Here is a 72,089-nt window from a genome sequence, read left to right as displayed (position 1 = left end):
GAAGCTGAAATGTTAGCCATAAGATCTTAACTCAAAAGATAGTTAATCTTATAATAGAGCTCTTAGCTCTTATACCAATTGTTGCCCAGATGACTAACACAAGAGGGGGGGTGAATTGAGTTGTATTAAAAAAAATAACAATTATAAATCAAATATATAATATAAAATATAAACAAAATATGAAATAACAATAAATATAAAGAGTAAGGGTAAGAGAGAAGCAAACTCAATATGTTAATGAGGTTCGGCCCCACTGCCTACGTCCTCGCCTCAAGCTACCCCTTGAGGATTCCCAAATTCACTATTCAACCTCCTTCAGGTGGAGATAGAAACCTATTACACCTTTGAACAACACCGCTACAAAGGATCCGTGTAGAACACCCTCTACACTTGCAATCACCTTACACGTGGTGATTCAACTATTCCCCGTGTAGAATACTTTCTACACATAGAAGGGTTATACACACCATTTTTCTGATACAAGAGCTGATAGTGGATAGGTTATCAGAAAACACTCCTCAATGAGTGAAATAAGAACAATACAGCGCAAACTATATCTCTCAAAATGAACAAGAATTAAGGCTCAATGCTTAGAGAAGAGAGAATGAAAGCTTTGAATGAATGTTGTATGCTCTTGGTGTTGTAAATGTGAAGCTCTCAAATGATCTATTTATAGGCATATGAGACTTCATATTCAAATTTAAAAAGATTCACATGTCAAAAACAACATCATTCACTTTTTCAAAAAATTCAAATAAAAGGTTCTTCTTTTTCAATTGTCAAAGACAACATCATTCACTTTTTCAAAAAAAAATCAAACCTAATATTTTACTTTTGGCATATGACAAAAGGAGCACACTTTCCTTTTCAAAAAATTCAAACCTAATCTTTTACTTTTTGTATATGACAAAAGGAGCACACTTTACTTTTCAAATTTTTCAAACAAAATCATCTACCTTTTGTATAAGTCTAAAAAAGCATCAATCACTTTTGAAAATATTCAAATAAAACATGCACATGTGAAAGATGACAATCAATCATCTTTAATATTTTCAAAGTTCAACCCTTTAATCAAGGCATGCACATGTAAAAGATGACAATCAATCATCTTTCAAAATTTTCAAATTTAATTTTCAAAAATATTCATGCACATGTGGAAAATGTATTTTAATGCTTTATGATAAAATATTAATTTTGAGCATTAATCCTAATTTTAAATTTTGAAGAGATTTACAACATTACTCTATAACTTTAATGTGAACTTGTTCCCTTCCTGCTCATGCTTGTTTCCTTGATGTGCTTGACTCCATTGTGTAGACAACTTGAGCTTGAGACTTCTTTATTCTTTGAATTCATTTGTTATCATCAAAATTCATGTGTAGATATATAATTACACAAAACTTGAAACCTTGGGTTCAACAAAAATTATCTTAGTTTTGACCTCATTGATATTGGGTTAGGTTATTACATAGTCCATTTTCCCGCCATCCCACATGAGGTTGGGCTGGCAAGCCGATCCCGCATTTAATCTTATATGCGAGGTGGAGTCAAGATGGGTATAGCCATATGTCTGCCCACTATTCTGGAGCCTGTTAAACAAGTTCTAGACTTTTCCCTCAAGCACCTACTGAATCTCGATATCTCTCAACTCTCTCGTCTTTCTCAAGTCTCATCGTTGCCTTTTGTCACCACGACTATCTCTCTCAAGTTCACATTCGTTGTCATAAGCCCTCTCTCTCTCATTGTGATTGAATATATTCTTGAATTATTATGGAGTTGGGATGTGATTGTCTATGGAATGTGGAGGTTGGGACTTGGGATTGTGTTGTGAAGTTGGATCTATTTGATTAAGGACTTGAAATTGATTGTTCAATGTTTTAGAGTTGTGGGTGAGATTTGATATTTTATTTCAATTTTAAGGGGATTCAATCTGAGTTAGGGCTTTAGATTGAATCCCTAATCATTTTTGCATTGAATTCCTATTAATTTGGAGATTCAAAGTTCCCTATAAATTGCTTAGCTTGTGACTCGTGGGATTATCACTTTGTGTTGTTTAGTTTGTGAAATTACGTTGTCTTCAGTGTCTAATGGATAGTGAGTGTGCTTAAGATACATTATAATACATTTCAGGTTGTCCCTCCTTCCATCTATTCATAGTTTAATGAAAAATATTAACATGACACTCATTTGTTACATAAAAAAAATCACGTGAGAATAATATAAAGTACAGAGTCAACAATTTTAGAAAATATCTATTAGATAAACTATAAAAATAAAAATAAACTTTTCAAATTTATAAGACTAAAATTAAATAATTAAACGAGAAATCAATTAATGTTTAAAAATGACTTAAAATGGAAAAAACAGTTATTTAGTTATTTAGGTTATTAAAAATTTAAACTTAAAAGATGAGATAAAAAATCAAAAGACTTAAAAAATTAAACTTAAAAAAATGAAAAGAAACCCATAAAATCATAAGCTTCTTATTATTTAATAGTTTCAGTTTTTTAAGTTTGAAAAGTGATTTTGGTTTAAATTAATTTTCTAACTTATACAATTCCTATGCTTTTTTATTTCTAATTTTAGATGTTTTTAAATTTTAACTTACGAAATTTTCTTGTTTTGATTATAGCTTTTTAAGGTCTGTTTTCTCATTTATTAATTGTTTATTTCCTTTTTCTAATTTTTCTCATGTGACATCCCAATATGGAATTTTTCATTAATTGTTTTTGATAAAAAGATAAATCTTTTATTCATGAACAACCACAATTACATTAATGAATCAGACTAAATAATCTGTGAAATTCATTCAGGAAAAGAATCCCACCAAATGATCAAGTCATTTAGATGCCAAGCATATTTTGCCAATGTGAGCTACTTCATTAGCCATGCCTCCCTCATGTTAAATGGAACATTTCGGGAATAACTTCATCATATTCTTCACTTCATAAACAAGATTGCCCCATAAAAACATGGACTCACTTGTAGCAAGTAATTTATTAACCTTGAGGAGTGAGTCACTTTCACTAATAAGTTCATTTATGCCCATGAGGATGCAGACTTGTAACCCTCTTCCCTATTAGACACCTCTCTCCTTTGCATTGAACTTCTAAAGTCACACCACTCTCCAATACAACTTCAGCATCCTCCTCTTCACTTAGTTTGAAACTCCCCCATAGTTCTTGTAATCTCTCCATTATGTTTCACCAATCCAGCAAATATGCATGGACATCACAACCAACTCTTGCCTCCACCAGAGGATTCTAGTGACTAGAAAAAGAGAAAACTACACTACCTCTATTCTCCCCAGCAAGAAAAGAGAGGAGACTTGTTTAGAATTTATTAGTTGTAATTTCACTAGATACATGGATTTATATTGTCAATGTCTATTAGTTCAGTACAAAAACAAACAACTTGTTGAGCCATTCTGTGTGCCACCTTGTTTGCTCCCCTTTTGACATGTTTACCTTGCCATCTATCAGCAAGGGTAGTGTTAATATCATCCACTAGGCAGCTTATCATCCCATTTTATTGTTTTTGCTGTAACACGGCATTAATGACTTGGATTGAATCTCCTCCAAACAAAACATTTTGCAAACCAATTTGCTTACACAAAAAAGCTGCTAAACCAGTCCTCTAGCTTTTGCAATCAGCGGTTGTGAACAAATAAGCAAAGGCTGCATTAAACTAGCAAGAACTTCCCCGTCATGATCTCTCATCACTACTCTAACTCGTATCTTATTACCTTCCTCTCTAATAGCAACATCCCAGTTTATTTTAAGCCAATTTATTGGTGGAGCTTCCCATTTTATAGTCACCTGTTGGTTTGATGTTGATCTTGGTATGTTATGCTGTTTGTCTGCTTCTTAGAACTCATCATTGTGTAGCTCGACTGAGTAGGATAAAGGGATGCAAGAAACTTCCTTCAAATATTAGTTTATTTCTTCTAACCCACATTAATCTTGCTATCTCTACAAATAGACTCGTATCCTTTTGGCCTATTCTTTGAAGCACTTGCATAATTATACATTAAAAACCCTCATATTTCATAGAAACTTTTTGAATTTTCCTGCTACTTAATAGCCAAACATCTTGTGCAGATGGACATGTCCATAAAAGGTGGCCCAGTGTTTCATTTGATTTCAGACATATTGGACATAAAGGGTTTGTGGTGATTTTCCTCTTGTATAAATTCACTTTGGTAGGTAGAGCATCAATACATGCACGTCATATGAATACTTTGACAACATTTGTGGTATGCATCTTCCATATCTGTTTCCAAGGCTCACTATGAAGGCCCTTTGTTGAAGATTCCCCTTTATTGATTTCTTGTTTTTGTTTATGTAAATGATAGGCACTCTTTACTGAAAAGCAGCCATTAGAAGTATCTTTCCAAAATTTGCTGTCATATTGGAAGGTGATGAAAGAATGATGTTTAGAATGACAATAAGTAGCATTCGATAGCATTTGGAAAAAACACACCAAAATCAAAATAACTTTGTCAAAATATATATTAAAAAAAACACCTCTTATAAAAATCTTATTTAAAGAATTTTTAAATAACTTATGAAAACAAAAATTGTTTGAACATAATGCAATAACTTATGGTAAGGCTACCCACGCCACCTTACCACCACCACCTTGTTCCTCTCACCACCATGACCTTCCCCAATCATTTTCATGTCCAACCGAGCTACACACAGCCTTCACTCTTCCCCACTCTCTCACGACTTATCCTCAACTTCAAGGCCCAATCCGTCATTGTGAACCACTTCCCAGCCACCACCTCGCCACCACAGCTCTACCACACCTCCCTCAATCTCCTCCACGCCCAGCCAAGCTCCTCTAGCTCTCCCTCTCCATTTCCATGCGTTGAGACCCATGGCCTAAATCTCCTTCACGGATCACCGTGCCTCCTCCATGTGCCACCCGGGCACCGCCATGAGGCCACCACTCTAGGATCACAACCAAATCCTTACCCGCTCAAATCCACACCCGTAGCCACTTTTAGTAGCCCAAACAGCCACCGTACGGGGTTTAACCGCCACGTACTATGCTTCTGACACCTTTTGTCATACCAATCAACAAGCGATGCACGAGTTATCCCCTCAATGGTATAACCCTTATCTCTCATTATTTATATTAAATGTTAATTAGTGGATAGGTTGTGGACTGTGCTGTTAGTATTGTGGAGTTCGTTGCGTAGTTGTGTAGTAAAGTGTAGTTGTGAAGTGTTGGGCTTGACTGTGTAGTGTGCTGTGAAGTATGGGTGTGAGGTGTGCCATAGTTGTGATCTGGCATACAGTTGTGAAGGGAGTATACATGGAGTGTACTCCATGTAGTGCAGCGATGCACCGTGTGACGTGCATCGTAGTGATGTGTGGCATAGAGTGAAGAGAGTGCATGTGGCGTGTGCTTTGTGTTGTGTAGCGATGCACCGTAAGGCGTGTTGCATAGTTGAGGAGCGTAGAGTATATTGTGTAATGTCGGGAACTGTGTAACAATGTCTCGAGGCAGCTATGACATCGCCTGTAGTCCAAGGTGACGGGTTTCACCTTGTGGTTGACTTATGACTGAGAGTATGTATAAAGTGGTGGAAAAGTATCAGAGAGTGCAGCGGAAGCATGATGGGCGTCGTGCCGTAACTCGAGATTTGGTTTCGAGCTACGTTGTGACGCCCCCAAATCCCCACGTACGGACACGAGAAAATCGAGACGTCCGGATGGTGACATCACGGGTCACCACCCTATCGCGAGTGCCAAGTGTGTGTATAAGCAACAAATGTGCACGAAGAAACACGAAGCGGATAGCAAAGTCATAAACTAAGTACCAGAATTTTTCTTGTTTAATACAAAGCTGTTCAAATCATACATAATAAAATATTACAAACTACAAATATAGATTCAAATCCAACAACAAAGCATAAACTCCAACTCAGAACTCCGGCGGAGCCGCATCCTCGAGTTCAGCCTCATCCTCCTCCTCGATCTCTGCATCAAACACTACGGTACCAAAAATGGTGCCGCAGGTAAGTAAGATCCAAACGCCACAAGATAAAAACATATTAAACTCAACAATAAGCATAGAAGAATGCAAATGCACATGTCCGACAAAGACCACATTTTTCCACGCACGCCAAAAAAACCCATTGGCCCAAAAACATATTACTTTCCAAAACTCGCCAAAAGTCTCATTTGGCCCATATCCAACTCAATCCAATAACCAATTAATCCGTATGCACCATGACCTCTCCTAGGGGTCATCCGCACACCCTGGCTCCTGTGCCACACCGCAGGTAACGACCACGCTTGTGACACCTAAACGAGCGATGCCCAGTTCCACGCTCCGCGTGTTCGTAGACAAGCATCCTCTAGCCCTCGCCAGCGAAGCGCCACGAAGTCGGTACGTAGAGCGTTACCATCCCGCCCGCTCCCGTTGTCGCCCAGCGACAACTCAGGGGACATCACTCAGTATATTACGCTCCCGAGTGAACAGAGGAGCTCCACCGAGATAATACCCCATCTCAGCATTGGGGTCGTGATACATACGCACCCGAAAATCCATTTACGCCAACAAAACATGATTTTCTCAATTTAAATAAAATGCACGTGCATGCACCATGTAAATGCAACCTCAATGTACAAAACAACCAACCAAGCACAAATCAATAAATCAAGCAACTCCGTCCTCAATCCATCCGACCCCCGAACTCCTCGGACTCAGTCTGGAATCAACCAACCAATAGATAATTTATTGTAAGAGCAAAAATATATTTAAATCTATAATGAAGTTTGGAAAATACTTGCAGCGCTATACGGTATTTTTCTAAAGCTCGCGGCGTTGCAAACGGTGAAGGAGAAGCAACGTAACAGTGTATTTTACACTGTGGCCGTGGGTAATAAATTACCCACTTTCGAACGGGGACAAACCAAGACACGAAATTGATAGGGAATGGTCTAGGGATGTTTATGAAGCTAAAGGAAGTGAGTTTTGACCGTGGGTGGCGGTGGAAATGGCGGTGGAAGGCCAAAAATGGGGTGAACGGAGATGAGCTCGTGGGAGCTGCTCCAGCAACGGATCGGGGCCGAAATTAGGTGGGTTAGGTCGGCAAGAGGTAGGGGAATAAGCTGTGAAGAGGTGGTGGCCGGAGGTGGAACGACGGCGCCGGAATCGGCAAGAATCCATGTGGCTTAGAAGGGGCGTAGGGGGCTAACGGCTGGCCGGATGGGGTTGGGATTCGGTGGGGTGGTGCGCCAGCCGGAGGGGGATCGAACGCCAGTGGCTGTGTCGACCACGTCGGCCGGAGGCGGCAGGTCTGGGCTGGTCAACGGCGGCGACGGGAATGGGAGAAAGGGGCTGTTGTGCGTACGCGGGAGAGGAGGAAGAAGAAAGAAGAAGAAAAGAAAGAAAAAGAAGGAAAAAGAAAGAAAAAGGAAAAAGAAAAAGAAAAAGAGAAAAGAAAAAGAAAATATGAGGGAAAAGAAATGAGGTCCAGTCCTCACTCCGAAAACCAAAAACCGATCCGCCGAAAACGATTTTAAAAACATAAAACGACTAAAATAAATTAAACACCACATCAAATAAAATAAAACTAATTAAAATATAATAATTTAAAATAAAAGAACTACTATATTAATTAAATTAAAAACACTCCTTCAGTGAAAATACACGTAAAAATAGGTCATCACATACGTGAAGTGATAGAGGCGCATTTGTCAATGCAGTCCTCTTGTTAAGTGTCGGGATGAACTTATATAGGGCCTGGAAGTAGGAAGAGTCCTATCAACCGGGTCTGACCAAGTTGGTATCAGAGTATGGAGCTTGTTTATACAAGTGGGTGTTCATTGAAATTATAAGTTGGTCTTAGGTGATAAAAGAGATAAGATACATGTGCCTCTGGAGAGACACGTGTGCCGGACAAGTTTACAGTGTGCAATGGCTAATCTGTCCTCAGCATAATTACATGGTGTTTTTAGCCTCAGAGTTGGCTTAAGTCGTGTGGCTTGTATGGATGGGAATGAGGATTGAGTATGGGCTAGGATGCATGAAGGTAGTGACGAGTATATCGTCTAAGGTTGGAATGCGTAACTTAGTCAATCTGAGTCATGCGTCGATATGTGGTTAATAAAAGAATAAGACGAAGGTCTTAGTCTCTTAACCCTAAGGTGAATTACGGAGGTTCACTTTAAGAAATAATACCCCGAAGGTTTTAACATAGTAAATGGCATGTAAGAGCATAGGGATGGATGAAAAGTGTCCCAAGTGAGGCAGAGTTCTATTTTTAGTATAGTTGCTTATGGATTAGATAGATGATAACGTAAGGTTATGTGTATGCATGTAGGTTGCCATCTGACACGCACACGAATGGATTGCATGGAATGAGTATGGCATGAAGTTCAGGTAAGTATTGCGTTCATACTCTTCTAGAGTTTTCTTAAATAAATGAAGACGAAAAATGAAAGCTTTTTCTTTAAAATGAAAATGAAACATTTTCTTTACGAGACACGCTTCACGGGGAAAAAAAAGCCAAGCATAAGTTTTCAAGTATAAGTATGTAACAACCCTCCTTGGCAGTCCCCTTTCACGCACCCAAAGTACGTATGTGTATGCATGTGGATGGATGCTATAAGCAGTACGTATTGTATGTATGTTCACAAAAGGAAATGAAATGAAGCTTTAAAAGATGCATGAACCGACATTTTTAAAAGATGCAAATGAAAGAAAACTTTTTTTCTAAAATGACTTTTATGAATAATCTTTTAAAATGACTTTTTATGAACGAAATGAACTGAAGAGCTATAAGAACTTGTAAGAACTGAATGTAAGGATTGAAAAAATTGTAAAGGACTAAATGGACTGAAAAGGAAGGAAATGACTGTAAAAGAATGAACAGACTGAATGCATGATGTATGAAAATATGTAATGTCCATATGAATGGAAAGGAAAAGGTACCGAATGAATGGACTGGGCAGATTGCAATGTCAGATAAGTAGTACTGGTAGTGCACCCAGTGCTGCACCCTGACGAAATGGATTCCCAACCCGTGGCCACGAGTGGAATCAGGTCCAAAATACCGCTAACCCCAGCACATGGGGCGTAATAGTGTGCAACAGCCAATGAAAGCGATAAGAAAGAAAGAATGTATGCATGTTAAGAAAGAATGTATGTATGTAAAAGAAAGACGTATGCATAAATGTATGCATGAAAAGATGTATGCATGAAAAGGCTCTTTAAGAAATGAAGGTAGCGAGCAGTGGGGAACTGTTTTACGAAAGAAAATGTTTTTAAAGAAAAATCCCACTTCGCAACGTTTTTAAAACGAACTGCATGTCTATGCACAATAAGTATGATATGTATGTATGGAGTATGAATGCATGACTAAAAACCTATGTTATTATATTTTAACTGTATGAAATAATGCTTACGAGTCATCGACTCATTTTAATTTTTATGTCTGCCCTCTCAGGGACAAGATAAGCATGACGCATCAGGACGGGCATAGCCCAAGAGGAAGAGCACGAAAGCCTAGGCAAGATATTTTATACGAGAAACTTAAATTATAAAATTTATGTCTTCCGTTGTAACCTTTTCAATTAAGAAAACAAATTTTATTTATAAATATGGAGTCTTTTGTATCCTGGCATGAAAGGAAAAGAAATTTTTAAAAAGAACCATAATTTTCGTCTATTTTTATTAAATTCATTTTCTAAAGGACCCACCACAAGGACGGGTGTTACAGTTGGGGTAAGTCTAGATGTAGATTTAATACCACCATTGATCGCAGTAAACTCATCAAACAATTTACCCATGGTTCTTTTAACCATTTTACCAATAAGCTCAACCCATGCCTTCTCATGCGCAAATCCCAAATTATACCATACCATTAATCTTGAGACGAGGATCAAGAGCAACAGCCACATATAACAAAATATTTAGCCTACTCAAATCTCCCCAATACTTGTCATTTTGACTCTCATGGTCAATGCCATCTCCCGCATCCTAAAATGGTCATGCTTACACATTTCATCCAATTCTTATTTCACCCTACATATTTGTTGACAAAACTCATGGGATGTAGGGTACAGACTACAATGAACTAGATAACTTCAATGTGACCTCATAGAAAAGCCTAAAAAAATCTACAAAAGTAGAAAATACCTCCCAATTATCATCGTTAGGGTTTCCTAATTCCATGTGCTCATCAAAGTATTTGACATATTGAATGTCTTCATCACCCAATAATTGAAAATTTGCCTTATATTTTTTGGCCGCCTCCAACATCAAGAAGGTTGAGTTCCATCTTTTAGGGACATCGGTACAAAGACCTTTCTTGAATGTTATGCTCACATTCTTCGCAACAACCTTGAATCTTTTCAATCTAGCAGGAGAAGATCTCACAAATCTCACAGCCATTCTGACTCATGCAACCGAGTCATCAAAATCTTTCAACCCTCATCCACAATTAAATTCAAAATATGTGCAGCACATCTAACATGCAAATAGCCACCACTCAAGACTGCCTTATTTGTCTCTCTAAGATAAGTCTTTAGATATCCCAAGGCGACATCATTAAACGAGACATTATCAACCGTCACTGTCAAAACCCGTGCCAACCCCACTCCTTTATTGTGGCCTCCAAGACTTTCCCAACCGTATCATCCATGTGATCGGTTATTTGGCAAAACTTCACAATCTTTTTTTGAAATGTCCAATCACAATCAATGAAATGTATAGTCAAAGACATGTAATTAAAACTTTGGATGGATGTCCAAATATCGATAGTGAAGCAAACTATTGAACCCGCCAATTGGCCCCTCAACAAATCTCTTTCTTTTGTGTAATATTTTTTAATATCATTTGCCTTAGTGTGACGAGAATGAATATTAAATCTAGGTTCCAATGCATATGAATATTCTTCCCCTCCACAAACTGAAAGGTAGGTCGTCCATGATAACCATACGAGCTAACCTTCTTCTACACTTATCGGGATCATACTTAGTATACCCCTTCAACGTTGAACCCCTACTACTCTCATCCGCCATTTTTTTTAGTCCAATCTCTAGTCTAGATTGACTCTTCTCCTATAAGGATCTTAATATTGAACTCTTCTTGCATTGTTCCTCTAAGGGGACCTTTAACTGGGATGTACCATGTTTCCTATAATGACATCCATATATTTTACTACAGTAGTTACACTTTGCTTAGGGGTTATTGAGGTCACCATCCTCTAGTTGGGTAAAGTGAGACCAAACTATGAAAACACGTTTCTTGCTTTGTGTGGGCTTGGGGGCAGGGCAATGTGTAGTCTCCGTCACTACAAAAAAAGACAGAATTGCCGGCATTGGTTATGCGCCGGCAACTGTCCAAAAAAATGCCGCTAATTAATTCGCAGCGTTTTTCTACCGACGTAACCATCTACTAGTAATGAAGGGTCGCTATTTCCATGTTCTGAAATTTGTGCAAATGCCGGTATTTGTAAATCTCATTAGCGGCGTTTGTATACAATTTAGCGGCATTTATTAAAACACCGCCACAGTAACTACATTAACAGCGTTTCTCAAAATGCCGCCACTTTATCGTTGCCATCCCTTAGCATATACTAGTGGTGTTACCATAAACGCCACTATTACTACATTACTAACGTATCATATAAATTGGTGGCATTTATTTAAATGACACTAATAGTACATTAGCAACGACATATTGGATTTGTTAACGGTGTTTATTTGACTACCACCACTTTTTAAAATAGCGGTGTTACGATAAATGCCTCTACTAGTAATTTGCCAACGCATCATATAAATTGGCGGTATTTATTTAAATGCTACTAATAGTATGTTGGTGGCGGCACATTGAATAATTTAATGGCGTTTATCTAAACGATGCCAATGACCTAATTTAACGGCGGTTATCTAAACGCCGCCACTAGTACGCTACCGGCTCATCATATAATTTGGTGACAGTTATTTAAATTCCATTAATAATACTTTGGTGAATTTATTAACAACGTTTATCTAAATAACACCACGAGTTTGTCTTTTCCACATTGCATAAATTAACAATGTAATGTAAACACCGCCACTAGTTTGTTGCCAACACATTTTTTAAATTAAAGGCATTAATTTAAACGTTGCTACGAATACGTTTTCGGTGCATTGCATTAATTAATGACGTTTAAAATGCACTAATAATATGATATACCACAATAAAAAAATATAATATATAAATTAATAATAAATATGATATAATGGGTAATTATTCATATAATAAAAAAATTACAAATCAAATCACATGAAAGCTCTTCATGGATAATTCTTCTTCTCATTGTGTTTGTCATTAACTGTAGGACCATTTATCCAATAGGTCTTTGAAATTGTTATGCAATCGTTAAGCCTGGAAAAGATTAGAAAAAATTTGCAATAAATAAAATGGTGTTTCATAGGGGTATAACGTAAATAATGTTATTGGAGGTAAAGATATATTTCAAGGAAATCTATGAAATAAAACACAAGTCACCAAAATGTCATCACATGTTCCTGGTACTTGTACAACCAATTTTAAAATTTAATGCAAAAATCAAGTCCATAACATCTTATACAGATAAATATTACTATATTGTTACAGACTCAAGCATTCACGTACCTTCTCTCCCACTTTCTCTTGTTGTTCCTTCCCTTTCTCGTGTAGTTTCTTCAATCTCATGTTCACCCTCAGCCACTTTTCCTGTGGGCAGGAACAATACCAGAATAAGTTCACCAGGAATAACTATTACAAAAGTCAATACCAAAACAAAATTCACAAAATGGGATCATCTCCTCAGAAACTCAAACAAAAAATAAAGAAAATCTAACTTACAAAATCATGCCTTCACATAGCTAACGCCAAACTCTTTTCTTGAATATCCACAATCCAAGTTACGCATTACATATTGGTTATAATCTTTGACAATCCTCATTATAATATCTGAAGTAGAAATCCCATCGGTTCGTTTTGTTTCTTGAACTTCCAAGCAGCTTTAACCTACAACAGAGTTTCACTTAAAATAATTACAGGTTATAGAAAAATATTAGCAATTTCAATAAAAGAGAAACTGGTCTCAGACTAACAAACTCATAGACATCCTTCCTGGCTCTACAAGCATCTACGTAACTGCAAATATTTACAGAAGAATGCAAAAGATTACACTAAATATCTGAATTTTTTAATCACAAAAATTAGCATTCCAAAAGAAATAGATTCGATGGGAACAATGTAATATAAAGACAAGTAGTGTAAAGTCAATAAACAATTCCATTCACTTATACATGCTGTAAAATTACCATATTTTCCAATATTGATTATTGAACAAGAGAAACTGAAATAAGTAATCATTACTCTAGAACTGATAGGTTAGTCATACAGCCAGCAATCTCTATAAGGTTGAAACAATAGGTCACACATTCAAATATGAACTTAATGAATTAGTCATTGAACAAATTAAAACGCCATTCTTATCCATAAGCATGAGAAACTTCCTTAAAAATCCTGCAAATTAATGACCTTTCCTGTCTATACCAAGGAACTGAACTTAACTAGATGAATATTAAGATCTTTAATCCTTACAACAAAGTTTTATCTTCAACAAAGCAGAATTCATGGCCAGGAATAGTAAACCCTCAGAACTTCTATAAAAGTGTAAACTATAGATTGAGCTCCAAACTATAGAACGTTCTTTTGAAATCACAAGTTAGGGCATTCATTTGCTGCTGATGATTTTAGATCAAACCCCACAAGCACAAAAATCCCCAAATCCATGCTAGCCCAAGCATACGCCTCTCATTCCAAGCCCTAAACTCCAAAATTTTATAACTGAAAAACACAAAAGACCTCACAAAAGCAAAGCAATAACTTCTGTTTTGAGGGAAAAATAGAATAATATGACAAAAAGAAGAAAGCTTACCGCATGGTGGTGCTGCACGGCGATAACAGAGTAGACCAAGACACACACACGCACACAGGCGGAAGCAGCGTGGGAGAATGAGAGAAAAGAAGAAAGCTTACCGTAGTGGTTGGTCGGACGTTGGAGACGAAGGTGGTGCCTTGAGCATCGGCATTGACGAGAGAGAGAGAGAGAGAGAGAGAGAGAGAGAGAGAGAGAGAGAGAGAAGAGAGAGAGTGGAGTGCAAGAGAACAAAAGAGTGTATGAGGAGCTTATACGCACAGTGTGGGCACAAGAGAGGGGATTTTAAATTTGACTAAAACTTTGAGAGGGAGTTGAGGGTATGAGGCACCAAGTTGAAATTTTCAACCTTATTTTACTTTTGACAATTTTATCTATTTTATTATTAACATATTATTTATGCATACAATATTTTAGTAAAAAATAATTTTAAACAATATAATTGAACACATGTACTTCTAAGATTTTATACTTTTATTTGGTTTAAAAGATAATTTAATGACAATAACTAAATACAAAACATTACTTCACTAGATTTTAAAAATAATAATAATATCTGATGAACAATGTTAAAAGATAACATGTAAATAGCATCTCTAATATATAGCTTCAATAATATAGATAAGGTCGTGATAGATAACATGTTAATAGCATCTCCAATAGCATTTCCTGAAATTTTGAGGTAGCGTACTGGAGGTGCCAACTTAACTTTTCACTAGATTTTGTTTTGATAACAATATTTTGAGAGAAATTATAGAATATTCGTATATGTACACCTTAATGTAAAATTACCTTTTCTCCGCCTCTTTTTTCTAATTTCTTGACTAATATTAGCTTTTTCAATATTCCAATCCTATTTGTAATTGAAATGTTAATATAGTATTTTTTCATATTATATATAATTATTTATATAATATATATAATAATATTTTATTATGTATTATATATAAGATAATGTTATTATAATCTTAAATATGAATATTTAATTGATCATATGCTTTAAATATAATATATATTAGTAACATTTTATCGCTTAATAAATTCTCAATATATTCCTTTTGATAATTATATTAGTAAATTAGTAATACTAATATACATTAGTATATAATGTATATTAATTACAATCTATACTTTATGGTTATACTAACACTCTATTACTATTTGTAATATACTTTAAGTCTATATATAAATTATTATATAAATCATTATAGTATTAGTTATACTAATACTATATCACTTATGATACTATTAATTATAGTGATATAGTAATACTAATATTATTAATGATAAAATATACTATCAATACAAACTTTTCAACATCATACTATATTGCCAATCAAATTGTGGCTGCCTAGCCAATAAATATATAGAACGTGACTACTAGACCTTAAACAAACTTTGAGCTCCTAGTTTTAAATAATAGAATGTAGTTAGATTAATAAAGAAACAGACCTTGAAATAATACGGATATATACAACTTGACCACTAAACCTTAACGTATGAAATGTAATTCACTCAAATTTACTAGAACCATTTATTTGTCCAAAACTAAGTTAAGCCATACTTTTATTACGAAATAGACCCTTATAATAAAGCCCACTAAGCTCTACTTTAAGTATAGAAAATAAAGAAGATTATTAAATTTTTCCGAAGTACAAATTTATTAAAATGTAAACCTAACTTTTGAATCATAGGTGGAAGGCCTAGCAAAGTGGCATTGTAGGTTGGCATGAGGCTGCCAAGTGTTACTTCTATTTTCTTTCTTGCAAACTAAGGGTGTAGAATTGGACTGGATTTTTTTTGGGTCCAGTCCAAAACCTGGAATCCAGGTGCATCCCAACGGGTAAGAAAAACCTGGATTGGGTTTTGAGACCCGGTTATCCGAAACCCACGATCTACTAGTAGCTATTGCAGAGGGCGCTGGAGAACAGCTCTCCACCATCAAACACTCCCATACGTAAGACTCTCCAACTCAGTTTTTGAACATGATGTCCCTTCGGTTTCTGAACATGATGTCCATTCGACTCCCTTTGGTTTCCTCTTCAGTTTATTTACCTGGGTTTCCAAGGCTGCATTCTCCTTATTTTGAGTTTCTAGTTCGGCTTTATGTTTCTCAACCTGTATATATAGAAAATGAGAGATCATAGAGTCTATGCTTTTAGAATCATAAATTGTTTGCTTGCTGATATCTCTCCAATTAATCATCACGTGCATAAGCCTTACCAACCTTTAAACAATAGTAGCTACTAATTTCTTTAAAATTAGAGGTATTTGAATATAATAAGGTATGTACACTTTACTTCTTCTAATTTTAAAGAAATTAGCAATTGTTGTATGTAAATGTTCATCACCTTGTTTATGCTAATCCTTTAGAGCGATGCGATCTCACTCTTGATTGAAAACATTATATTAATTTCTAGGTAGCCTACTAACATTTTAATATCTTGAATAGGTTGAATGAAAACATGATATTTAATTTCTAGCCTACTGACATATATATATATATATATATATATATATATATATATATATATATGTATATATATATATATATATATATGTATATATATATATATATATATATATATATATGTATGTCACGGTTCAGATTTTCTTAAATTATCTCGAAAATGAATGGTATTGGATGGGCTGCAAGTGATCCTTACCCTCTGTCGGTTATTAGTAGATAACACTACAACAAATTTAACTTTTAAGGACGAAAAGTTTTAGGGACAAATTTATTTTTGTCTCTAAAAGATCTTTTGAGACAAAATTTAAATTTCGTCTCAAAAAATATTACGATTGAAAATTTCATTCGAACAACTATTTTATTATTTAAACAGTAATTTTTAAAGACGAAATATCCGTCCATAATAAAATTTACTATAAAAAAAATGTGGGAATCGTTCTCTCCAAAAATAATTTTTTCCTCTTCTTTCTCTTCTTCTTCCCTCTCCTGTGTCTTGCCTTCTTTCTCTTCTTCTATTTTTTTCCTCTTCTTCTCTTCTTCTTCCCTCTCCCATGTCTCTTCCTTCTTTCTCTTCTTCTATTTTTTTTCCCTCTTCTTCTTCCCTCTCCCGCCTCTCTTCCTTCTTTCTCTTCTCTTATTTTTTTTTTCTCTTCTTTCTCTTCTTCTTCCCTCTTTCTCTCTCGCGGCTCTTCTTCTTCCCTTTTCACTTCCTTCTCTCTAGCACGGCACCACGATAGCTTCTCTCCAACTCGGCACCGTGACAGCTTCTCTCCAGTGTGTGAGGAAACGGTAAAATCTGAAACCATAGCCTTGATTTTACTCTTGATTTTGTTGTTGGGTTTGATTTTGTTGATGTTGTTTGGGTTTGATTTTGTTAAGGTTGATAGATATTTGGACACTTGATTCACATAAGTTTCAAAACAAACCGTCAAGCACCAAGAATATTATACTCTATTAGCAAGAATATACAAAGAAAATTAATTTTGGAGACCCTTCTAAACAATATGGAAAACTAATAAACTACACCCAAAATAGCGAAATATGGTATGGAGTATGTATGCATGTATATTTGTTATGTGTGTGTAATCATAACTATGAATTTTGTTAGTAAAAAACAGAGTACTCCCAATCATAACTAGGAAAAGCTTAAATCTTGTGAATCTATATATCTCTTTCACATCGTGAATGGCTCCTTTCAACACCACCGTAACCTCCGTATGAGTTAGATTTGGGGATTATTTTTCTTGCAGGTTTAATTGTCTCTCATTTTAAATATTGAAGTGCTATTATCACTGATATCAATTTTAGTATGTTTGGTAGATTTTTTCTGTTTGGTTTCCATGAAAACATAGGAGTTCAAATATATTTGTTAAAATGAAGTGCAATTGTGTGCTAAGCAGTTTATGTCGGCTGATAGTAATTCCAATATTACTGTATCTCTACCTCCAACTAGAAATGATGTTCTTCAGCCATGTGATGTTATGGAGGTATTGATAGTACATGATTTTGTACCAGATGGCAATGTGTGAGTTTACAGAGGTCTTGTCATTTATCTTGTGCTTGCTTAATGACAATTTTGCAATGTTAAATCATGAAGGAGACAGTTCAAATGCAGTGATCATTGAAAATCCTCATTCCTCTAAAAATGAGGTTTGTAATCCTAAGCCTTATGTGCTCAGTTGTATTATGATAATGCAGGATTTTGAAAGAACAGGTTTAGGTACTCATATTTCTTTTTAAGAATTTCTCCTTTTCTGTCCTTGCTATTATTATTTTTGTTCTCCCTTTTCGGATCAAGACTAATCACATTTCATGAACTGCATTTCTTTTAGAAGCTAGTGTTTATTTTAACATGTGGCCTCCATTTTCTTCTTTCTGATTGTTACTGTGTGCGCTGCTTACCGTTTGATTGATTAGGTGGTTTCCTTCTTCGCTTCCTTCTCTGAACTTTGTTTACTAGTAGTCTATAGTGTTGAAGTACGAAGATTATATAAATACTATAACATATATATTGATATACAATCTACTATGATATACAATCTATTAATATACCCCATCATGGAAATTTCTTACTTATCAAACAAACAATATACCCCATCATGGATTATATATGGGGTCCATATTTTTTTCAAATCAACTGTTGGATATGAACCTTTCATGCTAGTATTCATTCCTATGAAAGAGGATGATTGGGGTTGATTGCTATATTGAGGTTGATTGCTATCCCTTCTACGCAATCCTCCAACTTATAGTTTCTATTGATATGTTATACAAAAAATGTGCTTATGAACTGCATGATTTTCTTGGTGTAGCTTAATATCTTGTCTACTTCCAACACTAAACTGAAGGTTTTCTTCCTAGTTTATTTGATTTCGCATGTCTATTTTTTCTTCTTTCCTCATGCGGTTCAATTGAAATTTCTAATGTTTAATTAAACATGACGAAGACACATGATAAGAATTTTAACAATATGTATCTTTTTTCCTGTTTATTTATCTAATGTTTGGTACATTGCTCCATTTACACAGACTACTCGTACCAGTCTTATGCTTGGTATATTGAAAACTGTTGGACAGAACAAAGCCCATCCAAAGCCCATAAAGGTGCACTGTAGTTTTTCAATAGACCATTGATTTTTCTATGGTTGAGTCTGACTCTTATCTCATTATTAGGTAATTATATTTAGTTTCTATCATATTAGCAGATCTCTGAGCATATGGGTTTACTAATTTTTGAGTACTGCATACTATTTAATTTTGTTGGGTCATTATTCTTTGTTCTAATGCTCTTTTTATGGAGTCAAGTTGAAGATCTCTTATTTGTAATCATTTATGTGCAAGGGTTATAATATAATCAGTTCACATTCTTGATTAGTTAATACCTTCAATTGATATACAAGTACTAAATTATTTCCAACTGTTTCAATTGAAGATCTGTCTCTGCCTCTGTCTCTGTCTCTCTCTATCTCTCTCCACACTTTGTAATAGTGACATCTTTTAGCATTATTTGCATTTATTGGCTTTTTGTTCATATCTTCATCTTGCATGGTAATACTCTTCCTGCACTTTCTGTTGCACATCTCTGGAGAAGTTCCCTCATTTCTAATTTTGTCTCTAGATTTTTGAAGTGGGTGACATAGTGCTATTGGATGAGACTATAGATGTCGGAGCAACAAATCGTCGCCAACTTGCTGCTCTATATTGTGGTGCTACTGTAGGATATGAGGTACATGAGGATCTCATCATACTCGGCTTGGTTATTAACATTTGAATATATGAAGTTGTGATTGTCAATAGCTATGTGGAAAAACCAAAGTCTACTTTAGCTCAATATAAGTCTTTCTTTGGTTCGGCAAGAGCGAAAGAGAGAAAGGGCAAAGAGATAGTGAGAGATCGTGGACAATGTGTGTGCGCACATGATTAAACTTGGACCTGTTTCAAACATCCAAATGAGAGAGAGAGAGAGAGAGAGAGAGAGAGAGAGAGAGAGTTACCAAAAGGCTGACAGGGAGAAGAAGAGACAGTAGCACAAACACAAGGGCCCATGGATTTTTCCGTTTCAATGATATATATATATATATATATATAGAGAGAGAGAGAGAGAGAGAGAGAGAGAGAGAGAGAGAGATTTCGTGGGTTGCTTAGGAGACATCAACCTAACAAGGAACAACAACGTGAAATAGTAGAAGCAACCGGATGTCGAAAACTCAACTAAGAAAAACCAAATTCAACTCTCTAAGAACCAAATAACTAGGAGTGTAAGAAAAAAAAAAAAAAAAAAAAAAAAAAACTGAAAAACTGAAAAACCGGTTGAGCCGAATTGGACTGAACCGCTGCGTTTGGTCCAATTTGTATGCGGTCCAGTGCAATACATGTTTAAACTGAACCAGACCAATATATATTTATAATTTTTTATATGATGTATTATATGTTATAACATGAAATTCTAATTTTATTATTTAAGTCTATTAATCTTATAATTTTAATATAACATTTGATATAATATATAAATTTTAATATTATAATATAATATAAAATTTTAATCTTAAACATAAACATTAATAGTAAGTTATTAATATAAAGTTACTTTTGATATATATATATATAATACATTTTTGGCATAATCAATTATAATATATATATTTTTTAAATACATTTTTACACATTTGATCATATATACTCATATAAAAAGTCTAGAGCCTATATAGATTACAGTTCTTCTACATACAACGGGGATGTGAAATCGCTGGGGAACTGGCTAATGTTAGCAGATACATTATTAAAAAACAAAAAAATTAAACGGACGAATGAAAGAAAACCAGAACAGATAAAAGAGGAAGAAAAAATAAAGAAAACCAAAACAACCAGATATGAGATTTTGTCTTTCCTCCATTGCATTTCATTTATGCTTTTTTATTTTTATTATTTTTTCTCTATGTGAAAAAACAGATATGAGATTTTGTTACATCTTTGTATCGAAAATGATTGTGAAAATCGTTATAGCAACAATGGGTGAAAAACCATATCTAAGATTTTGTCTTTCCACCATCTTTCTTCTTTGTCACATTTTCTTTTCCTCATTTTTGAGTGCAAGACCAAATTTGAGATTTTGTGCTTCCATCTTTTTAGCAAAAATGATAGTGAAAAATCATTTATAGCAAAAATGGGTGGAAACCCAGATTTGAGATTTTCTCTTTTCTTCATCTTTCTTTTTCGTTGCATTTCTTCTTCCCATGATTCCATAGAATACCTGAAGCAAGATTCCTGATAGCATTCCCAATTGAGAGAAAAGAACCAAAATGTATTAATTCTTTGAATAAGCTAAAAACCAATGTTTCTTTATGGTTCTCATATTTCGTTTTACTTGATTGGAAGTGCAACTAAACCATGCAGGGAGCTCTGGAATGACCGAAAGAAATGGGGGGCTTCGTGAGGCAGTGACTTCGTGGAGAAGACGATAGGGGCTCCATGGGGATGGAGAAGACGAAGACAAAGGCTCCTGTCTTCGTGGGGATGGAGGCCACTAGCCACTTCAGTCTCAGCTTGGCTATCAAATTCATTTCTAATTTGCCACGGCGGATGCGAAGCCTTGGGGGTTCTCCTGGTCGGTTGTGAGTAGAAAAATCGAAAAAATTGAAAAAATCAGAAAAATCCGACTGGACTGGACAGAAATCGAAAAAATCGAAAGTTTCGGTTTTGGTAATGAATCCGTCCAATATTGATTTTTAAATTTTTAAAATCGGTGTATATCGTTTTAATTCTAAAAATGTATAAAATTGGACTGAATCGAATGGGTTACACCCCTACATATAACATAAACAAGAAACAAAAGAATAAAAATCCAAACTCGATCGGGCAGAATGAGGTCATACTATAGAAATAAAATATAGATAAGAGCATCGAGGGACACAACCATACTTACACACAATGACACAATGGATCAAAAATAAACAAAAATCACTGTTATTAACTGATATCAAATATCTGATAAATACCAAAAATGTTTCAATTTATCAAAAAAAAAAATTCATATAACCACTGCCTAAGTTTTCTTAAAAGCAATGAAAAAATAAATAAATAAATAAATTCAGAACTTCCAGCCGTAACTGCCATCTGCCCACGCTGTGTCTGAGATTTCTCATTTAGGCTTTGGCTTGTCATTTTCCTTCATGCCATATTCTGATTTCTTATTTCTGGTTTCTATGGTGAATTGAATGGTGAATTAGGGACAATATCTCTGTTGAAGAAGTTATTGATTTTGGAGCATAACGCAATATATTCTGGTTTCCAAACTCAAAGATGGTGAAAATGGGAGCGAGAGCTGGAGACGATGAAGATGAGTAATAGTGCTTCTGCCTCTGCTTATCTCATCTGATCTGCTTGTGCTTTTCGTTCTCCTGGAAATACTGACTGGGTACAGCTCCTAAATCTTTGAACTCTCTTCTTTTCTACTTCTCGAATCATTTGATTCTTGATTATCGTCGTGTATGGCATCTTTCATTCCATTCTTCAAGTACTTACTATCTCCGTAGTGTAGCTACCAACTCTTCCACCAGAGTTCGAGAATATGGGGAAAGCCCCAATCAGTTGTTAAAATATGTAAGAGATCAATGCAAAACTGGGACCTTCAAGAATCTTGACGGTGCCTTGGGCTTATTTGATCGAATGGTCCGCATGCACCCTTTGCCTTCTGTTGTGTCTTTTAATCAATTGCTGACATCAATTGCAAGAGCGAAGAATCACTCAACTGTGATCACATTGGTAAAACAAATAGACTTCTTAGAAATTGCTCCTAATATTAATACTCTCAATATTTTGGTTAATTGCTTCTGCCATCTTAACCGTTTGAATTTCGGGTTCTCTGTTTTGACAAAAATTTTGAAACATGGTTTTCAACCTAACTATGCGTCTATAAGCACTCTTGTCAAGGGGCTCTGTCTCCAGGGTAAAATTTCTGAAGCGGTGAATTTGGCTGATGAAATGGAGAAGAAGGGATTTAAACCTGATGAATTTACTTATGCGACCATAATTAACGCTCTGTGTAAAGTAGGTGAAACTGATCTGGCCATTAACTCACTTAGGAAGATGGAAGATGCAATTGTGTACTTAATGCAGCATCGTATAATACAATCATTTGCAGTCTGTGCAAGGATGGATTGTTGACTGATGCCTTGAAGCTTTTTTCCACAATGACAAGTAAAGGCATTCAGCCAAACCTTTTTACTTACAATCCCTTAATTCAGGGCCTATGCAATTTTGGCAATTGGAAAGATGCTACTAAATTAGTGATTGAGGTGGAAGAAATGAATATCAAGCCAAATGTGCGCACTTTCAATATATTGGTGGATGCGCTTCTAAAAGAGGGGAAGATGACGGAGGCAAAAGAAGCTCTTGATATGATGACTGAGAAAGGCATAGAGCCAGATGTAGTCACGCACAACTCTTTCATTGATTGTTATTGTCCGCAAAACAAAATGGATGAGGCAGTCAAAACATTTAATATGATGGTTAGGAGGGGTTGTTCTCCTAATGTTATTAGCTATAACACATTAATCAATGGATATTGTAAAACTAAGAGAATTGTTGAGGCAATAAATCTCTTTCATGAAATGTTAGACAAGAGAATGATTCCCAATGCTGTCACTTACAACACTCTTATGGGTGGGTTTTGCCGAGTGGGGAGACCTCTGGCTGTGTTAGAGCTACTCCATGAGATGCAAGCTTGTGCAGAACATCCTGATCTCCAAACTTATACCATTTTGTTAGATGGTTTTTTTAAGAACATATATTTTGTGGAGGCAATGGCATTGTTTCGAGAGATGGTAGACAAAAAGTTGGACCTTGATATTATGATTTACAACATCTTGATTGATGCTATGTGTGATGCGGGAAAACTTGTGACTGCAAAAGAACTCTTTTGTAGTCTTTGTACCAAAGGGTTGCAACCTAATGCTTGCACTTACACTATAATGTTCAAAGGACTATGCAAAGAGGGACTAATTAATGAAGCCTGCAAGCTGCTTGAGAAAATGGATGGGAATGGTTGCTTGCCTGACAATGTCTCATATAACACAATTATCCAATGATTACTGCAACATGATGAGACATCAAGGGCAGTAGAATATATTGGCATAATGGTTGACAAGGGTTTCTCTGCAGATGAAACAACTGCGACCATGGTGATTGACTTGTTGTGTGCTAATAAAGTTGATAAGACAATTCAAGAGGGGTTTGAGAAGCTTTTGTAAAAGGCTTTCTGGGTTTTCAATGCCAAGAACATCTATATACTTCAACGCTTCACTAGCTGATCTAAAGGAAATGTTTATTTACTTTAAGTGAGTTTTAAATCTCTCATTTTTATGGGCAAGATTGATCAGTCCTCCGCCCCTATTATCTTTCATTCCAATTTTTGACCAATGGAAAGTACTTGCAGCGGAAATTAGACTCTGGGATTTTGGTGGTTATATCTCCGTTGTTTTCTGATGTGAATGTTTTTAAATTTTCCCTGATGATATTATGTTTGTGAGTAGTATGTTGGAAATATTGTCTAATAGAAATATTTATTATGCTGAAGTGTACTGCATTAACCTCTATGATAAGGTGCAGTAAGTACCTTACTCATTTTTAAAGCTGGGTGCCCTTGTATCATAAACTTGCTGTAACTTTTTGTATATTCGACTGTGAACCAATCAAGACTAGTGTCCATTGAATAGATTATCAACTTAAGGAAGTTGCTGATAACGGGATATGCTTTTTTGTTCATGGGCTAGATTGTAAGCAATTTAGTTGCAGTCAGGCACAAAGGTAGCCGCTTTATGATCATGAAATCCTCTACTTTACGAACATCAGAGATGCTAACTATTATAATTTATAACAAAAGTAAGATATCATGGACATTTGCTAATCTGATCTTGAGTTGGTGCAAAAGGTAGTGCTTACTAGTTATACCACTGTGTTTACAATCAGAATGGACAATCCAACTGTAATCAGCCTATGTTACTGTCTATCCCAAACCTTCTCATTGCCTTTGGCTTTGGTCATAACCCAGCATGAATTTTTTTGAATGGTCTGATCCTCATGATTTCTGATTCTGACCTGTTTACACATAATGCTCTTCTTCAGTGTCACCAATGATGCTTGAACCTTGATTTATCTGATTGTCAATAGGCTAGCATTTTCCATAAGAAGGCCACAATACCATTTAATTCTGTATCACACAGCCATCAGCATTTAGAGTAAAGTACATATAAGTTAGTTTGGCGCTTCTGATTGTTCCATGCTTCCATCCCTCCCATTTAGATAGAGCTCCATATGTACTGCATGGTTCTTTTTACTTTTGTGTACATATAGGTTGCTAGATTTTCAAAATTTGTAAGTGAAGATGCTGAAATGTTGTTATCGAGCCCTCCCAACTTATGTCTCAAATGTATTCTGTAACTATTTTTGAATTTACTGTCAGTTTAACTGAATTTTGACCGCAGGAAGTGTGTAGTCATCCACCCTGCTGGGCAATGCCAGGTGTGCAACAGGATTAAATAATATAATTCAGTAGTGTTCTTTATTGAGTAATTATTGTATTTCTAAGCACCAAGTATATTTGCTACAAGCCATTCTTATTCTTGTACAAGCTGGTATGTTGGCCTTTTACTTTTTCCTTTCTTCTATGTCGTTGCTTCTGCCCATTTATGTTTCTTATTTTTCAAGGCTTGTCTTGTTTGTATTGCCAAAAATGGTGGTTGTAATTACAAGATTAAATTAGACAATGGTATTTTGAAACTTGTGACTGCAAAAAAAACTTGTGACTGCAAAAGAGTTACAATAATGATCAAAGGACTATGCAAATAGTGAATAAGAGATGAAGCCTGGGAGCTGCTTGAGAAAATGGAAAAGGACTATGCAACCCTTGTGGTTGACTTCTTGTCAGGGAAGAAAGTTGATAAGACAATTCAAGAGTGGTTTGAGAAGCTTTTGTGAAAGGCTTCCTAAGTTTCAATACTGAGGAAAACTTTATGGTTCAATGCTTTTGTGAAAGGCTTCCTAAGCTTTTTGCTATAATGGATGTAATTCTTTCAAATTCAATGGAATTTAAGATCATTAGTATTACCATTTGCTCCAGTATCAGTTGGCATTGTTAATACTAATATTATTGTTAATATTTTTTTTTTTTCTAAATATTGTGTTCATTTGATACTAGTAGTATTATCTTGGCCTATCATTGCAAGCATGATTTTGTTTTTGACCTCTAAAATGTTTGCAAATTTCAATGTAGATTTCTCTTGAACTTATGAATGTGGATTTCTATTGTTGCTTATTATGGTTTCTACTTTCTCTGTAGTTTTATAAAGCCTTAAAATGAATGAAATGTAGCTTAGCTTGTGGTGTGTTATAAAGTGTTAGAAAGTTCTATATTTTGCACACAAAAGTTCCATATTTGCCCTTAATATAATAAACACTTATACTATGCTTATTGGCTGCAGTGCATTTTTGGAAGTAAGAGGAAAAAGAAGAGCCATGCGGCCGCGGCAGCTCAAGTGCAAGTTCACATGCACGCGGGACCAACATTAGTGGAAACACACAAACAGAAGCATTTTTACGGAATCAAAACAGGTGGCCGTTGAAAAGAATTGTTGAGGCTTATTCCTTAGGCTTATGCGGGATCCCATGGAATAAATAAAAGAGACCACATGGGAGACCAAGTGGACGCATGAAAGCACATTGGATATATTAAAAAAGAAACAATGGTTGCTTTTGAATTTTTCTCTATTGGAGCATGGGCACGCATTTACGCATTTCTTCAATGAGTTATGGGTTCAGTGGATGCCAAGGGACGTGGCTGACAGGAGAAGGAGAGGATGCATGCACTTGAGGGCTGGGGGAAAGGGACTTGCGGCAGACCTGCTCAAGAAATAGAGGCCAGACTTTTCACTGGAAGTGATATACGGACGAGAGAGGGAATCCCGTTACGGAGAGGGAAGCAGTTTTTTTTTTTTTTTTTTTTTTTGTTCTCCCTCTCAGTGAAGAACAGAGAGAGGTTTATTTTTCATTTTTATCTTTGAATAGCAACGTTGATTTCCTTAGTATTTTTGTTTGTTTTTACACTGAGTATGGAAGGCTAATTTTATAGCCTAAGCCGATAGAATAGCTTGAACTCTGGTTTTATGTAATGGAAATCACCTCTGTTCTTGTTCATTCTCATTTACTGTTATGTTGATGGATTTATATTAGAAATGGCTTGAGTCTCTTGCTCAAGATCTGTTGTTAACAAAAAGGCACATCAGATGCTTGAAAGAATGCAAGGATTCAATGCTAGCTTTAATTTCTATCTCCATTTATGCATTTCAGGAAAAAAAATAAATAAATAATAAAAAAAAAAGAACATGTTGAAAAACTTTGCAAGTGAACTCCCAAAGTCATATCTCCGATTATAAATACCTTGGCTGGATTAATAATCGAGAAAACTAAAAGGGATTGAGATTGCAAGAATCACAACCAACTAAAGCTAGACGTGAAGCTTAGGTGTTCGTTTCTTTAACCAAATAATAATTTTCTACCACAAACTTTTTTTCCTTTCTTTTGTTTTTATTTTACATTTTACATTAGCAAACGCCATCGTAGAATGACACCTCTCATTTACAAATCACAAACCCCTTTATACCTTTGCACATAATCCATTTTACATTTTCTTTTCAAAAGTATTAAAAACACAAAAGCAATGTTTATAGCAATTCTCATTTGTTCATAGACCATTAACTTTATCTCACCAATACTCAACATAGATCCTTTGTCTTTGTGGAATATGATCTTGGACTCATCTTTGATACAACTTGACACTTCTACACTTGGAAGAACACATTTGGGGCAACATCAGTGTGAGTATTAACCTTGGATCTGTGTTGTTAATGTGGTTATTTTGATCTCTTTGATTGGTCTCTTGACAAGTATTTGTTTTTCCATAGTTATTCTAAATATACATGTTAATTCGGAATGAAGTGAAGATTAACAAGTCTATAAGTACACCTCGGATGAAACTTATAGTGAAAAGTGCCTATCACTTTCAAAGACAATTGCTGGTTCAATAAGATGGGGAATCCTTTCACTTGGGCATATATAGTGTAAAAAGTTTTGGAAGATGAAAGCTATGAATGCAGTTAAAGTGTTCCTTTGGGATAAACAATATAGCGGGTTTATCATCAGGTTGGATTTTGCATAAGGTTAACGAGATTTGGCAGTGTGTGGGGCTTTCATATGAAGGATATGACGACTAATTTGCAACACTACTCACTGCAATTGAGGCAGGCGATTCGCTTGAAACCAAATCAATATTTATGAAAAGTAGGGAGTTAAATGTCTTTCTTGGACAATCACCTACGACGTTAAGATAGGTAGTTCGAGTCGAGGGAAGACTAAAGGGAGGGCATTATGAAGCCGTCCTCGTAGAGGGAGTTTCTAGTTGGGGAGGTGTGTTTTGTTCCCATTTAGGCTTGGTGTATTTTGGATAGATTTTTAATTTTCACAGGCTTATTGGTCATTAGGGGCACTCTAGTAACGATGGTTGAAAGGGTTGAATATATTTCAGGAAATGCCTAGCCTCTCAAACTGGCCTTTATGTTATATAAGGCTTATAATTATTGACAAGCTGGTATCTATATTTCAGTTTGGAATTCGTATACCACTACAAACTGAACATTATGAATAAGCCTCCAAGGAGTTGAATATGGGTGAATCTAAGGTTGAGTTTCGTACTGAATAATGATTCCGATTCCTCTACTCTCGGTTGAATTTGCATCAGAGCATTATAACAGTGCTCACCTTGTCAGTCATAAATTTACTTCAGGTTTGAAATCGGCAACGATCACTGGGGAGTAGGCGTGATGAATCATCACTGGTCGTGATAAAGATTTGGAATTCACATCATTATCTGTTGAACGTCACCTTATGGCACCCCAAGTTTTCTGCAACATCTACAAACTTCTGGACAAATTCTACCATTTCATCATTAACCCAACTTCGATTGGATAAGTTATTTTCAAATTTCTTCCTGTCTTTACCATATGTATCCTTGAATTCTCTACGACTTTGCAGCAGCCTTTTGAAGTACGGAATCGGAAAGTCCTGAAATAAATAACGGCTAGTTTGTGAAACTTATTATTCAGTATGAGAAATCGGACACACGAGACCCAAAAAGGAGTCTCAATTTGTCCGCGTAATGGAGCTAAAGAATCAAATATAAGTAAAAAAGAGAACAAATTACTTATAAATAAAACTCTTAAGAGTAATTTTATATGGGCCTGTTTGGGGTTGCATTAGGAATCTTTTATTCGAATTCCCCACTTTGTCTACATCACACGAATTGCTGATATGTTATTTTTTTTTTTTTTTCCCTTTCTACAAGCTAAAGCCAATTCTTTTTTAATTAGTTTCCACTCACCTCGCGAGTAATTCTACATACAATTATAAAGTGCGTAAACCTCACGTAATTGCTTTGAAAAAGATGGAGATCTACTATTAAAATTTTTTTTTATGTGGGTCCCATGTTTTATTCACTTTTTTCAAAATGATTATATAGCGGTTGCACAATTCACAGTTATAAATATATTTTTTCAAAAAATAATAAAGCTAGCCGTTTCAGTTTGTAACCTTCTCAATTTTCTAGAATCTTGGAAGAAGATTATTTACGGCGCATGATGGGATCTGGAGATCAACTACCAACGTATAGTATTTTGAAAAAAAAAAAATGGCTTTAAGAAGTCAGTAGGGGGGCGTAAGAAAAGGAGTAAGAAAAGAGAAAAAAAATTAGAAGCTATCTTTTTGTCTATTTGTCGTACGTAAAGTGAGAGCTTTCCATACAATAAAGAGGTGTTATTTTTAGAGGAGTTTTGAGCTCAATAATTTGTACAGAGTTTATTCAAACTATAAAACGATCAGTTGAGTTGTTGTATTTTAGAGAAGACAAGTTAAAAGGAGATTTGTTGTACCGGTTCAATTGAAACTTTACATACTGTAGAGGGCTTGAATCTCCTTAAAGAGAGCGAGATTTTCATTCCTTAGTCCAAGCTAGTTTCATTTGAATTTTTCATTTCATTGTAACTTTTATTTTATTACAGTATATTTCACTAAAACTTTTAAGAAGATTCAAATGGAGCTTACAAACGACAAATCCATGGAAAACGTTGGAGATCTCGACATGCCATTCCGTTTCAGGAGCCCATTTCAAGACATGATCGAAAGTGCAAGGTGCTCTTCTATCCAAGCCTTCTCAACGTCTTTTCTATCTAAGCCTTCTCAACATCTCCTACGTTCTCACTACAAAGAATCCAAACAAGTTCACTACCAAGAGCATGACTGAAACACAAGTCAAAGCTCATGAAAAAAAGATTAAGAAATATACAAAAGATGAGTATAACTGTCGATGTTACCTTTTAAATTGTCTTACGGATCAATTTTATGATTTCTACAATACCACTTACTCCTCTGCAAAGAAAATTTGGAAAGCCTTACAAAATAAATATGATACGGAAGAAGCTGGAGCAAAGAAATATGCGGCAAGTCACTTCTTTCGATGTCAAATGGTAGTTGGAAAGTCCGTCACAAAACAAGCCCAAGATTTTTAAATGGTTGTAGCAGAAGTTCAATAAGAAAGCATCAAGATTGGAGACAATCTAATTGTTTGTGGCATCATTGACAAGCTACCATCTTCATGGAGGGAGTTTCAAAAGTCGATGTGCCACAAACAAAAGGAGACGTCTTTAGAGACCTAATTACGTGTATTTGGATAGAAGAGGAAGCTAGAGACCAAGATGCGTTGATGGTTCAAAATGGAAATGAGACTTCCATGACGAAGGCAAATTTAATTTTTGAAAATGGTGGCTTTCCCAAAGTTCAGATTTCACAAGATAGTCGTTTGAAGCCGCAAAGAAAAAAATTCAAAAAACTTAGTAGACCTCACAATAAAGGTTTTTCTAACCAAAAGGATAAAAACTCAGGACCCTCTTCACAAAATTAAGCTTGTTTTATCTATGGCAAAAGTGGGCAATCATTACATACATTAACATGGTTCAGTTTGTTGAAGGGTGGTGGGCAGATTCTAGTACCAATAGGCACGTCTGCTATGATAAAAATTGGTTCAAAAAGTATAATCCCTTTGAAGAAGAGAAATCTATTATGCTTGGTGATTCAAGCAAAATCAAGGTTCTTGAGAGTGGTGAGGTCGAGCTGAAATTCACCTCTGGAGGTATATTGATGCTCAAAGATGTGCTCTATACACCATATATGAGAAAGAATTTGAGGTCAAGCTTTCTACTCAACAAAACTGGTTTCAAGCAAACTATGGAATTTAATCAATATGTTATTACTAAAAATGGAGTTTTTGTGGGCATTGGCTATATTTGTGATTGAGTGTTTAAATTGAACGTTGATAATAAAGCATCAAATGTTTCTGTTTATATTCTTTTTTCTTTAACTTTTTGGCATGTGTGTTTATGTCATATTAATAGTAGATATGTTGCAATCATAAGTAGTTTAGGATTAATTTCCAAACTGAAAAAGGATTTTCAAAAATGTGAAATTTATAGTCAAACAATAATTACAAAACGGCCTCATAAAAGTGTTGAGAAAAAACCAAATTATTAGATTTAATTCATACCGATCTTTGTGAATTTGAAGGAATTTTAACTCGTAGAGGAAATATATATTTTATTACTTTTATTGATAATTTTTCAAAATACACATGTTTATTTATTAAAAAATAAAAGTGATGCTTTTGAAAAGTTCAAAAAATTCCTTCATGAAATTGAAAATCAATTTGGTAGAAAGATAAAAAGATTTAGAAGTGATAGAGGTTGAGAGAATGATTCAAATGAGTTTAATTATTTTATTTAGTCAATGAGAATTATTTATGAAACTACTGCACCATATTCACCTGGTTCTAACAGTGTAGCTGAAAGGAAAAATAGAACATTAATTGAATTGACAAATGCCATACTTATTAATTCAGGTGCTCCCTCAAGTTTTTGGGGTGAAGTAATTTTGACTGTTTGTCATATTTTAAATAGGGTGCCTTATACAAACTAGACATTTGACATTTGAACTATCATTTGTGTCTTTCTTGGATATGCAAAAAATAGCATAGCCTACAAAGTTTTTGATATTGAAAATAAAGTAATTTTTGAATCAGGTGATGTGATTTTTCATGAAGAAAAATTTCATTTTAAATCCAAAAATAGTGGGGATCAAGAAGTTAGACATATATATATATATATATATATATATATATATATATATATATATATATATCTGAAGCTAGTTCTTCTACTCCTCTAGAAAATGAAGAAAATTTTGAATTAAGGAGTAAGAGAGCTAGAATTGAAAAATATTTTGGTCCCGAATATTCTATTTATAATATTGAGGAAAATTGAAATACTTTGCAAAAAGTTTTAACATTACCCAATTCTGTGTTTTGGAAAGAGGCTGTAAATGATAAGATGGATTCACTAATTTCTAATAAAACTTGGAAATTAGTTGAGTTACCACTGGGTTGCAAAACCGTAGGGTGTAAATGAGTCCTTAGAAAAAAATTTTGACAGGATGGAACTATTGAAAAATTCAAAGCTAGTCTTGTCGCAAAAGGTTAATTTTAAACAAAAAGTTTATTTTTATTTTTTCGACACCTTTTCTCTGGTTACCAGAATAACATCTATTAGATTATTGATTGTTGTTGTAGCATTCTATAATTTAAAAATTTATCAAATGGATGTTAAAACAATCTTTTTGAATGGGGACCTAGATGTGTAAGTTAACAAAATCCCTATATGGCTTAAAACATGCCCCTTAACAATGGCATGAGAAATTTGACTCTTGCATGATTGAGAATGGCTATAAGTCAAATAAAATTGATAAATGCATTATTGTAAATCTTGGGATAATTTACATATTATTATTAGCCTATATGTGAATGATTTATTGATATTTAGTTCTAATTTGAATGTTATAGATAAAACAAAAAGCATGCTTAGTAATCATTTTGATATGAAAAATCTTAGCGAGGCTAATTTTATTTTGGGTATGAAAATTACCAAAATATGTGATGGTAATTTTCTTGATCAATCTCATTATGAAGAAAAATTATTAAAGAAATATAATTATGCTATATGCAAGCATGTTGTTATTCCTTTTAATCCTAGTGTTAATTTATTTTCTATTGAAGATGATGATGATATGATTAATCGGATGGAATATGCTAGCATGATTGGTAGTTTACATTATGCAACTGATTGTACTAGACCTGACATTGATTATGCAGTAAGAGTACTTAGTAGATTTACTACTAAGCCAAAAAGAGACAATTGGTATGGAATGAATCAAATAATGAAATATTTATCCAGTACAAAGCATTATGGTTTGCTTTATAAAAAGTATCTTGGTGTACTCGAAGGCTTTAGTGATGTTGATTGGACTACCTTGTCAAGTGATTCTCTTTCAACTATTGGCCATATTTTTATCTTGGGTGGTGGTGCTATATGTTGGAAGTCTAAAAAATAAACTATTATTGTTAACTCAACTATGGAAGTTGAGCGTATAACTTTGGCTTCAGCGAGTAAGGAAGCAAACTGGTTAAGAGATTTATTACATGAGATTTCCTTATGGGAAAAACTATGGGTGTAACTGTTCCGGTTTTTGACAAAATTTAGGACCAAACCAGTATGCACTGGTTTTGCATTTTTTTTAAAACCAATTACGTACCGGTTACCCCCCTAAACCGGCACTCCAGTTTTACCGATTTCTGGTCCGGTTCGATCCGATTTTTCAGTTTTAATGTACTATATGACTATAATGATATAATATAATGATATATTATATTATAATATATAGTGATATAGTATTAGTATAACTATTAATATAATAAACAAAATGATATAAGATTTTAAATTTTAATATTATATTAATTAGTAATTTATCATATAATACAAAACTATTTTATATATAGTTATATATTATATATAAATATTATATACAATAGAAAAATTAAAATATATATATATAAACCGGTGCGGTTCAGTCTGTCCGGTTTTAGAAAAAAGAAATCAGAATCGGACCTATTTTGACCAGTTTTAAGAAAAATAAAACCGGTACAAGACCTAACCAAACTTAGGACCAGACCGATCCCACCGGTTTGGTCCAGTCCGGTCCGGTTTACTGGTTTTTTGTTACACCCTTAGGAAAAACCAGTTCCACCTATTTTAATTCATTGTGATAATACTGCTAGAATTGGTAAAGTACAAAAACATTATTATAACGGTAAATCCAAATCCCTAAGAAGAATATACAATACTGTGAGATTTGATTTGAGTAGTAGTGTCATTAACGTTGATTATGTTAAATCTTGAGTTAATCTAGTATATCCACTAACCAAGGCATTGACAAGAGAAGGGGTCTGGAATACATCGAGAGGAATAGGACTAAAGTCCATATAGTCATGACCCACATATGAGGAGACCCAACCCAGAAATCAGAGATCTTGAGAACTGGATTCAATGGTAAGAACGAATTATTTGGTGGTCATAAGAAATGTACTATTTACTTTATTTGTGAGTTTTTCCATTCATATGGTGTAAGTGCATTCATTATATATGATTGAGAGGATAAGTTGTTTTTTTAAATACTCTTAATGAAAATCTATAGCTCTTATATATGAGAAGGGTGTCAAAGCTACATGAGTACTCTTGACAAATTTCACTTTTGTGAGGGTGGAAGAAGGGCTGCTCTCTATGAGAATTGGAGTTATTCTCAAATACATTCATGAAATCGGGAATAGCACAAGACCGTAATATGCTGGCTAATAAAGCTCATGTCAACACCTTGACTATTTTATGTGAGCCGTAATTTTTTATTTCCCTTTAGAAGTTATAGTTCAAGTCTGAGATTACTACTAACTCTGGAGTAAAAATTATTGTTTTGTTAAGTGAGGGTTCAATATAGAGCATACCTTCATGATGCATAATAATCCTTCTTTATCTGGAAGTATCTCTCTTTTTTTATTTTTTATTTTTATTAAAAAAATAGTAGGGGAATGTTGATATTTTTTAATAGATTCTTTTTTTTTAGTAAAAATTTTATAGATGACGTTGGATTTTTCAAATCTGTTGAGGTCGGATTATTCGGATTTTATTTATTTATTTATTTATTTATTTTTGAGGTAGTTTTAAAGCAAATCTTTTCGAAGTGTAGAGTAATCTTGTGGAAAATTCAAAGTTAGTTTTAACGTATGAAAAAAAAAACAAAAAAAACAAACAAATCAAGCTAGCCGTTTGTAACCTTTTCAGTTTTCTAAAATCTAAGAGGAAGATCATTTACAGCACATGATGGGATATGGAGATCAACTGCCAACGTTATAACGTATAGTATTTTGTTAAAAAAAGGGCTTTAAGAAGTCAGTAGGGAGCGTACGAAAAGCACTAAGTGCATGTTTGGGGACTTGGGATTGTGGTGGAAAATATTGTTTTTAACTTAAGATTTATAGCTTAAAACTTAATACGTTAAGCTGTACTATTAAAAATCTATTTATTGTTTAGAATCTGTATGTCTAAAACACTTTCAAAGATATTAGATTTGTTTGGAAATAAATTAAAAAATCACTTTTTGAGATAGAAATGAAATAAAAGGGCATATACTTGATACAAATCAAATATTATGATAAAATAATAACAAAAATAGTGTAATAAATTTTTCAATAATTATAATAAAAAAGAAAATCTCTTCAACGATGCATAAGTGATAGGAGAAAAATGAAAAATATTGATAGACAAAATCTTGAGTAGATTAAACAAAAAAAATATAGATGGACAAAGTTATCATTATATTAAAATGATGAGGATCATTTTGGAATGTACATAGCACAGTAAAATATGGACTACTTTTCCTAAAATGCTTTTGAAAAAAAGCATCACTTTGATGCTTTTGTTGAAACGTAGTTTTCTGCTTTTTCATGGTTTAGAAGTACTTTAATATAAAACTATCAAACAGATAAATTTTATTATTTAAGCACTTTAGACCATTCTACCGCACTTTTTAAATATCTCACCACAATCCCAAATAGACCCTAAGAAAAGAGAAAAATAAATAAATTAGAAGATATCTTTTTGTCTATTGTTGCACTTAAAGTGAGAGCTTTCCACACAATAGAGATGTATTATTTTTAGATGAGTTTTGGGCTCAATAACTTGTATAGAGTTTATTCAAGTTATACAACGATCAGTTGAGCTGTTATATCTTAGATGAGACAATTTAGGAGGATATCTACTGCACTGGTTCAATTGAAATTTTACATACTGAAGAGGACTTGAATATCTTTAAAGAGAGTGAGATTTTCGTGCCTCAGTCCAAGCTGGTTCCATTGAATTTTTCATTTTATTGTAATTTTTTAATTTATTATATTGTATTTCACTAACACAATGATATAATCTCTTCAAATTCACCATAGAAATCAGAAATCAGAATATGGTACGTAGGAAAATGACAAGCCAAAGCAGAAATGAGAAATCAGACAAAGCGTGGGCAGATGGCAGTGACGGCCGGAAGTTCATCCAAGCACGATGAATATATCATTTTGAGTGGTGTTAGGGACACTGAAGATTCCACACCTTTTGTCTACTGAATACTATAAATAATTTTGTTACTTTTGTTTGCATATTTTTTAAACATTTTTTAAATCAATTTAAACATTTTTAAAAATAAAAAAAATCACAAAATCATTAAAAAAAATATTTTCTTAATCATTAAGTAAAAACACATTTTAAAAAAATTAAATTCGACATAAAATAGGTATACACTTTTTCGATAGATCTATCACTTCTTGTAACATTTTTTATGAAAGCTTTTAAGAATCTTTTTTTTTTTTTAATCATAGCTTTTAAGAAAACTTAGGCTGTGGTTATATGAATTTATTTTTGATAAATTGAAATATTTTTTATATTTATAAGATGTTTGATATCCGTTAATAAACATTGATTTTTGGTTCATTTTTGGGCCATTGTGTCATTGTGTGTAATTATATAGTTGTCACTCACTACTCTGTTCTATGTTTGGTTCCTACAGTATGATCTCTTTCCTGCTTGACCGAGTCTAGGTTTTAATTATTTCGTTTCTCATTCGTGTTATTTGTAGGGGTGTAACCGGTTTGGTTTGATCCGGTTTTGTATACTTTTTAGAATCAAATCGGTATACATAAGTTTTGAAAATTTAAGAATCGATATTGGACCAATTCATAATCAAAACTAAAACTTCTGATTTTTCTGATTTTGGTTTGGTCCGATAGGATTTTTCTGGTTTTATAGATTATTTATATTAGTAATAATATGATGGTTCGATATACTAAATTATTATTTTATTTATATTATATTACAAGTACATTATTTTACAATAATCAGTACTGCACCGGACTGCTTACAAATTGGATCAAACTCACCAGTTCGGTCTAGTCCAGTCCAGTTCAGTTCAATTGGTTTTATAGTTTTTTTTTTTTTTTTACATCCTTGGTTATTTGGTTCTTAGAGTGTTGAATTTGGTTTTTTTTTGTTTAGTTTTCTACATCGAAAAATTCTACTCATTATCCTTATACACCATAAATCGCACTTTTTTATTTTTTTATTTTTTTTCTCTTACCTAATGTGTGGTATATGGATGATGAGTAGAAGAATTCAATTAATTTAAGAAGACTAAAACCAAAAAATAAATTTAAAAATAAAAATAACTGTGGTATGTGAGAATGATGAGTAGCAAAACTCTTCTACATCTAGTTGCTTTTACTATTTGGAGGTGTGAATCTTGTCAAGATGATAAGATGTTTTCATTGACTGTTGGGAGTGGTGGAGGCTAGAGTCTTTAGTCCCATTTCCTCGGTTGACAAATCTCTTACTTCTTTTACGTTGTTGTTCCTCATTAGGCTGATGTCTTCTACGCACCCCATGAAAATTTTCTCTCTGCCCTCTACACACACACACTCTCTCTCTCTCTCTGAAATGGAAAAATTCGCAAGCCCTTGTGTTTGTGCTGCTATCTCTTCCTCTTGCCGCCGGCCTTTCAATAAGTCTCTCTCTCTCTCTCTCTCTCTCTCTCTCTCTCTCTCATTTGGATGTTTGAAACGGGCCCAAGTTTAGTCACGTGTGCACGCGCATACACGCACATTCTGTCCATGATCTCTCTCTATCTCTCTACCCTTTCTCCCTTTCTCTCTTGTTAAACTAAAGAAAGACCTACATTGAGCTAAAGTAGACTTTGGTTTTTTCACATGCTAGATAATTTTCATAAGGGCTAGATCTACAAAACCTTTGAATTTTTGCCGTTATTTCTCTCTCATTGCTAACCTTTTGGTGAGTGTCTCTTTCTCCCATTTGGATGTTTGAAACAAGCCCAAATTTAATTCTTAAAATAGTTTGAAAAAATTGAAACCAAACATGCAAAAACTAGAAACATCTAGTTAAAAAATAAATTAAAAATTAAAAATAAAAAAATAAAAAAAAATAAAACCTCCTTTTACCCTTGAAAATTTCTAAAATTCAAGTTTAATTACTTTTTTTGTATTATCTTGTCAAAAAATCTTTTATCTTATATTTTCTCATCTCAATCACTTAATGATATCATTTTAAGTGATTTTATAAATTAGCTATATAAATAGATAGTCAATTAAAATTTGTTGTATTTGGCATTGAAAATTAAAAAGTCGAAGATGAAACAATAGCATTTAACTTGAATCACTTCTGCACAAACTACCTTAAAATGAAGATTTATTCATTCACGAGGTAAATACTAAATTTCAAAGTCACTCATGCATCTAATGGCTATTGATTATAAGATGAGAAATGCTAAATTGACACTAATTTATCACATTAGAGCTAATGAAAAATTCCATATTGGGATGTCACATTAGAAAAATTAGAAAAACAAAAGAAACAATTAATAAATGAGAAAACATACCATAAAAAGCTAAAATCAAACAAGAAAGCTTAATAAGTTAAAATTTAAAAACATCTGAAATTAGAAATAAAAAGACATACGAATTGAAATTCGGAATATAAATAAGTTAGAAAATTAACTCAAAACACTTGGGGCATGTTTGGGGCTGTATTAGGAGTCTTAAAAAGTGTTTAAATAGTCTTGAAAACTTTTTAATAGTAAAATTAGGTTGTTTGTGTTATATATTAAAATAATTTTTAATCTCAAATAAGTTAAAAAGTACATTTTTTCCTCAAACATGTTTTTTTGTATAATACAGAATGTAACTCAAGTTTTAAAAAGACTATCAATGAGCAAAAATATCTATACAATTTTAAGATAATTATAACTTTCAAACTTGTAAAGATATTATCGCAATGTTTAAGAAAATTAAATAATCGTCATTTTTATTTCAGAAATTACTTTTTTAATTTGTTTCTAAATAAATGTAATACGTTTTAAAGTACTTTAAACGTATGATTACTAAATAATAAATAACTTTCTAATAATATAACTTTGTACTTAAACTATAAACTATAACTCTTAAAGTTATAAGCAATATTTCTTACCGCAATTACAAACACACACTTAATTAAATTTAAAAAATTGAAACTATTAAATATTAAGAAGCTTTTGATTTTATGGGTTTCTTTTGACTTTTTAAAGTTTAACTAGTCTTTTGAATTTTTTTTTTTTTTTTTTTTGGTAAGGAGCTTTACGAATATTTTGTTATTTAGGTTATTAGGATTTTTATGTTTTTTTTTTTTCCAGTTGTAAAGATTAATTTATTTTCTCATTTAATTATTTAATTATAGTCATATAAAATTGGAAAGTGTATTTTTATTTTCGTAATTAATCTAACAGATATTTCTAAAATTTTTGACTCTGTACTTTATGTTTTTCTCATGTGATTCTTTTTAACGTAACAAATGATGTCATGTTAATATTTTTCGTTAAACCATAAATAGATGAATGGAGGGACAACGTCAAATGTTTTATTTATTTTAAATGTATTTTAAGCTGTAACATACGGATCAAAAAATATAATATAATATAATATAATAATAAATATAAAAAATGGGCAATAAAATAATTCTGGTTTATTTATTTTATTTTATATTATTATTTTTTTTAGAGATAAATGTAGTTAAATCATCATTTTAAATTTGTTCTCATTTTAAAACTATCATTGATTGAGGTCCTTGACAGAGTCTCAATCACTTCCAGTACTATCTTAAATAAATTGCTAAAGTGTGTCTGGAAATTTCGAACTCTTTTATCGGTTGATCACTAACTGAGTACAAATCGAACTCGTTGTTGCCCTTTGTCTCACTCTCGTTGTCGCACGGTTCTATTTATATTAGTAACGAGTTATGAAGTGAGATTCTAGAATTAACGCTACAAAGTAAGTAACTTGATCATAAAATTAGGATTAGCACTCATCAGCTATTTAGATAGATTATTATTAAAGTCAATTCTTCATAGGCCAATGTTTATATACCACGCATATTATGATATTTACAAGCATGTCATTCATCAAAATACATGATCATTTTATGTACCACTACACAAATTGCTGACACATTATTTTCATTTCTTTTTTTTTTTCTTTTTTCCTTTTTGAAAGCTAAAGCGAATTCTTTCTTTTTATTCAAAAAACAACAAAGAAGCATGAGGAAAAGCTCCCACCTCCCTCTGGGGAGATATTCTTTTTTGATTCTAGAGAGATGTGAGAGCTTCTATCTCTAAGATTATAGAGTTTGTTTTCCAACCCCTCAAGTTGGTTTTATATCCGGGTTTCTTGTATTCCTTCATTATTTATTGATTGCTTTGAGAACTGATGTTTATATTCATACTTACTTATGCCTTTGTGCAAAAGCATAAAGAAGGCTTTTTCAGATATAGAAGGTTATACTCATTTTTCTCTCAGTTAATTGCATTTAAGTTCCAAATATCCCTTGAAGATTTGAATTGTAAGTCATCCTTACGTATGTTTGACATGTGCCTTTTTCAGGATGGGCTCAATGATCTATGGTTGGTTTGAACTATAGATGTATGGTGTTACTGTTAGTTGTAAATTGATGGTTCGGACAGTAAGTGTTACTGGATGTGTATAGTAATGGATGTTAAATTTTCTGATTTGTGAGAGGAATACTCTTGTGAGAATGGTAAATGTAAAAATATAACTTATTTTCTAGAACCAATTTTCTAGAACCATACTCTTCTGACCATAAGTATTACTTATTTTCTTACATGTAAAAATGGATAGTTTTAGCCGCCCAGAAAAGAAATGCATGCCCAGCAAATCCATTCATGCTAATTAGCAAGCCTCTCCCCCAAAAATAATGCCTAATTTAATAACCAAATATGTAAAATTTTCTTGCACAAAATTTTCTGATTTAACAAATTCTGTTGTAAATTCTGCACAAAAGCATGCCTAATTTAACAAAATATAATCAGGTAAGCATAATATTGAAAGCCATCAAATCTGAAAAATGATTAAAGGGAGGACATAATCTATACACCAACAGATTATACAAAGTTCATCCCCTTCCATTCACAACAAACAATCATCTATACAATACGGAGTTTGAGACTCTTTTCCCACAACACGCCAAATATTCACAACCAAAACAATGGTACAAACTCCCCAACAACCAAAAAATTTAACAATGGTACAAACTCCCTTAATATTTCACAACCAAAACAATGGTACAAACTCCCCAGCAAAAAAATCATGACCAAACCAATACTGGCACACATCTTCCATATAAGGACACAGCAAGCTTGCATTCACGTCTTCAGTTAGACATGATCAGTACCAGAACATCTCTGTAAACAACACAATATAATCAACAGTTAATAATTACACTGAGTAATTCAATAGTAATTGACCTAAACAAATAAAATCATATTTTGTAATTAGAATTTTGACAACCTCATAACTCCTCATTGCCCCATAGTGTTGGCTGTGTGACAGAACTACATTGGGTTCCACGTGCAGGCATAACTACTCTCATAGTTTCCTCAAAATAGCATGGTCATACATTCATACTCATATATAAATTGATTTATAATTTTTAAGCGAGCTTCATTGATAATAATGACAAAAACATAAAGTTCTAGAGAATAATATTACAAACTTGGAATCTATCTTACTGGGAAAATGAAGCAAGCAAGGTGATATCATGAGAAGGGAAATGCAATTCCTCCTCACTTGCTAAAATCTTTCTAAACATATCATAACTCTCTTGACAAAATCCATTCTCGGCAAACCCACAAATCATCGAATTCCAAGAAACTAGATACCTCTTAGGCATACATTCAAGCACTTTCACTGCTTCCCAAACAAACGCACAAACTGTCAACAATGGAAAGGGGAAATAGTGCAGAAATACAATAGTGCAGAAAATTTTAGATATAACAGATTACAAGATGGCAATATGATGCACAAAAGAGATTTAGAACTTGATAAGAGTTTAATTCATTTTTTCACTAAACAGATCAGAAGAGGGAGTGAGGCACATGGTTAGCAGCAAGATAAAATTATGACAAGGTTAGTAACTAAACTCTTCTACAATCTCTCCTTCCCTATTGCAAGTAATGCCTGCAATTATAAAAAGAATGAAACTACAATGCAAGTCAAGAAGAATGTTATGAAGCACTAACACAATACTTAGTGAAAAGAAGCCTGTTCTCGAACTAGAAAAATCAATACCGCCATTGTACTATGGCATACAAGTCTGACAGGCACACAAATTGAACCAAGAGATATGTATTCATTTCTAGCATACCCACGTCCATGGCATTCCACAAAAAATGCATCATAACATTAAAAAAACACAGTAGTTTTCAGAAAATGCATCATCACATTAAAAAAACACCCAAAAATAATGCAAAATATACCATAAAATCCATATCAAATCAGAAAATCAGTGTCCAAACAACACCCAAAAACCAGGAATCAATGCTAAGAAATCGTGCTACTACTGCCTAAAAAAATAGTAAAATAAAAACAAGAGTAAATCTAGGGTACGACAGAAGCAAGCTCACCAGGGAGGAGTGGCGCATGGTGGATGGCTTCCGACAGAATGTAGGGGGACTTCCGACCGAATGCAGCGGAGGGGGGATTAAATATGCAGGAGAATGCAGCTTGGGGGAAGAGGAGGAAGGGGGGGGGGGGGGGGGGGGGGGGGGGGGGGGGGGGGGGGGGGGGGCGTTTGAAGATGTGGGGGAGTGGGAATTCCAATAGAAAGAAAGAATTCTCTGTAGCTTTCGACAAGAAAGAAAAAAATAAAACTAAATAACATGTCAGCAATTCATGCAGTGTAGACAACAACATGGGGGAGGTTGGGTCGACTTTCTCTTGAAAGAATTACATCCATTATAGGAAATAGCTCCTACTAACCCAGCTCACCTTGACTTTGGAAATAGAGGCGGATGACTGATCAATCTTGCCCATAAAAATCAGAGATATAAAATTCACTTGAAGTAAATAAACATTCCCTATAGATCAGCTAGTGAAGCGTTGAAGTATATAGATGTTCTTGGCATTGAAAACCAAGAAAGCCTTTTACAAAAGCTTCTCAAACCACTCTCGAATTGCCTTATCAACTTTATTAGCACACAACAAGTTAATCACCATGGTCGTAGTTTTTGCATTTGCAGAGAAACCCTTGTCAACCATTATTTCAATATATTTTACTGCCCTTGATGTCTCACCATGTTTCAGCAATCCTTGGATAATTGTGTTATACGAGAAATTGTCAGGCAAGCAACCATTCCCATCCATTTTCTCAAGCAGCTCACAGGCTTCATTTATTAGTCCCTCTTTGCATAGTCCTTTGAACATTATATTGTAAGTGTGAGCATTAGGTTGCAACCCTTTGGTAGAAAGACTACAAAAGAATTCTTTTGCAGTCACAAGTTTTCCCGCATCACACATAGCATCAATCAAGATGTTGTAAATCACAATATCAATGTCCAACTTTTTGTGTACCATCTCTCGAAACAATGCCATTGCCTCCACAAAATGTCTCTTCTTACGTCTCTTCTTAAAAAGACCATCTAACAAAATGGCATAAGTTTGGAGAATAGGATGTTCTCCACAAGCTTGCATCTTATGGAGTAGCTCTAACGCAGCCAAAGGTCTCCCCACTCGGCAAAACCCACCTATAAGAGTGTTGTAAGTGACAACATTGGGAATCATTCCCTTGTCTAACATTTCATGAAAGAGATTTATTGCCTCGGCAATTCTCTTACTTTTACAATATCCATTGATTAATGTGCTATAGCTAATAACATTAGGAGAACAACCCCTCCTAACCATCATATTAAATGTTTCGACTGCCTCGTCCATTTTGTTTTGCTGACAATAACAATCAATGAAAGAGTTGTGCGTGACTACATCTGGCCCGATGCCTTTCTTAGTCATCATATCAAAAGCTTCTTTTGCCTCCGTCATCTTCCCCTCTTTTAGAAGCGCAGCCACCAATATATTGAAAGAATGCACATTTGGCATGATATTCCTTTCTTCCATCTCAGTCACTAATTTAGCAGCCTCTTTCCAATGGCCAAAATTGCATAGGCCCTGAATTAAGGGATTGTAAGTAAAATGGTCTGGCTGAATGCCTTTACCCGTCATTGTGGAAAAAAGTTTCAAGGCTTCAGTCAACAATCCGTCCTTGCACAAACTGCAAATGATTGTATTATACGATGCTGCATCAAGTACAAAATTTGCATCTTCCATCTTCCTAAGCGAGTTAATGGCCAGATCAGTTTCACCTACCTTACACATAGCGTTAATTATGGTCGAATAGGTAAATCCATCAGGTTTATATCCCTTCTCCCCCATTTCATCAGCCAAATTAACCGCTTCAGCAATTTTACCCTGGAGACAGAGCCCCTTGACAAGAGTGCTTATAGACACAGAGTTGGGTTGAAAACCAAGTTTCAAAATTTTTGCGAAAACAGAGAACCCGAAATCCACACGGTTAAGATGGCAGAAGCAATTAACCAAAATATTGAGAGTATGAAGATCAGCAATTTCTAACAAGTCTATTTGTTTTACCAATGTGATCACAGTTGAGTGATGCTTCGCTCTTGCAATTGATGTCAGCAATTGATTAAAAGACACAACAGAAGGCAAAGGGTGCATGCGGACCATTCGATCAAATAAGCCCAAGGCAGCGTCAAGATTCTTGAAGGTACCAGTTCTGCATTGATCTCTTACATATTTCAATAACTGTTTGGGGCTTTCCCCATATTCTCGAACTCTGGTGCAAGAGTTGGTAGCTACACTACGGAGATAGTAAGTATTTGAAGAATGGAATGAAAAATGCCATATACGACGATAATCAAGAATCAAATGATTAGAGAAGAAGAAAAGAAGAGAGTTCAAAGATTTAGGAGCTGAACCCATTCAGTATTTCCAGGAGAACGAAAAGCACAAGCAGATCAGATGAGATAAGCAGAGGCAGAAGCACTATTACTCATCTTCATCGTCCCCGGCTCTGCCTCCCATTTTCACAATCTTTGAGTTTGGAGACCAGAATATTGTTAGGACACTGGCGGCTGAAGCCCTAGAAGGGTAGAAGAGATGCAGTAACGTGATGAAGTGAAGGGGGTTCTGTCTTACGAAGCGAACTGAAGTGAAGAAGAGGAGAAGTATAAACGACGTCGCTGGTCTTATGAAGCAGTGAATTTAGGGAAGTATTATGAAGCTGTGCGTTTTGGGCGTGCCCCTCCAGGCTTTTTTTTTTTTTTTTTTTTTAATTCAAATATTTTTTAAAAATTAAAAAATATACCAATACACTTAAAATTATTTTTTAAATCACTAAATAAAAAATAAATTTTTTTAACCAACAATCAACTAAAGCGGTCAAACATAGACTGCATAGAATTGACTAAAGCAGTCAAACATAGACTGCATGAAAGCTTTTTCCTTTTACCTAAAGAAAAATATAGTTGTAAGCACAATTATCTATTAATCTGTGCATTAATTTGATATGATTAGTCAAAAAATAAATTTTATTAAAAATAGTGTTAATTTAAATTTTAAATATTAATGAATCAATATTAGTATACAGATTAGTACGCGATTTTACTTGTACATAGCAAAAACTCTTTCCCTAATTCACCACACAATGTGTTGGTATTTTTTAATAGATTGTGTTTTTTAGTAAAAGTTTTATAGATGACGTTGGATTCTATAAATATGTTGAGGAAGGATTATGCTGATTTTAATTTTTTTTGTTGAGGAAGTTTTAAATCAAATCTTTTCGAAGTGTAGAGTAATCTTGTTGAAATATTCAAAGTTGGTTTTAAAGATGAAAAAAAAAAAAAAAGAACAAATCGATAGAGAGCTTTTCAAACAGTAAAGATTATTATTTTTAGAGAAGCTTTGGTCTCAATAATTTATGTAAAGTTTATTCGAGTTATACAATAATTAGTTGGACTATTATATTTTGGAGGAGACAATTCAATAGGAGATTTACTTCACCGGTTCAATTAAAAAGAAAATGTGTACAGATCGTTCTTTGATAGCCAATTTTACATATACCTTTATTATTACATTTGATGCATGGTTTGAATGAACTTCATGTTTCTAACACACACACACACATATATATATATTGAATGAATGAAAGATAACGAAAGGAAAGACTAAATAAAAAGAAAAGGAAATTGAATTATATGCAAGTTTGGTTGTTTGAGGTAAAATACTTAAAAGACCATGATAATAAAGAAGGTACCATGATGTTGGGGCAAATAATAATGCCGAAATGCATCACTGACATTGAACCAAATGATGACCATTCTTGAGGAGGCTAGATTCTTATCTGCTAGCCACAAAAGACGTCATGACCACAAGGGTCGTTAACTTGAACACACGAAGATTAAAAATGTATATCGGTCATGAGGCTAAAGAGGAAAGAATGTAAGAAATAATGAGACTTTATCGCTAAAGAGGAAAGAATGTAAGAAATAATGAGACTTTATCAAGTTGAATGTGACTGAATGTTAATGCATGACTAAACCATATGACTAAAGAATGTATCTATATTTAAAATGTGCGCATGAATGTGAAATGAATGAGATTACATGATTGAAAACCTATGTTCTTATATATTTATGGTATGAAGTAGTTCATATTAAGTATTAGACTCATTTTTTTTTAGCTGTGTGACTATCCAGGTGATGCTTAAAATGAGATTTGAGGATGGAAGACATTTAACTTGTGTAACAATGGTTACTTCATGTACACGTGCAGAAATGAGGCATTTTAGAGTATAAATGGAACTAGTTACAACCAATGAGATTCAACGAGTTCTATTTAATTGCCACCATGACATTTGTACTTTGGCGCCAACTTCTATGCCATAACTTCTTAAGAGTAGTAATCACCTAAAGTTGAAAGTCACCATGGGGTGATTGTGTAATCAAAAATTATAAAAGTAATTTTATTGGGCTTAAATTATATTAATGAGCTATATTGACAAGCTCAACTTCAATTTATTGGATAATTCAAAATAGGCCAGGGTCCAAAATTTATTATGGTGGATTAATAGTTTATTGGATTCAATAATTAGGTTAAAACCATTTATAGTTTTAATTGGATGAGTTAGATTTATTTTAGACCCAAACTAGGTCTGTTACAATTTATTGACTACTAGGCCTGTGATGCGTGGGTAAGCCTCAGAGATTAGTTGGATAATTTGAAGTGGCCCATTTGTTAGATCCAAAACCAATGTAAAGCCCAAACTCGCTTTCAAACCCGCCCCAATTAGGATAGGATTTCCTACTTTGAAAGGTTTCCTAAATTCGTAACCGACTGAACTTAGACGTTGTAATTTTCATATTTTGATACCGTTCTTTCCTCCACATTATTTCACCCTTCAAGTTGCTATCTTCTCTAGGATAATTTCCTAGTCTGAAATATTTCCTATCTTGTAACTGACTTACACGTAGAAACCTTGTGCATCTGTGTATACACACTAGCGATAATGAAACGTCCAAGGGATGTTTGCGGGAGAAAATACATATGCTAATTATATATATAGGAACTATATGTAGATAGAAATGCGGATTTTAATTTTTATCAGATATTTCTATCGATATAATTTCATGAAAACATTTTGAAACATAAATCTTCTAATCTGTTTCTAATATAATCAAGAAATGCGTATGTTGAAATCCTCTATTTTGGTGTTCAATCACATAAACATATATTGCAACTTTACTAAAGATTTGTCACTTGAATAGTTGGTATTTAAGTTCTTCTAATATTGCTCTGAAGATTCTAGGAATTAAATAAGAACAATTCTATGCCTCTTGTTGTGGACCTAATTGATCTATAATGTCTTTTGAATTTGGATTGCATGTTATCGTTAAAAAATTTTTTGGCTTTCGATAACATTGGACCAAAGCCATTGCAACAAACGGCCAGAGCATAACAAAATAATAAAAGATACTTGCAATCGTAAATTGTACAATCGTCACATAATTACTTTGAAAAAAGTGAATAAAATATTTGACCCACATGAAAAAAATAATAATTTTTTAATAGTAGATCCTATTATTTTTTCAAAGTGATTACGTGACATTTACACACTTTACGATTATATATATAATTACTCTAACAAAATAGATCTAATATTTTCTCCCGCCTGTAACTTATAACAATAATATTTACGACATGAAACAATTAGCTCTTTTCTTTTTTTTAGAAACAGTACAAAATACAAAAAACATTTCCTTTCTTATAAAAAAAGAAAAAGGAACTAAATAAAATTATTTTTTTACCTTATTTTATAAAAACATTTCTTAATTTACAAATTTGTTTCGTCTTTGTTGAGATATTTGTTAAACAATAAATGTAATATCAACAAAGATAAATTTCCAATCAGCAGTGTGCAACTACTGTGATGACTCGCTTTCGCGTGTGTTTTCGCTGAAGAGTTGTTTTTATTTTAATTAATATATTAGTTTATTTATTTTAATTTATTGCATTTTAAAATTGATTTTTAATTTATTTGATGTTGTGTTTTGTTTATTTAAGTCGTTTTGCTGTTTTTAATCTCGATTCGGCAGATTTGTTTTGTTTTCCCGGAATGAGAATTAGACCTCATCTTTTTCCTACATCTCTTTTTCCCCTTTTTCCTTTTTTTTCCTTTTTCTCTTTTTTTCTTTCTTCTTTCTTTTTCTTTTTCTCTTTTTTCTTTCTTTTCTTTTTCTTCCTCCTTCTCCTCCCGATCGGCTCTCTCCCTCTCTCTCCTCACCCACGCCGTAAACCACCCAAACTCCCGACCCACCGCCGTCCGGCCGCCGTGCGGCACACCGCCCCCACCGTTCGAACCCCCTCCCTCCGGCGCACCTCCCCACCAAATCTTAGCCCCATCCGGCCAGCCGTTTGGCCGGAAAACGCCATCAAAGCTCCCACGATTTTTGCTCCGATCCGCCGCCGTCACTCCACCTCCGGCCACCATTTCTTCACCACTTCATCACTGGTCCCTTGCCGTCCTAACCCACCCATTTTCGGCCTCCAATAGTCACCGAAACAGCTCCCACGAGCTAGCTTTCCATTTTGGAAAATCCGGCCATCAACCTCCATTTCTGCCGCCACCCACGGCCAACCACCACTTCCAATAGCTTCATAATCATCCTTAGGTCATTCCCTATCAATCCCAAGCCCTGGTTTGTCCCCATTCAAAAGTGGGTATTTTACAACCCACGGCCACAGTGAATTTGCACTGTTACGTTGCTTTTTCTCCGCCATTTGCGACGCCGCAAGCTTTCTAAAAATACCATATAGCGCTGTAAGTATTTTCCAAACCCTATTTTCAGATTTAAATATATTTTTCTCATTCAATAATTTATTGCTGATGGTTGGTTGATTCCGAACTGAGTCTGAGGAGTTCGGAGGTCGGATGGATGGAGGACGGAGTCGCTTGATTTATTGATTTATGGTTGGTTAATTGTTTTATGCATTGAAATTGCATTTACATGGTGCATGCACGTGCATTTTATTTTATTTGAGAAATCCTGTTTTGTTGGCCTGAATGGATTTTCGGGTGCGTGTGTCTCACGAGCCCAAGCCGGGATGAGTTATTATCTCGGTGGAGCTCCTCTGGTCACTCGGGAGTGGATAATACTGAGTGACGTCCCCTGAGTTGTCGCTGGGTGACGACGGGAGCGGGGCTAGAGGATGGCCTAGCCAGGTACGCGCGGGGCGCGAGTCTGGGCATCGCTCTACTTACCGACTCCGTGGCCCTTCGCTGGCGAGGGCTAGAGGATGGCCTGGCCAGGTACGCGCGGGGCGCGAGTCTGGGCATCGCTCGTTTAGGTGTCACATGCGTAGTCGTTACCTACGGTGTGGCACAGAGCCAGGGTGTGCGGGTGATCCCTAGGGGAGATCATGGTACATGCATAACCGGATTGTTTTTATGGTTTTCGGATGTGGGCCATTTTCTGGGAAAATGGTGGTTTGGGCCAGTATCTGGGATAATGGCGAGACTTGGTTTTAAGGATATGTTTTTATGGGCCAAATGGGTTTTTGGCGTGCGTGTAAAAAAAAAAAAAAATCATATTTTATGGCGCATATGCATTGGGTTTTATTTCATACATATTGTTTGAGTTTTATATATTTTTATCTAGTGGTGTTTAGAGTTTACTTACCTACGGCACCATTTTTAGTACCGTAGATTTTGGTGCAGAGATCGAGGATGAGGAGGAGGAGGCTGAGCCCGAGGATGCGGCTCCGCCGGGGTGCTGATGTCATGCTTTATATTTAGTTTAAAATTATATTTGGGTCTTGTAATATTTATTTATGTATGTTTTGAATAGTTTTGTATTAAACAAGAAGAATTCTGGTACTTATTTATTGACTTGCTTTTTGTTGCGTATTTCTCGTGCACATTCGTCGCTTTTTCACACACTTGGCACACGTCGATAGGATGATGATCCGTGATGTCATCATCCGGACGTCTCGATTTTTTCGTGTTCGTGCGTGGGGATTTGGGGGCGTCATAACTAGATAAATTTTTTTTTTTTCTGATTATTTGACAGGTTCTCTTTCACAAAAAAGAAACAATTCTATAATTTGAAACATTGATTGTATTCTCTGCACACACCCCAAATAAAAACAATAAATATTGTTACAATAAAATAATAGATATATATATTTCGTTATAATATGTTTCAATTTTTTGTAGATAATACAATAAATTTTTAAATTATAAATTTTTAATTTTTAGAAGAAGGGAATTTTTTTGGTATTTCCGACTTGTTACAGTAAAAATTGAAACAAATGCAAACTTTTATTAAGAATTTTATTGAATTCCACATTTAATTTATTCTTGACAATTATGAACGTAAGCTTATCAAATGATGAATTTCATCTATGCATCTATTTTTATTTTTGATTTTATTTCATTTCATAGGTAAATTATTTTTCATAAAAAAGAAAAAGTAAATCAAAAAATTTTGAATAAAATAATTAACATTCTTTTTTTGCCTTATTTTATAAAAAAAATTCTTAATTTACAAATTTTACACCCGTTTGATTACACAGATGAGATGAGATAAGATGTTTTAAATAATAATGAATAAAATATTGTTATAATATAATTTTTTAATATTAATTTTGTATTGAGATTTGAAAAAGTTAAATTGTTTATTATATTTTGTATGAAGATTTGAAAAAGTTGTAATAATGAGTTGAGATGAGATTTTAGATTTTAGTTTTTTGTAAACAACTGATTGATTTTGACGATCTTCCTTGCCAAAAAATGAAGAAAATTTTATCTAATTTATTGAAGAAAAATGAAGACAACTTGCATTTGCATTTGTAGTTTAAATTTTAATAAAAGCTTGTATTAGTGTAAGCTTTTAATTTGGATGTATTGGCAACTATTTTTTCATTCAAAAAGAGAGTATTTACAGCTTTGAATGTTTATTAAATTTTTCAAGAAAAATAATATTTACTACAATAACAAATCTAGAACACCGAGAACATTTCTCCGTCGTCCTTTTTTTTTTTTTTTTGCATTATTTTCCAAGAAATCTTTTAATTTATATGCTTTAATCTTGAAAAATGAAAAAATGTCTGGATGTTTGTAAATTTACTATTACAATAAATATTTTATTTTCTTAATAATAACGCAATCACATTCTAAAGCTATAAATAAAACCCTTAACTTTTTATGAAAGACAAATTACCTAAACAATTCAATAAAATTGAAAATAAGAATAACCATTTGCACCAATAAAATTAACTATTTTCCTTTTTCCAATGGGTTTTTGAAAATTTCTTATGAATGGTTAAGTTAGTACTCTTATTGTAACAACAAACTTTTGTAAAAACAAATGGTGACAATTTAGATTGTATGATAGGTTTAGATTTGTTTCAATTTTTAAATTTGATGCATTGGCAAGTCCTTTTTGGAAAAACAACTTTTTTAAAAAATTAGATAAAATTAAGGAATTTTCTTTTACAAATATTCACCCGTTGAACAACTTACCACAAAAAATTTTAGAATTTAAAATTAGAAAAAGCTTTGGGACCCGAATCTGAGTCCATAATTTAAAAAAAAAAACTGTTCGGGACACAAATTTTGGACTCAAATTTGGGTCCTGAACAATTTTTTTAATTAATAATTAAGGAAATATTTTTTTAATGATATTGTGAATTTATTTATTTTTTAAAAATATTTAAGAATATACAAAAAATAATAAAAAATTCAAAAAAAATAATTTCTTTTGCCTTATTTAGTGGCTATTCAGGCTACATCCCTCGGGGATGTGGCAGGACCTTTAAAGTTATACATTTTCTAACTTGAGAAATTGAACTTTGAATAGAATCCAATCTCTAATTAAAGTATCTTTTGAAAATTACCATTTTGTACAGTAATATTTTACATCAAAACTTGATGCTAACACTATTTTTCAGACTTAACTCTATTTTTAAAGTTTTTTTTATGGTCATATGTTTAAGGGAAAATATTTGTTTAAAAAAAAACTAATATATTTTATAAGTTAATAAGGAGTTGAATTTGTTTGTCTTAGTAATAGATTTTCTGTTAAAATAGGTGGTGGATAAAGCTCTAAAAACTACGCGTATTTAGTAATTTTTATAATTTAGCTTTGAACAAGGAGCAATGTTATACATCACACTACTACCTCACTTGCATATTATAATATATGATATGGTGTATTTATCATTATTTGATGATAAAGAAGCATGCAATAAATCATCATTCAACGATAGTAAATGTGTCACATTTTACTTAATAAAATACAAGTGAGATGATAATATTGTGTATAAAATTTTCCTTTATATATATATATATATCAAAAGTTGATACCAACGTTGTTTTCAAAACTCAACACAATTTTTAAAATTGTTGATGATTTGATGTTGAAGAAAAAATATTTGTTCAAGGAAACACCAATAGATTCTATAAGTTGATAGGGAATTCAGCAATTAAAAAAAAAAAAAAAAAAAAAAGGCTGTGATGATATAAATGATGTCCCAACATAACATGTCCTCCCTAGGTTGTATTGGCTCTATAAAATATTTACGATTGAACAATAAGCCACCTAAGACCATGGAATTTACCGGAAGACCTTTTCTAACTTGCCAAATTCAGCCCTGAATAGAAGTGTTCCTAAAATCTGAGCAATTATTGAAAATCACTATTTTACAAAGTAATTTTTTGGCATGAATATTTTATGCTAATAGTCTTTTTGAAACCCAACATTATCTTGAGATTCTAAATGGCTTAATGTTCAAGAAAATACCAACAGATTGCACAAGTTCATAAGTTCGTAGGGAGTTGAGCGTTTAGAAGTTAAGCTCTACAAAATTATTTGCAGGCTTACTTTTTTATTGGGAAAAGATTTTTACTTTGTTCCGACTATATTGTATTAATTCAAAGGGAAATTAATATTCTTTTCAGGGTTGCATTAATGTTTTCATACATAATTGGTTTTTATTAACATTACTATGTAATATTAATATTTTAATGAACAAAATAGCAATATTCCATAATTTGTTATGACTACTCAAACTATAAATTTTAAAAGATAAAATGGTGCACAACATAAAAAAGGTTTCAGATTGTTAAACTAAAAGGATAAAAGAAAAATATGATCCAAACTTTTGATAACTCCTTAAACTATAAATAAATTGATAATCGCATCTAAAAAGATCAAGGAGAAAGAAGAGATAGAGAAACAAAGTGATTCAAACATCTCCAAAAAAAAAAGAAGAAGAAGCAACAATAAACACTGAATATGCTCAGCTCAGGAAAATCATTCTTCAATCTCCTGGTCTATTTATCCTTAATTAAGGGCACATTCCTAGCAATTCCGACAACAACGCCCCTCATGAATTTTAGAAAGAATAATGCATTGTTCCATTTTGAAATTTGATAATGGTTTAAGGATGTAACTATTGGAATTGCAACAAATGTGTCCTTTATCCCAAAATGGAAAAAGCACATTATTTATTCAGCAAGTCATTTTCAAAATAACAAATATGTACTGAAGAAAATAACAAAGAAATACACATGAGGTAAAACAAAGACAAATCTTCCATCAAGTACCAAGACATACTCAAAAATAAAAAATGAAACACAAAAGCAAAGTGCATCATTGACCACAGAATGAAAAGGAAAAATTAAAAAACTACAATCCTTAAACCAACATCCCCCCCCCCCCCCACAAAAAAAAACCAAAAGCACAGAAAACCAACCGCAATTGTATCCTTTAAATCACAGAACAAAAAATCACAAATCTTAAAAAAATACAACGTTGTATTATACCTGAAAAATTAACTTCGCACAATAAAAACTTTATAAAAGAGATTTGAAAAAATTCTATCTATACCAATAAGAATCAACTTTAACAGTAAAAAAAGCAAATACAAAATTGCATATGTAAATCATAGGACCAAAAGAAAATAAAACCAAATTGATAAAAAAAAAAAAAGCTGGAAAAAAATTCCATCTACTCACAAATGTGAAAACCACAGAAATAAAAATAAAAATTTAAAATTTAAAAAAAAAAAGTCATCAGTATATTATAAAAAATAAAAAATAAAAAGGATATAACGCTACATGAGAAAAAATATATATATTTTCTCACACATTGTTAAACAAAAAGGGAGAAAAAAAAATATGATTGAAACTCTTAATCACTTCTCAGAATATAAATAAATTAATAATCACATATTAGATAGGAATTATAAAACATTTGTAATAACTAAATATTGAGAAACTTGAAAAAGACAAACCTCAAAATAGTATTCCAATGTGAACGCAACTGTTATAAACATCCTGCCAAAAAACAAACAATAAAATAATCTTACACAATGAATGAACTAAAACGGGAAAAAAAGAGTAAGTTAATAAATAAGAAGTTTAAACAAAACAATCGAACGTTAGGAAAAAATAAAAGGCAAATATGCATACAAAGCACAAAATAAAACAATATATGCAACTACATGGTAATACACATTGAAAAAGTTTAGAAATATAAACCTGAAAGCAAAAAGCCCAAAAGCAAAAAATCTTGCACAATAAGAGGACAAAGCAGTAACATCAAATCAGAAATTCAACAGATTAATATATATAACAGTTGAAATTATAAACTTGAAATTGTTAAATACACCTTTTTCAGTAAATTTGAGCCATGGCTCCATTCTTTAAATGTTATGCCATAAGAGAATGAAGGAATAACATAAAATCAGAAATTCAATAAATTTATATACACTATTGTGACATCTTATTTTTACGTGTATTTTTACTGAAGGAATATTTTAATTTAATTAATATAATAGTTCATTTATTTTAAATTATCGGATTTTAATTAGATTTTAATTACTGTTGAATCTAAATTGCTGTTTAATTTATTTTAGCTTGTCTTTGGATCTAAAATTAAATAGTTTGTTTTTACTAGTTAATTATTATATTTTAGCTTTACGTTGTGTTTAAAATATTTTCTTAGTTTTATTGCTTTTAAACTTATTTTCGTTGGATAAGTTGTTGGACTCCAGAGTGAAGATTGTACCTTATTTCTTTTCTTCTCTTTTTCTTTTTCCATTTTTCCTTTTCTTTTTCTTCTTTTCTTTCTTTTCTTTCTTTTTCTTCTTCTTTTTCTTCCCGTTTTCCCCCTCTCCCCGTCGCTGCCACTTCAGCTGCCTGGTACGCCGCCGCCCGGCGGCTGTGTTGTACACCACCCCCACCATTCTCTTCCTCTCCTACTAGAGATCATCCCCACCAATTTTCAGAGCCATCGGACCAGCCGTTAGCCGCCACGAGCCCCTGGAAGTCACAGCACCTGTTTGTTTTTCTCCGTTGTCGCTGGTTGCTTTCGCAGCCCAGAACCGCCACTCGCCGATAGCGTGGCCTACACCACCCACCCAATTTTCTTCCCCTCTCACCGGTGAACATCCCCACCAAGTTTCACCTCCATCCGAGCCACCGTTAGCCACCACAAGCTCCTCCAAGCCATATGGTTTTTCACCGATTCCGGCGGCGTCGCACCACCTCCGGCCACCATCTCTTCACAGCTTCTTCCCCTACCTCTTGCCAACCTAAACTACCCATTTCTGGCCTTGATCCATTGCCGGAGCAGCTCCCACGAGCTCAACTCCGTTCAGCCCCTTTTTGGCCTTCGACCGCCATTTCCACCACCACCCACGGCCAAAACTCGTTTCCTTTAACTTCATAAACATCCTTAGACCATTTCCTATCAATCCCGAGCCTTGGTTTGTCCCCGTTTGAAAATGGGTAATTTATTACCCACGGCCACAGTGTAAATTACACTATTACGTTGCTTTTCTTCTGCTGTTTGCAACACTGCGAGTTTTTGAAAAATACCATATAGCGCTGTAAGTATTTTCCAAACTCTACTTTTAGATTTAAATATACTTTGCTCATTCAATAAATTATTATCTGTTGGTTGGCTGATTCCGGACTGAGTCCGAGGAGTTCGGAGGTCGGATGGATGGAGGACGGAGTTGCTTATTTTATTGATTTATGGATGGTTGATTGTTTTGTGCATTGAAATAGCATTTACATGGTGCATGCACGTGCGTTTTATTTAATTTGAGAAAATCCTGTTTTATTGGCGTAAGTGGATTTTCGGGTGCGTGTGTATCACGATCCCAAGCAGGGATGGGGTATTATCTCGGTGGAGCTCCTGTGGTCACTCGGGAGGGTAATAAACTGGGTGACGTCTCCTGAGTTGTAGCTGGGCGACGACGGGAGCGGGGGCTAGGGGATGCTTGGCTACGAAAGCGCCGAGCGCGGAACCGGACATCGCTCTACGCATCGACTCCGTGGCCCTTCGCTAGCGAGGGCTAGAGGATGCTTGGCTACAAACGCGCGGGGCGCGAAACTGGGCATCGCTCATTTAGGTGTCACATGCGTGGTCGTTACCTGTAGTGTGGCACTGGAACCAGGGTGTGCGGATGACCCCTAGGGAAGGTCATGGTACATACAGATTAATTGGTTAATGGATTGAGTTGGATATGGGCCAAATGAGACTTTTGGCGTGATATTTGGAAAGGTTATGTTTTTGGGCGAAATGAGATTTTTGGCGTGCGTGAAAAAAAAATATGATTTTATGGGTTTTGTGTATTGACATCCTTTCATGCATATTATTTGAGTTTTATATGTTTTTATCTGTGGTGTTTGGATTTTTACTTACCTGCGACACCATTTTTGGTTCTGTAGATTTTGGTGCAGGGTTCGAGGATGAAGAGGAGGATGAGCCCGAGGATGCGGCTCCGCCGGGGTTCCGAGTTAAAGTTGAAGCTTTGTTGTTAGTTTAAAACTATATTTGTGTTTTGTAATATTTTATTACGTATGTTTTAAATAGCTTTGTATTAAACTAAGAAAAATTCTGGTATTTAGTTATTGACTTTGCTATCCGCTGCGTGTTTCTCGTGCACATTCGTTGATTATACACACACTTGGCACACGTCGATAGGGTGGTGGCCTGTGATGTCATCATCCGGACGTCTCGATTTCCCCGTATCTGTGCATAGAGATTTGGGGGCGTCACAGGTGGTATCAGAGCGGTTTGACTCTGGGTAAAACCATATATCCCATAGGTGGAGTACCAGAAAGTTTTAAAAGTTGGTGTTAAAATTATTTTAATTTATTTAAGTTGAATTGTTTTTCTTTAACTTGATTCGATTTTATTTGATTTGAATTTATTTTATTTAATTCCATTTGATTTGGTTTGGTTTGATTTTATTTTATTTGAATTGCAAGTATGTTGTTTTATTTGTTTTATTTATTTTGTTTTAAGTTGTTTTGTTTTGTTTTGTCCGGTTAAAAAAAAAAAAAAGTGGGGTTGAGGATTGTGCTATGGCAGGAGGACGGTACTATCGAGAATGTCGTTGATAGGAAAAAAAATACTTAGTGTAGTAGGGTTGAATTTTATAGAGGTGGGTTACTTTTATAATATTGTGGCTAGAAGGGAACGACATGAATTAGGCAATCTCTTGGGAGTAGGAATGTAAGTTGCAACTAAGGAGGGGAGTTAGCTTTAAGTCGCTTAAGATGGTTGAAGTCTTAGATTTTGTAGAATTTATGTAATGAGGTTATAGAATAGGAGAGTGTAGGTTCAACGAACTTTAAGGATTGGTTTAAGATAATTTTATCTAAGGTTTGAGGCCTTATAGATTTTAGGAAATGAGATTTTGTTAATTAAGGTGTTAGGTTCGACAAGCTTTGGGGGAAATAATTAAATTTCAAGTTTTAAATTTCGCTGATTCGGATGAACAATTTGGTGGCAATTGGGGTTTTAAAATTTACAAGTTTTAAGGTGAATGTTTTGGATTAAAGCCATCAATCTCGAGGATTTTAGAAAATGATTTATTATCCGTTAATGTATTAGATTTTAAAAGCTTTGTGAGCCGATTGTTCTATTATGGGGTGTAAGCTCATTGATCTTAGAAATTCTAGAAATTATTCTTATTTGATTTAAGGTTTTAGAATTGCAGAGTTGAAGGACCAATTTATAATAAGAGTTGAGTTCTTAGTTTTACAGACTTGGGGTGCTAGCTTGATCCACTCTGGAGAGTTATTAGTTTGCAACCATTAAAATGGGGTTGATCAGAATTTAGTTAATAATATGAAATTTTTCTGGGGTACATTTCTTTGAGAATGGAAGGTAATGATTTATCTTATATACTTCTTTGAGGATTGTAGATATTGACTTAGTTCAGAAAATGACTATTGTTAACTCGAGGTTGTAGTAATCGATTTTAGGAAATGATTTTTATCGGTTCGGAAGGAATAGATCCATTGAGGTTTTGGAAGCAATAGTTTAATTGTTGGTATTGAATTCAATTGAAGTTGAGACCTTATGTTCTAGAGACTTTTGGGAACGGATTATTAGCAGGTTTAAGGTCATTTTCAGTACAAAGCTTTAAGCGATAACTATTTGTTGATGTTAAGGGTATAAGTTAAGCAGATATAGGAATGATTCATGTTGATTTACGGATATAAGTCCTGATGATGGAAATAGTAGTAATGGATTACTTGTACGTTGGAATGACTTTTGGTTTCGGCTAAGGACGTATGAGATCGACACGTGATAGTGGTGAATCGATTGGAGCGTTCAGTCGAAGCGTGTTTCTCAATGGAATGTGGGTTGGCAATAATTGTTATAGCTCGAGGTTATAGTGACAAGTTTTAGGATTGATTCATACCGAGTTCAGGATAATAGATGATGCAGGTTTTGGGAAATGAAATTTTGTTTATTTTGAGGATAAGATACGGATGTTGAAAATGGAAGTGATGGATCACTTATACGTTAGAATGATTATTGATCTTAGCTAAGGGTACATGAGATCCATTTATAATGGTGGTGAGGGTGTATGGATTTCGGAAAGTACAAATCCTAGTCTCTTTTTGGCTTGAGAGAAGTGGCTTTGGTGAGTACTGAAGTGGATTAGATGTGATAGTATTAAATTCAATAGATTTTAACTTCGAGTTCTTAGTGAGTTGATCAGAGTGTACAGTTGAAGTGGGTTACCAATTGGAGTGATGGTTGGCATTTATTGTTGAGACTATCTTTAAGAATTAATTGTGACTTGAGGTCACACAGGAATTTAAATTTTGAGGCTATACTTTCCTTTGGAGTTTGCGTGTCCAATTGGGAGAATTATATACATTTTATTTAACTTGAAGAGAGATTGTTGGGTCGCCATATGTAGTGGATAATAAAATCTTGAAAGTGGAAGTTTGGGAATCAACGGTGATTAGCCTAAATAGGTACATAAGGTAATAAGCAGTAGAAGTCAGGAGGGTAGTGCCATAGTTTTGATGGATTGGAGGTTTGAATAGCATGGCCTATCCTGAGATTTAATTTTGTATGCAATTGAAGGAAATAGTCGTGCTAATATTAGGGTTATGAGAATAGAAGTAGGTAAGTGAGTTTATAAGAAGGGTTCATTAAGGTTATGGTGAATTTAATCGTGGTTCGTAGTGAATTTAGTTATCTCTAAATTAGACGATATTCAGAATTTAGGTGATGATCTTAAAAGTGTAAGTTGTTAGGTAGGAGTTATAGGTGCTTTATTAGTTGGTCGGGACGGATTCGAGCCCTATGTTCTTTATCTTAGATGAGATTGGCGTATTTTGAGATAATGATACTTGTTTTTAATTTGGAAGGTTGCAATTGATTGATATCGTCTTCTTTGTTGATGATCATGGGTGTCGTTGCGGAATTTTGATTTAATTAAGGTAGCTAGAGATAATTGAGGAAATAGGAGTGATAGTTCATGATTTTGGGAGACTTTATTTTCTATCAAAATGTGGTAAAGGATTTTCTTGCTTCCAGGTGTTAGAGTTAGCTTGTACTCAGGGGTGTTAATTTATGAGGATATAGTCTTTTTGCTTTTTGGCGAGTTATCAGAGTGCGCATGGAAGCATGATATTTTGGAGATAATTAGGTGTGCTGATTTTGAGTAATTAGTGATGACTTAAAATTTTGAGAAGGTGCTTGTAATTGGAGAGTACTATTTTGTTTGGGCAAATTATGTTTATTGATGGTTTATTTTGGAAGTGACTGTTAGGTTACCAAAATATAGTATACAATGAAAGTTTCGATGATATAGCATGAAGGTTGATTGAGGTTAATACAATTCATTCTAAGAAGTAATAATTTTTAGAATTTTCTTGGGTGTGGTTTTGAAGTTCTTGACGATATGGTGATTCCGGTTTATGTGGCTGCTTTAGGAGTTCTAGACGTGATGCGTCGCTGGGAGACTAGTACGAATATGATGGAATTGCTTTAGGAGTATAATTGGAGAGAGCTTTAATCATACTTGTGTGGAAATGGCTGATGGTATGATTTTCTCAAGTATACTTTGAGTTGCGTAGTGTATCCTGCTTGGCGCTAATATTGATCTCACAAATTTCGAGGACGAAATTTATTTTAAGGGGGGGAGGATGTGACACCCCGTTTTTACGTGTATTTTCACTGAAGGAATATTTTAATTTAATTAATATAATAGTTCCTTTATTTTAAGGGGGAGGATGTGACATCCCGTTGGATCAGTTGTTGGACTCCAGAGGTAAAAATTGGATCTCATTTCTTTTCTTCTCTTTTTCTTTTTCCTTTTTTCCTTTTCTTTTTCTTCTTTTCTTTCTTTTCTTTCTTTTTCTTCTTCTTTTTCTTCCCGTTTTCCTCCTCTCCCCGTGCGCAACAGCAGCTCTTATTTCCTTACCGTCGCAGCCACTTCAGCTGCCCGGTGTGCCGCCGTCCGGCGACTATGTTGTACACCACCCCCACCATTCTCTTCCCCTCCTATTAGAGATCATCCCCACCAATTTTCAGAGCCATCGGACCAGCCGTTAGCCGCCACGAGCCCCTGAAAGTCACGGCACCTGCTTGTTTTTCTCCCCTATCGCCGGTTGCTTTCGCAGCCCAGAACCGCCGCTCGCCGGCAGCGTGGTCTACACCACCCACCCAATTTTCTTCCCCTCTCACCGGTGAACATCCCCACCAAGTTTCACCTTCATCCGAGCCACCGTTAGCCACCACGAGCTCCTCCAAGCCATACGGTTTTTCACAGATTCCGGCGGCGTCGCACCACCTCCGGCCACTATCTTTTCACAGCTTCTTCCCCTACCTCTTGCCAACCTAAACCACCCATTTCCGGCCTCGATCCATTGCCGGAGCAGCTCCCACGAGCTCAACTCCGTTTAGCCCCTTTTTGGCCTTCGACCGCCATTTCCACCACCACCCACGGCCAAAACTCGTTTCCTTTAACTTCATAAACATCCCTAGACCATTCCCTATCAATCCCGAGCCTTGGTTTGTCCCCGTTCGAAAATGAGTAATTTATTACCCACGGCCACAGTGTAAATTACACTGTTACGTTGCTTTTCTTCCGCCGTATGCAACACCACGAGCTTTCAAAAAATACCATATAGCGCTGTAAGTATTTTCCAAACTCTACTTTTAGATTTAAATATATTTTGCTTATTCAATAAATTATTATCTGTTGGTTGGCTGATTTCGGACTGACTCCGAGGAGTTCAGAGGTCGGATGGATGGAGGACAGAGTTGCTTGTTTTATTGATTTATGGATGGTTGATTGTTTTGTGCATTGAAATAGCATTTACATGGTGCATGCACGTGCGTTTTATTTAATTTGAGAAAATCCTGTTTTATTGGCGTAAGTGGATTTTCGGGTGCGTGTGTATGACGACGCCAAGCCGGGATGGGGTATTATCTTGGTGAAGCTCCTGTGGTCACTCGGGAGCGTAATAAACTGAGTGACGTCCCATGAGTTGTCGCTGGGCGACGACAGGAGCGGGGGCTAGGGGACGCTTGGCTACGAACGCGCCGGGCACGGAACCGGGCATCGCTCTACGCACCGACTCCTTGGCCCTTCGCTGGCGAGGGCTAGAGGATGCTTGGCTACAAACGCGCAGGGCGCGAAACTGGGCATCGCTTGTTTAGGTGTCACATGCGTTGTCGTTACCTGCGGTGTGGCACTGGAGCCAGGGTGTGCTGATGACCCCTAGGGGAGGTCATGGTGCATACGGATTAATTGGTTAATGGATTGAGTTGGATATGGGTCAAATGGGGCTTTTGGCGTGATATTTGAAAAGGTTATGTTTTTGGGCCAAATGAGATTTTTGGCGTGCATGAAAAAAAAAATGATTTTATGGGTTTTGTGCATTGGCATCCTTTCATGCATATTATTTGAGTTTTATATGTTTTTATCTGGTGGTGTTTGGATTTTTACTTACTTGCGGCACCATTTTTGGTTCCGTAGATTTTGGTGCAGGGTTTGAGGATGAAGAGGAGGCTGAGCCCGAGGATGCGACTCCGCCGGGGTTCCGAGCTTTGCTATCTGCTGCGTGTTTCTCGTGCACATTCGTTGCTTATACACACACTTGGCACACATCGATAGGGTGGTGACCCGTGATGTCATCATCCGGACGTCTCGATTTCCCCGTGTCCGTGCGTGGGGATTTGGGGGCATCACAACTACAGTTCAAACTATAAACTTTAAACTGCTTAATAAACTTTTTAGCAAATTTGGACTTTGATCCCATTCTTTTGGTTTGAAACACCAAACAATAAGTATGGGATCACAGCCCAAATTTTCTGCAAAAAACAAATTAAAAAAAAAATCAATGCATTATAAGAAAGCAAAAAACAGAAAAGCAACTACAAATGATACAACAACAAAAAAAAGCTTTACAAAAAGAAGAGGAAAAAAAATCATAGAATAAAAAAAGCCAAAACCCAATTGATAAAAAATTAAAAAAAAAATTAAATTGGAAAGGAATAAAAAACCAAACTAAAAAAATATTCACAAACCTCAAAATCACTCAACGAAAAAAATATTATATTTTTTCACAATTATGCAAATCACAGAACCCAACACTACACAGGAAAAAAAATGAATTATAAGAAAACAAATAGAAAAGCCACCACAAATGATAGAATAAAAAACAAGCTTTACAAGAAGATGAAAGCTAAAAAAGTACCAAATAAAAAATCATAGAATAAAAAAAAGCCAAGACTGCATTATAAAAAAAAATACAACACTATATTATACCTGAAAAATTAACTTCACACAACTACTACTTCACCTTTTATCAAGCTAAGATCTTCCTCAATCTCCTACATGTGTGTCAAATGGCTTGTGAGGAGTGTGTGTGTGCATGGTGGACGAAATCTCCATCTCTTCCCAAGGTGATATTCTTCCACCAATGTCTTGGACATTATGTGATTGGTCACAAGGGTGGTAAAATGTCCCAAAATCCATGCCCTAGCCATCCACCTCAAGGGATTTTCTTACAAAAAAAGAATCCTTCTAGAAACCCTAGTAGGCATGTAGCTCATTCTTCTAACAAGATCTTATCCCTTCCCAAGAGAAACTCTTCACCTACCCTTATACATGTTTGACACATGGCAATAATCAAGTCACTTCCCTCATAGTTGCCATGCATGCCCTTTGGGCTTCCCTCAAGTTCCATCTTTTCATCTCTTTTCATCTACCCTCTTTGCAAGCATGACACATGACAAAACCAATCATGTCTTCCCTATGCTTGCCGTGTATGCCCTAATTCCATGGACTCAAAACTCTAATTTTGTTATAAGGCTGAAATCTACTTGGGCTTGGGCCTTACTTAAGGCCTCTCATGCCTTCTAATCCAACTAAGCCAACCAAGTTGTCTCGATGGGTTGTTCTTCCTCCCTTAGCCCAATTAACAATAAATAAATAAATAAAAGAAAAATATAGTTACAAGCATAATTGTGTACTAATCTGTATACTAATGTGATGTGATTGGTTAAAAAGTTGATTTTATTGAAAACAATGTTAATTTAAATTTTAAGTATGAATGAATCAGTATTGATACACAGATTAGTACACGACTATATTTGTATATAGTGTGACGCCCCCAAATCCCCATGCACGGACACGGGAAAATCGAGACGTCCGGACGATGACATCACGGGTCATCATCCTATCGACGTGTGCCAAGTGTGTGCAAAAGCAACAACCTGCACGAGAAATACGTAGCGAAAAGCAAGTCAATAACTAAGTACCAGAATTTTTCTTGTTTAATACAAAGCTATTCAAAAACATACATAAATAAATATAACAAAACATGGGTATAGTTTAAAATCAAATACAAAGCATAACATCAACAACCCGGCGGAGCCGCATCCTCGGACTCAGCCTCCTCCTCCTCATCCTCGAACTCTGCACCAAAAGCTACGGAACCAAAAATGGTACCGCAGGTAAGTAAAACCCAAACACCACCAGATAAAAACACATAGAACTCAAACAACATGAATGCAAGAAAAGCCAAAGCACATGTCCCGCAAAACCACATTTTTACCACGCACGCCAAAAAAACCCATTTGGCCCATAAAATCATATCCTTAAAACCAAACCTCGCCATTATCCCAGATAATGACCCAAACCACTATTTTCCCAGAAAATGGATCAAAAGCCTCAAAACCAAAACTCGCCATTTTCCCAGAAAATAGCTCGTATCCGAAAACCATAAAAACATTCCGGTTATGCATGCAACATGATCTCCCCTAGGGATCATCCGCACACCCTGGCTCTGTGCCACACCGCAGGTAACGACCACGCATGTGACACCTACATGAGTGATGCCCAGACTCGCGCCCAGCGCGTACCTGACCGGGCCATCCTCTAGTCCCCGCCACTCTAAGGACCACGGAGTCGACATGACAGCGTTACCGTATCGTGCGATCCGGTCGTCGCCCTGCGACAACCCAGGGGATGTCACTCAGTTTTATCCACTCCCGAGTGACCAGAGGAGCTCCACCGGGATATTAACCCATCCCGACTTGGGCTCGTGAGACACACGCACCCAAAAACCATTCACGCCAGCAAAACAGGATTTCTCAAATAAAATAAAATGCACGTGCATGCACTATGTAAATGCAATTTCAATGCACAAAACAATCAACCAACCATAAATCAATAAATCAAGCAACTTCGTCCTCCATCCATCCGACCCCCGAACTCCTCGGACTCAGTCCGGAATCAGCCAACCAACAACAATTAATAAATTGAAAGAGAGATATATATTTAAATATGAAAATAGGGTTTGGAAAATACTTACAGCGCTATATGGTAATTTTAGAAAACACCCGGCGTCACAAACGGCGGAGAAAAAGCAACATTACAGTAAAAATTCACTGTGGCCGTGGGTTGTGAAATACCCACTTTTGAACGGGGACAAACCAGGGCTTGGGATCGATAGGGAATGGTCTAGAGATGATTGTGAAGCTATTGGAAGTGGTGGTTGGCCGTGGGTGGCGGCGAAAACGCCGGAGAGAGGCTGAATTTTCCAAAAAGGAAAGCTAGCTCGTCGGAGCTGTTCCGGTGGTCGTTGGAGGCTGGAAATAGGTGGGTTAGGACGGCAAGGGACCGGTGATGAAGTGGTGAAGAAATGGTGGCCGGAGGTGGAGTGACTGCGGCGGATCAAAACAAAACCCGTGCGGGCTTTGAAGGGCTTTTCCTGCCAAACGGCCGGCCGGATGGGGGTGGGTTTTGGTGGGGAGGTGCGCCGGAGGGAGAGGAGTCGACCGGTGTGGGCGGTGAGCCACACGGTGGCCGGACGGCGGCGGGTCGAGGCTGAAAGGGCTCCGGCGTGAGAGAGAGAGAGAGAAGAGAGAGAGAGACGGGGGGGTCGACGCGGGAAGGGAAAAGAAAAAAAAAGAAAAGAAAGAAAAAAGAGAAAAAGAAAGGAAAAGAAAGAAGAAAAAAGAGAAAAAGGAAAAAGAAAAAGGAAAAAAAAGAAAAGAGGTGTAGGGAAGGAAGGTGAGGTCTAATCCTCAGTCCGGGAAAACAAAACTAGACCGCCGCAACGAGATTTAAAAACCGTAAAAAGGAAACAAACTAAAAGAAATAAAACACAACATCAATTAAATAAAAAACCAATTTTAAAGCACAATAAATTAAAATAAATAAGCTAATATATTAATTAAAATAAAAACAACCATTTCAGCGAAAATACAAACGAAAGCGGGTCATCACATATAGCAAAACTCATAAAAAATTAAGTAAAAAGCTTAACAAAAATCTCGGTCGCCAAAGGCTTGATTTAATTGTTATTGAAATTGTTTTAAGCTGGGATTAGTTTACTTCATATTAGCCCAAAAACTTCATTTTTTCCTGCAGAAATAATTAAGGATGTAAATTATATTATTTGTTATTAAAATTTTTACATTTAGATTTCAACCGTAAATAGTTAAGTGTTTAATCTTTATTTTGAGCACTTTCAATTCGATAAGTCTATTGTATAAAATGAATTTTTGCTATTTACCTTAATTGATTTTGATATAATTATACTTTTGTCTCTTAGACAAAGTAATACTGAAGCATTTAATCCATTTTTAGTGAGTGGTTTTATAGCTACATATACTAATTTAGTATGTCTAAAAGAATATTTTTTGTTCTTTATGATGTTTAATGGTCTCTTTTATTAATAATTGTATGATTCATAATCATTATTTAGACTAATAATTTTTTCTACTGTTTTAATAGTATAATTAGTAAGAAACGATAATTTAGAAAAAAAAGTAGATTGTTTATATATTTGATTCTTAGAAACATTAGGAATTATTCGGTCTTGTAAATTTCTTTCTATGTTTATTATACTATAGTATTATTGGTTAATATTATCAGGTTCAGATTCTATAGGTATACTAGTGGTAGATTCATCAGATTTAAATAAAAAATTCATTGAGACAGGTTTTTAAAATAAAGATTTCTCATATTCAAAGAAAAATAAGTAGATTAAGATCTTGAGGGAATACCACCAGGACTACCCTTAAAGCTTCTCCAGCATAGATGGGCTGATCAACGGATTTTCATGACTTACCAACACAAGATTCTCAATATAATTCATTTTCTTTTATATAGGTTATCGTTGTTAAAAATCTATATCAGTGATAATTTTTTTTTTAAAGCAAGAATACTTAGATTGGTTTCTTATACTTTTAATTTCTTCTCTTAAAAACTTACAATGATTTTCAAATTCACCAATTTTTGCTTGTATACTTTGATATAAATGATATTTTTCTATCATTAAACACTAATCTAGTCTCATTTTTAATTGTTTTTAGTTAAGATGCTTTATTCTTTCCATTAAATGGTTTAATTCAAATCTTGTATTATATTCTGTACAAATTAATTCATTACGGTCATGAAAATTAACATGAACAAAATAATACTTCATTATAAAATTAAAAGAAATAAAATAACAATAAAGCAAATATAATATCAATATAAATGAGTATTTATAATAACATAAGCTAAGATAGAATCAGATCATATGAAGATTTGGTATGTATCCCAAGGAAAATTCTTGTTGCAGGCAAAATGGCGCACCCATGTGCACCAACGCTGATGTGGTATGGGACTAGGTTTAATGATAGTTCCTTTTCAGCCTTCTTCTTCTTCCCCATTTACCCCTCCGTCCTCTATATGTTGTAAACCAGAAAATCATTTTCTTGCCAGAATGGAAATGAAAGTTAAAAATGAAAACAAAAACTTAATTATCAAAATAAAGAGGAAGACGATGTGAAGCTCTATATATAAAAGATGAAAACCCTTTTATCATCCTATTTGAAAACCCAAAGACGAAGCTCCATATATATCATTTTATTTGACATAATTTGAAATAATGATAATAATCTTATGTCAAATAAAATGATAATAATCCAAGCAAAACAAACAAAGAATTTGAAAAAAAAAAATTCCAAAAATCAAAACCCATTATTTTCATTTCAAGTGAGAACTCAAACCAATAAGTTTTTAATTAGTCATTTATTCCTTTTTGTTATACATAATTAGTACCCATTTTGAGTTGTTCTTCCTTGGTCTATCCTAAGTGGTTTCAAGAAGCTGCTCCAACAACTTGCGGTCCAAATATTCCAATTCTATAAGTTGTTCACCTTCTTGTAAGCTGTCGAATCCCTTGATACCAAGCTTCTCTTTCAGACTTTTTATGGTTCTTGGCTCTCTTCTTTTTTACCTCCATAGACGTTTACTTTTCCAAGCACTGAAAGTGAGGGTCTATTTTTGGTTTCAAGCTTTAGATTTTGTGGCTACAATTGCATACAACAGCCAACTGGTTTAAATATATATATATATATATACACTAGTTAAGGTGCAACGTGCGATGCACGTTTGCTTTGTTGGATTGTTTGGTTAATTTACAGAAATTTGTCAGCAAAAATATTACACAAATATACACAACAAAATAAGTTATAAATTTGTTTTTTCCTTCTACTGTCATTCTAACTCAGGGCCATATTGGACAAGACCGATTGAAATGACATTGAAGTTTTTGTGTCTTTGTTGGTTGAATATTTCTGAGTCTACAGCAAGTTGAATAATCCATTATTTTTATGAAACTTCTAATACCATTTTTTTCTATGAATGGTAAATGTTCCTATGTGTTGAAACAATATTATTTGTTATTGTCATATATAGTTGAATTATTTTAGATATAATAAAACATATATTTTAAAGGAGAATTAATTTTTTTTTTTTTGTTGAAAATGAAAATATAGTAAATGTGACGCCCCCAAATCCCCACGCACGAACACGGGGAAATCGAGACGTCCGGATGGTGACAACCCGGGTCACCATCCTAACGACGGGTGCCAAGTGTGTGCAAAGGCAGCATATGTGCACGAAGAAACACGCAGCGGATAACGAAAGTCATACAACTAAGTACCAGAATTTTTTCTTAACGTATTACAAGTTGTTTAAAACATACATAAAATATTGCAAAACACTAACATAGCTTTAAACCAAAAACAAAGCATAACATCAGCAACCCGGCGGAGCCGCATCCTCGGACTCAGCCTCCTCCTCCTCATCCTCAAACCCTACACCAAAAGCTACGGAACCAAAAAATGGTACCGCAGGTAAGTAAAACCCAAACACTACCAGATAAAAAGACATAGAACTCAAACAAAATGCATGAAGCATGCCCGATGCACAAATCCCATAAAACATGATTTTTCCACACACGCCAAAAATCCCATTTGGCCCAAAAACACATATTTCCAAAAACTACGCCAAAAGTCACATTTGGCCTCGATAACCGTCTCAAACCAAAAACCATTTTATTCGTATGTACCATGACCTCCCCTAGGGGTCATTCGCACACCCTGGCTCCAGTGTCACACCGCAGAGTACCACTACGCATGTGACACCTAACAAGCGATGCCCAGTTCCACGCCCCGCGTGTTCGTAGCCAAGCATCCTCTAGCCCTCACCAGCGAAGGGCCACGTAGTCGGTGCGTAGGGCGATGCCCGGTTCCGCGCCCGGCGCGTTCGTAGCCAAGCAACCCCTAGCCCCCGCTCCCGTCGTCGCCCTGCGACAACCCAGGGGACATCACTCAGTTTATTCCGCTCCCGAGTGACCAGAGGAGCTCCACCGAGATAATACCCCATCCCGGCTTGGGGTCGTGATACACACGCACCCGTAAGTCCATTTACGCCAATACACAGGCTTTTTACACTTGAACAAAAACACACGTGCATGCACCATGTAATGCCATATCAATGCACAAAAAAATAATCAATCAACATAAATCAAATAAACAAGCAACTCCGTCCTCCATCCATCCGACCCTCGAACTCCTCGGACTCAGTCCAGAATCAACCAACCAGCAGCAATAAATTATTGAATGAGCAATATATTTTTAAATCTGAAAATAGGGTTTGGAAAATACTTACAACGCTATACGGTAATTTTAGAAAACACTCGGCGCTGCAAACGGCGGAGAAAAAGCAACATTACAGTGAAAATTCACTGTGGCCGTGGGTTGTGAAATACCCACTTTTGAACGGAGACAAACCAGGGCTTGGGATTGATAGGGAATGGTCTAGGGATGATTGTGAAGCTATTGGAAGTGGTGGTTGGCCGTGGGTGGCGGCGAAAACGCCGGAGAGAGGCCGGATTTCCCAAAAAGGAAAGCTAGCTCGTGGGAGCTGTTCCGGTGGTCGTTGGAGGCCGAAAATAGGTGGGTTAGGACGGCAAGGGACCGGTGATGAAGTGGTGAAGAAATGGTGGCCGGAGGTGGAGCGACGGCGGTGGATCGGAGCAAAACCCGTGCAGGCTATAAAGGGGTTTTCCGGCCAAACGGCCGGCCTGATGGGGGTGGAAATCAGTGGTGAGGTGCGCCGGAGGGAGGGGAGTCGAACGGTGGCGGCGGTGAGCCGCACGGTGGCCGGACGGCGGCGGGTCAAGGGCAGAAGCACTCCGGCGTGAGAGAGAAGGAGAGAGAGAGGGACGGGGGTCGACGCGGGAAGGGGAAGAAAAAAAAAGAAAAGAAAAGAAAAAAGAGAAAAAGGAAAGAAAAAGAAAGAAGAAAAAGAGAAAAAGGAAAAAGAAAAGGAAAAAAAAGAAAAGAGGTGTAGGGAAAGAAGATGAGGTCTAATCCTCATTCCGGGAAAACAACACTAAACCGCCGCAACGAGATTAAAAAAACCGTAAACACTAAAAGAAATTAAAACACAACATCAATTAAATAAATAAACCAATTTTTAAAACGCAATAAATTAAAATAAATAAACTAATATATTAATTAAAATAAAAACAACCATTTCAGCGAAAACACAAGCGAATGCGGGTCATCACAGTAAAAATGAAGAAAGTTACGTCTCCAGTATGATTCATGAAATCGATGGCTGAATGACCCAATGCTTCTTTTGCAAGTTCACCAAACATAACAGCTGCTAATTTTCCTCTCCTATTGTCAACCTCAACATATGCTCTATAACTATAAATAATGAGAGTACTTTTTTTTGTAAGTATTGATAAAATTAATATATGAGAAATTTTTGAAATGAATTGTAAATTGTTGAAATGTAAAGAATGTGTACCGTGGTTCAGCAACATTTTAATGTTTGCAATGATAACAAAGAAAGCTTTCATTTTGGTCATGCCCAATTCCTTTGTTACAATTGGTGCATGACATATAGAAGAAGATTTAGCGCAAATTTGTAATATTTATTTTTCCTTTGATCCAGAATTTGCTTTCTATATTATATTAAAAACAATATTTTATATGATAAAAAATAATATAAATTTAAAGATAATGTTAATAAAAGTTATTTACCTCCATTGGTTGCAAACTTTTT

At 34.8% G+C, this 72,089-nt stretch overlaps 1 protein-coding gene, 1 long non-coding RNA gene and 1 pseudogene across 2 annotated transcripts; 1 reads left to right on the top strand and 2 right to left on the bottom strand.

Annotated features, from left to right (window-relative positions):
* The first annotated feature begins 21,376 nt into the window (after positions 1-21,376).
* On the top strand, positions 21,377-26,406 carry LOC122274513 (annotated as a pseudogene).
* Positions 26,407-41,425: 15,019 nt separating this feature from the next.
* LOC122318976 lies at positions 41,426-43,104 on the bottom strand. The gene is made up of 2 exons (XR_006244963.1): positions 42,947-43,104; positions 41,426-41,725 (listed from the first exon to the last, which is right to left on the bottom strand). It is a non-coding gene; the product is annotated as an uncharacterized LOC122318976 (long non-coding RNA).
* Positions 43,105-43,183: 79 nt separating this feature from the next.
* LOC122318975 (putative pentatricopeptide repeat-containing protein At1g12700, mitochondrial) lies at positions 43,184-45,556 on the bottom strand. Its single transcript, XM_043136798.1, has one exon. The coding sequence runs from the start codon at positions 45,312-45,314 to the stop codon at positions 43,467-43,469; it is 1,848 nt and encodes a 615-aa protein (XP_042992732.1). The 5' UTR covers positions 45,315-45,556; the 3' UTR covers positions 43,184-43,466.
* Between the last annotated feature and the right edge of the window lie 26,533 nt (positions 45,557-72,089).

This window comes from Carya illinoinensis, chromosome 8 (genome assembly GCF_018687715.1).
Source record: "Carya illinoinensis cultivar Pawnee chromosome 8, C.illinoinensisPawnee_v1, whole genome shotgun sequence".
Lineage (NCBI taxonomy): Eukaryota > Viridiplantae > Streptophyta > Magnoliopsida > Fagales > Juglandaceae > Carya > Carya illinoinensis.
This window is presented reverse-complemented; position numbering and strand designations above follow the sequence as displayed.

Excerpts from the sequence above, each read along its gene's own strand:
- LOC122318975 (XM_043136798.1), bottom strand. The coding sequence starts at position 45,314 with ATGGGTTCAGCTCCTAAATCTTTGAACTCTCTTCTTTTCTTCTTCTCT.